At 44.7% G+C, this 63,521-nt stretch overlaps 1 protein-coding gene across 1 annotated transcript; it reads left to right on the forward strand.

Moving 5' to 3' along the window:
• The first annotated feature begins 1,546 nt into the window (after positions 1-1,546).
• LOC121281551 (octopamine receptor-like) lies at positions 1,547-6,324 on the forward strand. Its single transcript, XM_041194510.1, has 3 exons — positions 1,547-1,708; positions 3,447-3,623; positions 5,070-6,324. Exons 1-3 carry the CDS (start codon positions 1,593-1,595, stop codon positions 5,725-5,727), a joined length of 951 nt encoding a protein of 316 aa, XP_041050444.1. The 5' UTR covers positions 1,547-1,592; the 3' UTR covers positions 5,728-6,324.
• The last annotated feature ends 57,197 nt before the right edge of the window (positions 6,325-63,521 follow it).

Below are 63,521 nucleotides of genomic sequence, written 5' to 3' on the forward strand. Positions count from 1 at the left end.
CGAAATGGGCTAAAAGGTGGAGATAAAACAATAGATCAAAATAAATTTAAATAAATTCTCTGTGCCCAGCTGTTACATTGACAGATCTGGTTTGACTGCCTTATGCCAGGTCAATGCTCCCTCTCCTTGGCCAAAACTATTTATTACTCCAAGATCAACATGAAGAACAGAAACAACTCCATGCTCTTCGCCATAATGTGTCAGCCTTGGGTCAGCGATACATTTTCAACTCTCAACAAGAAAGCCGAGAAACTGAAGCAAGTAATTCAGGCTGGCTTTCCAGTGCAGTACTGAGGAGACAGGGAGCTGTTGGGGATAGACATGGAAGATCCCATGGGGCCATATTTCAAAGAAGAGCAAGGGAGTTCTTCTTCTTCTAATACTTATCCCTCATGCTCCATCACTAAAACAGATGATTTGGTTGTCTATGTCTTTGCTGTTTGTGGGACCTTGTTGACTGCAAAATAGTGGCTATGTTTCATGACTGCATAATTGGCTGTAAAACATTTCAGGGCTTCCTGAGGCCAGGAAAGGTGCTATATAAAGGCAATTATTTTCTTTTGTAAACTTTGAAATGACTCTAAAGCATCCAAACCGTAGTAATGTAGATGCTGTATTGTTTCATGTGTGGGTTCATGATCTGAACAGTATAAGATTCCAAGCTTATTCAGAACTAATACACCAACATAATATCATATATAGTTGCTACTTCAGTGAGCACAGTTTCCCCAAAGGTTGTGTCTGTTGAAAGGACGTCACTGATCAGCTGTGTTCCTTTTTACTGTGAATCACAATTCAGATCAGTTTAGAATGCAGCCCTGCTTTCTGTACATTGTCAATACGTGAAAATTCAAGCTCTTAAAGTGGATTTTATTGCAGCAATGACGTCCTAAACTCTTGATTGGTGGGGAATGCTTTTCAAGTGTGAGTGGAGATGACTGCCTGTTGTCTGATCAACTCTGATTGGTGAGGACTGCAGCTCCCTTGCAGTACTCTGCTCTATAAATGCTCCTCCGCTTTAATGTACAATTTTCTCAGTAGACCCCAGGTTTATATGGCACTATGTTTTTAAATTGAACTGCATCCTCACACTCTCAGAAATCAGCCAGTTAAGTGGAGTTTGCACTCTTGACTATCTTTATACATAACTTTAGCAGCATAGATAATCCACCTTATGTGTTATTTGAACAATACGTCAGGGTAAGTAAAACGTTACTTTGATTTATCTTTTATTGAAATCATCAATAATATTAGTAATAATGTATTAGGAATCTGCAAGTAATATTGTGTTAGTAAGAGTAATAGCATTCACTTATAATCACAGTGAACTATCATATTGTCCTTTTAGTTTCTGCTGCTCTTTGTATTTTATATCAGAATGAATTTTCTGTTAAAGCATTTCTTTTCCCCAATTTTTTTGTAGAAAATGAATCATGGGTTCTCTTTGGAGTGTGAGCAATCCTTCCAACCACAGCCTGTTTGCTTTGGCTTCTCTCGGAGTTGGGAATGCCTCTCACATCCAGATCTCCCACCAAGAGGTGCTGGTTGGGACCATACTGACCACGGTGGACCTGGTGACACTGCTGGGGAACATGGTGGTGTTTATTTGCCCTGCTTTGGAGAAGAAATTGAGAACATTGACCTACATGTTCATTCTATCCCTAGCGACAGCAGATCTATTGGTAGCGTGTCTGGTCATGCCCTTTAGGTAAGTACTAGTTGAGATGATGGCATAGCAGTAATGTCACTGGGCTAGTAATCTACAGCCTAGACTAATGCTGTGGGGATATGGGTTCAAATCCCACCATGTCAGCTGGTGGCACTTGAATTCAATTAATAAATCAGGAATTAAAAGCTAGTCTTAGTAATGGAGACCATGAAATTATCATTGATTGTTCTTGAAAAAAAAACAAACATCTGGTAAGAGGAGGATCCATAGTTGTGGACAGAAATGTGGTTGACTCTTAAATGGCTACACAAGCCCGTTAGCTCAAGAACAATTTGGGATGGGCAACTAATGCTAGCCTTCCAGTGAAAGAATACATTTTAAAAAGCTGTGAAGTGTCAATGTTAATATCAACAGTGATTCCTTTGAAACAAGCACATGTTTTCATAGATTCATACAACATAGAAGTGGCCATTCAGCCCATCATTTCCATGCCAACCCTTTGAAAGATGGATCCACTTAGTCCCACTTCCTCACTCTCTCCCATAGCTCTGCAACAATTTTTTCTCTTTTCAAGAATATATCCAATTCTCTTTTGAAAGTCATTATTGAAGCTGTTTCCACCACCCTTTCAGGCAATGCATTCCAACATTACAAATCAGTAATGCATTCTCTCAATGCATTCAAAAAAATGATCTTCATCTTTGTCTTAACTGTAGGTGGCATGATTAAGAAGTTTGTTGATGATATAAAATTTGGGCATGTTCTTGACAGTGAGGAAGGAAGCTGGAGATTGCAGAAAGACATCAATGGATGGACCAGGTGGGCAGGAAGGTGGCAAAAGGAATTCAATCCAGGCAAATGTGAGATAATGCATTTGGGGAGGACAAATGAGACAAGAGAATATACAATAAATTGTTGGATACTAAGAAATGTAAAGGAGCAGAGGGGCTTTGGTGTGCATATCCACAGATTTCTGAAGGTAGCAGGACAGGTAGGTCAGCTGGTTAAGAAGGTACATGTACACCTCCCTTCAATTGCCAAGACATAGAATATAAGTGCAGGGAGATTATGCTAGAACAGTATAAAACACCAGTTAGGCCACAGCTAGAGTATTGCCTACAGTGTCAGTTGCTGCATTACAGGAAGGACATGATTACACTAGAGGGTACAGATGAAATTTACGAGGGTGTTGCCAGGGATGGAGAATTTTAGCTTTGAGGAAAGATTGGAATAGTTGGGTTTTCTTTGGAAGGGAGGAGGCTGCGAGGAAATTGTGAAGTGCAGAAAATGATGAGGGGCCTGGGTGGAGTGGATAGGAAGGACCTATTCCCTTTAGTAGAGAGGTCAATAATTAGACAGTACAGATCTAATGTAATTGGTAGAAGGATTAAAGGGGAGTTGAGGAGCAATTGTTTCACCCAAAGGGTGTTGGGGGTTTGCAATACAAGGCCAAAATGTAAAAACTCTCACTGCCTTTAAAATATACTTGGATATGCACTTGAAGTGCTATAACCTAGAGGGCTACAGACCAAGAGCTGGATTAGGCTGGGTAACTCTTTTAAAGCCAGCACAGATAGGATGGGCTGAAAGGCCTCCTTCTGTGCTGTAAATTTATATGATTCTATGATTTAATAAGGTAGGTGTAGAGAAGGTTTGTTCCTATCTCTCCTCTGATTCTCCTGCAAACCTGTGTCCAGCTGCTAGCCTTATTACTGACTGTCAAAACTCTTCATCACTTTGAAGACCCCAGGTTAAAGGTATCTGTTTCTTTGCTCAGCATAATCTATGAAGTGACTGGAATCTGGATCTTTGGCCGTTTGTTCTGCAAGGTGTGGATCTCATTTGATGTGATGTTTTGCACAGCCTCCATCGTGACGCTCTGTTTCATCAGCTTGGACCGTTACTGTTCTGTGGCTACTCCTTATCGCTACCCCAAACGTATGTCCCGCAGCAGGTAAGGGTCACCAGGCCTCATTATTTAGGGGGCATTCATTCACAAAATCCTCTTCTACTGAGTAAAACAGGACTGGGAATCAAACACCACCTCATTCAATGAGAAAGTAATTTTCAGATTGCTCTATTAGAATAAGGACTTGTATTCATTTGGATCTTTATCACTGTTGGAACACCTCAAAACACTTCACAAAATGATTTACATATTTTTAAGAATCAATTCTGAGCAAACGTGGTCTGCACATTGGCAGTGACTTTTTATTTTTGACACAGGACAATTGTGGCTCTGTTGTTAGCACTGTCACGTCAGATTCAGATAATTGCAGGTTCAAGTCTCACTCCAGGAGCCTGAGCACATAATGCAGACTGTGAAGTGCTGAGGGAGTGCTATACTATTGAAAGCACCATTTTTTAGATTATCTTGTCATGATCACGCCGCTGTTTGTGGCACTAAGAATATGTCAGCTTAGATTATGAACAGCACCAATTGACCAGAGTGAGACTGGAACCCATGACCTTATGACCGCAATGTGAGCATGTTAATAACTGAACTGATATAACTAATCGGCACCAATGTTGTAGTTTTGTATGCATACTTAGGCAGGCAGTGTGAGACCACCCCTAGAAACTGGTGCCTCCCAGATTGAGCAAAGGTTTTTTGAAACACCTGATTATTAATGCTGAACCAACTCTCTGTGCTAATAAGACTGGGGGTTGGATTTTACCAACCCTTTGGAGACAGTGTGGGAAATGGGAGGCCTGGTAAATTAGCGGTGGAAGGTGTTGGGAGGGGAGTCCAATGTCTTTCTTCTGCCACAATGTATTACCAGCAACAGGGCCCTCAGAGGCATGGCTGACAACTGCCAATTAAGTGCAAAATTAAGAGGTACTTCCCACTCCCTGCAGCATTTTACATGTGTTAGTGAGAGGCTGCCAAAGCATTGTGAGACTGCCAGATAAACTTTGGCGGTCTCCTAGTGGGTTCCTGGTGTAGGGTGTGGCCAGTCCATAGCACCAATAGGATCCCCCCTGCATCAATGATTAACCTCGCTGCTACCGCACCGCCGATGGAAGGTACCCGCCACCCCAGGCTCGGCGTTCAAAACAACTTCCTTTGTCTTTGAGGGTGCCTCAGCATGGAGGGGTCCTCTCCTTCATCCTCCAGCCTCAGCAGTGGCAAGCTGTAATGATGCTGCTGCTGAGCCTCAGCGCCATCTGCCCTCTGATTGGGCCGACAGCTCAGAGAGGCGGGTTGCCATCCTCAACTGGATTCCAATCCCAGCAGTGACCTCTTAACTTGGCATTGCAGAAAAATCCTACCCAGGGACCTGCCAACCATCAGGGTCGAGCTCTGCTTTTATTTCCAGTGGCAGAACAACTTTGTGGAAAAATTCAGCCCCTGACGCCTGATTCCTATGCGATTTTAATTTTCCCTCCATTCCCACAGGTGCATTGCCATTACCATCGCCATCTGGGTCTACTCTTCCCTGATTTCATTCCTCCCTGTGATGCAGGGTTGGAACGAAATCCCGGGCGTGGACTTTGACAGCAACATGAAGTGCGTGTTCGTCACCAACAGGATCTTCGCGATTGTGGCCTCTGCACTGGCCTTCTACATCCCTTTCCTGATCATGTGCACCATGTACTTCTTCATATACCGAGCCTCCCGCCTGAAGGCAGTACGAGTTACGTCGCAAACCCTCGACCTCCACTATCATCCCGACAGCAGGCGGCAAGATAACCTACAGCTGGAGCACAAGGCCACCAGGACCATGAGTATCATCATATCGGTCTTTGTGCTGTGCTGGCTCCCCTACTTTGCCTTCAACATCTGCATCGCTGTCGGTGGCTCACAGCTTAACAGTGCCACCATTAACTCTGTATTTAAAGTCATCACCTGGTTCGGATATTGCAATTCCACCATCAACCCCCTGCTCTATGCCTTCCTCAACCGGGATTTTCAACGAGCCTTGAAGAAAATGTTGGTCTGCCGGCGCTGGAGGGTACGGGTCGACATCGGAGATGATATGGTTTCCATAGTGACCTTCACCAAAACTGTTCAGGGTGCAGAATGCAGTGTAAAAAGCATGGATAGTTGCCAATAACAACATGGAGCAGAAAACACAGTCCCTTTCACCTGCCTTAGGACTTCTCAAAGCATGCAGCTACTAAAGTACTTTTGAAGTGTAATCATTGTAATTTAGGAAACATAGCAGCCATTTGCATATAGCATGTTCCCACAAACTGCACTGTGGTAAAAGCTAGGTTGTCTGTTTTAGTAATGTTGGTTGAGGGATGAATACCACCTGGGATCCTGGAGAGAATTCCAACGCCCTTGTTCAACATAGTGCTGTGGGATCTTTTGTTACCGCAAGAGGGGACAAATGGGGCCTCGGTTTAATGCCTCATCTTAAAGACAGCACTTCCAACAGTGCAGAACTCCTTCAGACTGAGACTTCAGATCATGTGCTCAAGCCTCTGGCTTAACTTCTTGAAGTGGGACTATGAGCCCTTGACTAACTGACTGGGAAACATGAGTGCCACCATTGAACCGTCGACACTGACAATATATAATGGATTTGGGCTGTACTCATAAATGTACTTTGTTCTTCAAAGATTTCTTGCATCAAATGTTGGCTGTAAAGTGATCCTTAAAGCTAAACATAACACCAAGGCCCCGGTAAAGAAGCTGTCTCACACACTTTTCCTGATGTTTCACTTGCTAAGTTCATTGCTCTGGTGTGGAACAGGGCCATTCACAGACAAAGCCCCAGGCCGTAACACTGGTGTGTGCTGAATTAGCTGATCTCAGCCAAGTTCAAGATAAGCAGTATGGATCCCACCACATACGCTGTCCATGCTCAGCAGCTGCCGATACTGGGCGCATCACCTAAACAATTTATCATCGCCATGCACATTAATTGCACAGATTAAACATACTGAACACACAGCTGTTTCATGCAGGTCAGCTGAAGTTGCCCACATATGACTCCAGCTTCATTATTCATGGAATCGCCTTCAATTAAGTAACGGCATGATCGCAGCCGTCAAGCAACATGGTGAGAACTGGCAGGAAGCTTCTCACAATGTAAATACAAATGCACACAGCACAAACAGCTGATTGAGGCTGCCCCAAATCTCCACTTTCTGATAGGCCCCTGTAATTGTTAACCACGTGGCCAGCCAATGGAGGTTTCAGGCGGTTTCACTCAGCTGGTTACGCTGTTCATAACAGTCAGAGGATGGAGACTTTGGGAAACTTCAATCAGTTGGCGTACTGGCCACTGCCTATTGAAGACTAATTTCATGAACACTAATACACCCGCTATATGCTGCGGGACTATGATACAACAGGCCTTATACTAAAAACTAACCATGGTAGTCTGGGTATCTGAATTCCATTTTTAAAATATCTGGGAAATAAACAGCTGATATCAGGAAAAGTGACCATGAAGCTATTGGGTTGTCATAAAGACCCGACTGGTTAACACATGTCCTTTCATAAAGAAACCTACTGTCCCTATCCGATTTAGCATACATGTGACTCCAATTCCACTCTAATGTGGGAGACTGCTTTCTGAACTGACCAGCATGTGATTTAATTATATTGGGTGCCTAGAGACATGAACTAAATGCCAGCTTTGCCAGCATCCGAAGAATTGATTGTTTCAAATGTGTTGTTTTATAAAAATAGAAACACACATTGCTTATTTCACACTATTAAAAACTGCTAATGAACTAGTATAACTTGATACGCTTTTTAACTAACATGGTAAAAATGTGTTAACGAACAATGGATAATTTATGACAAAAATACATTTTCACTTTTATGATCCAGTTACCCAGTATTCAATTTCTTCTCTGATAGGCCACCTCCAGAATGTTCCCAGCATCACCGTAGCACCAGTATTTTGTAATGTTGTAAATTATTCATTGTCAAATATGTCAGTTAAAAAAGGATCTAAAGTTATATTAATTATTCAGCAGCTTTTAACAGTTTGAAGTAAACAGCAAGTGTTTCTAGTTATACAAACTAACACATTTTAAACAATTAATTCTTGGGATGTGGGCATCAATGGCACAGTTGGCATTTACTTCCTATCTTTGATTGCCCAGTAGCAGTTTGACACAGCCAAATGGCATATTGGGCCAGTTCAGAAAGCAATTATCTACGCTGGAGTATGACTGCAGTTACAGGTAGGCTTGATCAGATAAGGATAGTAGGTTTCTTTCCCTAAAGGACATTAGCAATCCAGTGTGTTTTGTACAGCAGGCCTATAGTGTCAGCCATGGCTCAGTAGATAGTACACTTGACCCTAAATCTCCAGGTTCAGTCCCACACCAAACCTTGGGCCTAAAAATCAAGACTGACTTTCCAGAGGTGTGCTGAGGGAGGACTGCACCGTCGGTAGGTGCCATCTTTCAGATGAGATATTAAACCAAGGCCCCATCTAGTTGCTGAGGTGGATATAAAAGATCCTGTGTCCTGGACAATGTTTATCCCTCAAACATTATCACAAAAACAGATTATCTGGTCATTCACATATTGCTGGCTATGGGAATTTGCTGTGTGCATATAAGCTGTTGCGTTTCCTACATAATAACAGTAAAATAAGAATACCTCATTGCCTGTAAAATGCTTTGGGAATTCTGGTGGTTGTGAAAAGTGCTATCTAAATGCAAGTCTTTCTTTAATTTTCAACTGTTTTTTTTTTCCCTTCTTGGAGGCTATCATTGTGCAGGGCAAATCCCTCTGCGGCCAGAGCTGTGGCCAGATAGGCAGTGGTGGGGAGTGTGGGTGGGGGTGGTGGTGGGGGGAACTCAGAATCTTCCTGGCAGACTGGTTGCCCTCTCTGCGCCCCAAGGCAGCAGCCCTGCTGCCAACACCGCAGGGAGCCCACCAATCAGACTCTAATCCATTGCGTTAATTTTAATTAGCTTCATTGGTTTCCTGCCATCTCTAGCAAAATGGCTTAGGCTGGGGAGGATGGATAGGGTCATGATGCTGGTAAACAAATGGCTTTGCAGGGCGAGTAGGGTGCTGCAGGGGGAGTGGGGTGATGCTGTAAATCCCATATGCCAGCTGATGGCATGGAATTACACACCAGCAACCCCCCCCCCCTCGAACCCCACCTCCATCTCAGATCAAAAATCCTCCCCAGCTTTTTTATTTCCAAAGTGGTTTTAAAAGCTGAATATGAAGTCTTAAATTGCCATGGTAGGATATGAGTTCTGGTTCTCTGGATTACGAGTCCAGCAACATAACTACGCCCAAGAGAGTAGGGAAATATAAGCACTCTATTGAAAGGATCACATTTGACAAGTTAGTGTTCTTTTCACAGCAACTTACTGGGTTTAGCAAGCAATAGGTTACCACGGTGATTAAATCATTCTTGATTTTGCTGATTCAAGATTGCATTTAGTTGGCCCTATGAATCTTTATTATTTCAGATCTTAGCAAAACTGAGATTACGCAAACATTACACCCTTGCTCAAAATAATGTTGTAAGGATAAAAGCCCAGCAATTACAGACCAGTCAGTTTAACTTCAGCGATGGACAGGATTCTAGAAACAATTATTTGGGATAGAATTAATCGTCACATGGAAAAATACAGGTTGATAAGGAAGAGTCAGCATGGATTTTTAAAGGAGAAGTCATGTTTAATTAGCTTGCTGGAGTTTATTGAAGAGGTAACTGAAAATGTTGATGAGGGTAATGCTGCTGATATGGTGTATATGGACTTTCAAAAGGCATTTGATCAGTGCCACACAACTAACTCGTGAGAAAAGTTATTGCTCGTGGAATAAAGGGGACAGTAGCAACGTGGATACAAAATTGGCTGAAAATTAGGAAGCAGAGAGTAATGGTCAATGGATATTTTTCAGGCTGGAGGAAGGTTTGTAATGGAGTTCCCTAGGGGTCGGTATTGGGACCCTTGCTTTTCCTGATATATATTAATGATCTAGATCTTGGTGTGCAGGGGGCAATTTCAAACTTTGCGGATGATATGAAGCTTGGGAGCATTGTGACCCGCGAGGAGGATGGTGTGGAAATTCAAGAGGACAAAGACAAGTTGGTGCATTGGGCAGATAGGTGGCAGATGAAGTCCAATGCAGAGAAATGTGAGGTGATACATTTTGGTAGGGGGAACATAGACAGACCATATAAAATAAGGGGTGAAATTTTGAATGGGGTGCAGGAGCAGAAAGACTTGAGTGTATATGTGCATAGACCATTGAGGGTGGCAGGACAGGTGGAGAGAGCCGTTAACAAAGCATATAGCATCCGGGTTTTTTTTAATAGGGACATAGACTACAAGAGCAGGGAGGTTATGCTCAATTTATATGAGACCCTCGTTAGACCTCTGCTGGAATATTGTGTACGGTTCTGGTACCATATTATAGAAAGGATGTGAACACATTGGAGAGGGTGCAGAAGAGGTTTACAAGAATGGTTCTAGGGATGAGAAACTTCAGCTATGAGGATAGATTGGAGAAATGGAGACTGTTCTCCTTGGAGAGAAGAAGACTGAGAGGAGATTTTATAGAGATGTTCAAAATCATGAGGGAGCTAGATGGTGTAGATATGGAGAAGCTGTTCCCACCCGTAAAAAGATCAAGAACGAGAGGGCACAGATTTGAAGTGATTTGCATAAGAAGCATGTGTGATGTTAGAAAAAGCTTTTTCACACAAAGAATGGTTCGAGTCTGGAATGCACTGCCTGAAAGTGTAGTGGAGGCAGGTTCAATTGAGGCATTCAAGAGGACATTAGATGATTATTTGAATAGAAAGAATGTGCAAGGGTACAGGGAAAAAGCAGGGCAGTGGCACTAGGGCATAATGTTCATTTGAAGAGCCGGTGCAGATATGATGGGCCGATGGCCTCCCTCTGTGCCGTTAAGATTCTGTGATTCTGTGAGATAAAAGAGTTCCTCCGATAGCTCAGCTAGTGAGATGCCTGAGCCATGGGAACTCAAACAGTGCCAGTCCTGTGCCTGTGCTGTGCTTCCTGGTTCTAGCTGGGTGTAACAGATTTGCCTCATTGTCACTGGATGGGGGAGAGGAGGCAGATAAGAAATAGACTGGCTGTTCCCATTCTTATCCAGCGAGCCCCTTTTCAAAATTGTTGAGACGTGAAATTTGGATGAGAACAGGAACTGGCTGTGTTGTGATTGAATATCATTATTATCACCCAGAATCTCACAGGAAGAACGAATGCTCAGAGGGCAATTGATGCTAGCACATCGGAACATATTGTCATCATTAATTGGAGAGGCAGAATAGAGACTGCAAGGACTAAAGACTGAAGCAAAAAGTGCATTGTAAAGCTTGAGGGGGTGGGTGGTGGGATGTGAGGGTTTGTTTGGATTAGGCTATATCAAGAACTAAGTTGAGGTAATTGTAACTACGAGAAATAGGATAAAATGGGCCTCATTGATTTCATTATACATCTTATCCAATTTTCAATGCCATGGACTTGAGTGGAAATGAAAATGGTGCGAGGTGTACAGTGGCCAAGTAACATAATATGACCCAAATCAGATGATTCCCCAAAGCCAAAATCATTACCAAGTCCAAATTCTTTCACCTTGAGGGGATAGCTGGAACTCCTTTAAGAACTCCACAAGCATTGGTGAGTGCTGACATCATGCTCATTTATTAACGCAAGTAATTCCTGATATCGATCTGCCAGGTGCCTTTGCACATGCACCCTCAACTCACACTCTGTCCGCTGATGCAAGTAGTTTCTTCCACCACAAATATTGTTGGTGTGCAGCCATTGCCAGTGCCAACACAGTGCGTGCCTGCACATTTGATGTCATCACACACCGTGTCAATCACTCTATCTCCGCCTCTTACTGCCTGCAGCTCTGGGGGCCGTACTGTCTGCCACTGCCCCGCTCCCTCCATTATATCTTGTGCATGCCCTCCCCAACTCCTCACCATCCTCAGTTGAGCCCTCACCACCCCTTCCCAGGGCCCTCACTAGCCCTTTCTGAGCTCTCGCTGCCCCTCCCTGGACCCCTCATCTCTGCTCCCCAAGCCTTCAGTGCCCCTCCCCCAAGCCCTCACCACCCCTCCCTCAGGCCCTCTCACTGCCCCTACCCCAGCCATCACCAGTCCTTCCCTAGACTCCTCTCCGCACTCCCACAGAGCCCTCACCGTCTCTCCCCCAAGCTCCCATCGCTCTTTCCCCTAGCCCTCTCCCTCCCCAGAGCCTTAGCTGCCTCTCTCCAGACCATTTCCTCCCCTCTCCTGAGCCTTCACCATCTCTCTCCAGAGCCTTCGAGATCCGTCACCTGAGCCTTTGCTGCCCCTCTGGGACACCTACATTTTCAAAGGCTTTTTTTTTGCAGCAGCAATCAGGCCTCAGAGGGCTGTCCATAAGGCCGCACCCATCAAGAAAAAATAATGTGAGGATTTAAAAGGGCTTTTCAGCTGTCGGAAATCAGTCTGAGCTCCATAGCAGCTATTGCTTCATCAGACCTTGCAACCCCAAAATCTTGTCATGCGACCCTTCTGGGGGTGTCGCAATCCACGGTTTAGGAAGCCGTACCTTCAGGATACAGCAGCCCCAATGGCAGCTCATTAGCTGCCTGACAGAAATAAAGTCATAAAGTCTATTTGGGGCTCAGAATCTGCCCAGGCAGGATTGCTCTTGACTTCAGAGCCAGTGGACATGGCCACCACTCTCCTGTAAAATCCCAACCTTGATGTCAGCTGTCGCTCAGTCGGTATCTTCTCTAAATCAGAAGGTTATGGGGTTCAAGTCCAACTCCAGGGCCGTGAATAGATAATCCAGGCTAAGATTTTGGTGCAGAACTAAGGGAGTGCTACACAGTCAGAGCGACAACATTTGCATGGGATGTTAAACTGAGGCTCGACCTGCCTTCTCAGGATGCAAAAGATGCCATGGCATGTGAAGTAGAGCAAAAGGTTCTTCCCAACGCGCTGACCACTGTTTATCCCTCAGTCAACATCACTAAAACAGATTATGTGATCATGGTCTCACTGATCTTGGTGGGAGCTTGTTGTGCACCAATTTGCTACCATATTTGCTACATTCAGCAGTGACTATACTTCAAAAGTACTTAATTGGCTGCAAAGCACTTTGGAATATCCTAAGGTTACCAAGTGCACTATGTAAATGCAAGATCTTCATTTGTTTGCCATCTTGGGATCGGGAAGGGTCCAACTGCATAATCACGGTGACCTGGGGAGCAGAGTTCCATACACATGAGACAAACAAAGGAATATTGTAACCCAACTGCACGCCGGAATAGCAGTACGGGGACCTGATCTGTCCTATTCTGAACGGGACTTTTAGTTTTACCCCAGTTCAACCTGTTAGACTAGGTGCACGGTTATTATTGAATGTTTATGCTCATGGACAGGTAAATATTACTGTAAGGGATGCCTTGAAAGGACAGCTACTTGAGTATGTTGCCCATTTTGGGTATGATTTACCCCCGTTGCCCAAATATTTTATAGTACTGTTACAGAGGATTAACACTTTCAACAAACACTTTTATACCCTTCAGTAACAGAAGAGGGAAATGAAGATAGAAATACCAGACATGATGGTGATGATTGCCACTGGTGGGACCTTAGTCTTAGCCTCACAATACACCCTTGGGTATGAATTATATCTCATGTACTGGTTGTTGTACAATCAATTATTGTTGTATAATCTATATTGTTGACACAAATGTAGGAGAGAAGAACAGTGGGCGAAAATATTACTGATGGGACGGAATGAGGTGAATGATTTTGATTCGCAAGCGTGTTTGTGTTCGTAGGTGAAATAATACACTGAAGAATGGATGCTGTAAGGCATTTTGACGTTTTGTCTAGTTCTGTGATGCTGTGAGGCCTCCCTTTGTTTCTTTTTAATATGTATTATCTTAATACCTGTCTGAAAATTTAACCAGTTGTGAGGTGGACTAACATCCTGAGTTCAGAACCAGGTGGCAGGAACATGGAGTGTGGAGGACATTGGATGAAGGGAGAAGATTTCTTCCTGAAGGCATCAACTCTGAGGCTTATATGGAACTTTAAAAAAAAAAAGACTGGACAAGAATACACAGACAGACATATCAGGACATGCTACTGCGGCGTTGGCTCACCACCAGACACTGATTACTGAAATTAACCTAGACAATGGTCTCGTGGGTTAGTGTGCATGGCTTTCTTCCTGCCTTACTAAGATATGTAAATCATATCAATTGCTGGCAAGTACCTGGAGACACTTCCTGCTGAGAGCAGGAAATGATCACGTGCATCTTTGCATGGTCAGGGTGGGATTGATAATCCAATCAGGTGACATGAGTTCAGACATTACTTTATATGGCGAGAGACCAGAGTCAGAAAGGGGTATAAAACCACAGCTTCCAAGGACATTGCTGATTTGTCACAGAAAGTTGTGTGGAGGAATTTGTTCAAGGTACCAGCTACCAGTGAAGGAGCTCCTGCATGTGGGTCTTACTAAGCAACTGGTGTTGTAAGTATATATTATTGCTTCATGGGTTAATAAAAGCTTTACACATAAAGTGGGAATTGTATCCATAAAAACAAAAAAACTGCGGATGCTGGAAATCCAAAACAAAAACAGAATTACCTGGAAAAACTCAGCAGGTCTGGCAGCATCGACGGAGAAGAAAAGAGTTGACGTTTCAAGTCCTCATGACCCTTCGACAGAACTGAGTGAATCCAAGAAAGGGGTGAAATATAAGCTGGTTTAAGGTGTGTGTGTGGGGGGGCGGGGGGGGGGGGGGTGGTTGGTGGTGGTGGGGGGCGGTGGTTTGGGTGGGGGGAGAGAAGTGGAGGTGGTTGGTGTGGTTGTAGGGACAAACAAGCAGTGATAGAAGCAGATCATCAAAAGATGTCACAGACAACAGAACAAAAGAGCACATAGGTGTTAAAGTTGGTGATATTATCTAAACGAATGTGCTAATTAAGAATGGATGGTAGTGCACTCAAGGTATAGCTCTAGTGGGGGTGGGGGGGAGCATAAAAAATTTATAAATATTTAAAAATAATGGAAATAGGTGGGAAAAGAAAAATCTATATAATTTATTGGAAAAAAACAAAAGGAAGGGGGAAGAAACAGAAAGGGGGTGGGGATGGAGGAGGGGGCTCAAGCCCTAAAGTTGTTGAATTCAATATTCAGTCCAGAAGGCTGTAAAGTGCCTAGTCAGAAGATGAGGTGTTGTTCCTCCAGTTTGCGTTGGGCTTCACTGGAACAATGCAGCAAGCCAAGGACAGACATGTGGGCAAGAGAGCAGGGTGGAGTGTTAAAATGGCAAGCGACAGGGAGGTTTGGGTAATTCTTGCGGACAGACTGCAGGTGTTCTGCAAAGCGGTCGCCCAGTTTATGTTTGGTCTCTCCAATGTAGAGGAGACCACATTGGGAGCAACGAATGCAGTAGACTAAGTTGGGGGAAATGCAAGTGAAACGCTGCTTCACTTGAAAGGAGTGTTTGGGCCCTTGGACGGTGAGGAGAGAGGAAGTGAAGGGGCAGGTGTTACATCTTTTGCGTGGGCATGGGGTGGTGCCATAGGAGGGGGTTGAGGAGTAGGGGGTGATGGAGGAGTGGACCAGGGTGTCCTGGAGGGAATGACCCCTACGGAATGCTGATGGGTGGGTGAAGGGAAGATGTGTTTGGTGGTGGCATCATGCTGGAGTTGGCGGAAATGGCGGAGGATGATCCTTTGAATGCAGAGGCTGGTGGGGTGATAAGTGAGGACAAGGGGGACCCTATCATGTTTCTGGGAGGGAGGAGAAGGCGTGAGGGTGGATGTGCGGGAGATGGGCCGGACACAGTGGAGGTCCCTGTCAACGACCGTGGGTGGAAAACCTCGGTTAAGGAAGAAGGAGGACATGTCAGAGGGACTGTTTTTGAAGGTAGCATCATCGGAACAGATGCGACGGAGGCGAAGGAACTGAGAGAATGGGATGGAGTCCTTACAGGAAGCGGGGTGTGAGGAGCTGTAGTCAAGGTAGCTGTGGGAGTCGGTAGGTTTGTAATGGATATTGGTGGACAGTCTATCACCAGAGATTGAGACAACGAGGTCAAGGAAGGGAAGGGAAGTGTCAGAAATGGATCACGTGAAAATGATGGAGGGGTGGAGATTGGAAGCAAAATTAATAAATTTTTCCAAGTCCCAACGAGAGCATGAAGCAGCACCGAAGTAATCATCGATGTACCGGAGAAAGAGTTGAGGAAGGGGGCCAGAGTAGGACTGGAACAAGGAATGTTCCACATACCCCATAAAGAGACAGGCATAGCTGGGGCCCATGCGGGTACCCATAGCCACACCTTTTATTTGGAGGAAGTGAGAGGAGTTGAAGGAAAAATTTTTCAGTGTGAGAACAAGTTCAGCCAGACGGAGGAGAGTAGTGGTGGATGGGGATTGTTCGGGCCTCTGTTCGAGGAAGAAGCTAAGGGCCCTCAGACCATCCTGGTGGGGGATGGAGGTGTAGAGGGATTGGACGTCCATGGTGAAGAGGAAGCGGTTGGGGCCAGGGAACTGGAAATTGTTGATGTGACGTAAGATGTCAGAGGAATCACGGATGTAGGTGGGAAGGGACTGGACAAGGGGAGAGAGAAGGGAGTCAAGATAACGAGTAATGAGTTCTGTGGGGCAGGAGCAAGCTGACACGATCGGTCTACCGGGACAGTTCTGTTTGTGGATTTTGGGTAAGAGGTAGAAGCGGGCCGTCCGAGGTTGGGTGACTATCAGGTTGGAAGCTGTGGGAGGAAGATCTCCAGAGGAGATGAGGTCAGTGACAGTCCTGGAAACAATGGCTTGATGTTCAGTGGTGGGGTCATGGTCCAGGGAGAGGTAGGAGGAAGTGTCTGCGAGTTGACGCTCAACCTCCGTGAGGTAGAGGTCAGTGCGCCAGACAACAACAGCACCACACTTATCAGCGGGTTTGATGACAATGTCAGGGTTGGACCTGAGAGAATGGATTGCAGTAAGTTCAGAGAGAGAGAGATTAGAATGGGTGAGAGGAGCAGAGAAATTGAGACGACTAATGTCGCGCTGACAGTTCTCAATGAAAAGATCAAGAGAAGGTAAGAATCCAGAGGGAGGGGTCCAGGTGGAGGGTGGGTGAATACTGGAGGTGGGTGAAAGGATCCGTTGAACGGGGAGAGGATTCCTGCCCAAAGAAGTGAGCCCGGAGACGAAGACGGCGGAAGAAGAGTTCAGCATCATGCCGAGCCCGAAATTCATTGAGGTGAGGGCGTAAGGGTATGAAACTAAGTCCTTTGCTGAGCACTGAATGTTCAGCATCGGAGAGGGGAAGATCAGGGGGTATAGTGAATACACGGCTGGGGCTGGGATTGGAAGATGGGGTGGGAACGGAGGGACAGGCAGGGCTGGAGGGTCCTAGATGGGTGTTGGTGTCGATGAGTTGTTGGAGCTTGCGTTCCTTAGCACTTGAGAGAAAGAGAAAAAGTTTCTTGTTGAGGTGTCAGATGAGACGAAGAATAAAATGAAACTGGGGGCACGCACAGCTTTGAAAAAGGGTATGGCGGTGCTGCTGGAGGGAGAGGTCGAGTGTGTTCATATGGCGTCGCATGGCAGTGAGTGTGGATTTCAGAATGTGATGGGAACAGCAGTCCGAGAAATGTTTTATGTCCCGGAGATACCTGTAATCCTGGGTGGGTTCGAAACATGAGGGGTGGAATTTCAGTTGAAATCCACATGGGGTAAGTCGGAGACGGAGACAGTCACCGAGAAAGGAGATATGGCTGTGAAAGCGGGTTTTAGTAAACACCTTGTCAAACAAGGAAAGCAATGAAGGTGAGCAAGGCAAAAGAGAGATACGGAAATCTTGTCGCAGAGACGAACAGAACTTCTTCAAGGAGTTAGGCATTTCTTGAAGAGCAGTGGCAGTCAATTAAACACAGAGATAAAAACAAAAAAAACTGCGGATGCTGGAAATCCAAAACAAAAACAGAATTACCTGGAAAAACTCAGCAGGTCTGGCAGCATCGACGGAGAAGAAAAGAGTTGACGTTTCGAGTCCTCATGACCCTTCGACAGAACTGAGTGAATCCAAGAAAGGGGTGAAATATAAGCTGGTTTAAGGTGTGTGTGTGGGGGGGCGGGGGTGGGGGGGGTGGGTGGTGGTTGGTGGTGGTGGGGGGCGGTGGTTTGGGTGGGGGGAGAGAAGTGGAGGTCGTTGGTGTGGTTGTAGGGACAAACAAGCAGTGATAGAAGCAGATCATCAAAAGATGTCACAGACAACAGAACAAAAGAGCACATAGGTGTTAAAGTTGGTGATATTATCTAAACGAATGTGCTAATTAAGAATGGATGGTAGTGCACTCAAGGTATAGCTCTAGTGGGGGTGGGGGGAGCATAAAAAATTTATAAATATTTAAAAATAATGGAAATAGGTGGGAAAAGAAAAATCTATATAATTTATTGGAAAAAAACAAAAGGAAGGGGGAAGAAACAGAAAGGGGGTGGGGATGGAGGAGGTGGCTCAAGACCTAAAGTTGTTGAATTCAATATTCAGTCCAGAAGGCTGTAAAGTGCCTAGTCAGAAGATGAGGTGTTGTTCCTCCAGTTTGCGTTGGGCTTCACTGGAACAATGCAGCAAGCCAAGGACAGACATGTGGGCAAGAGAGCAGGGTGGAGTGTTAAAATGGCAAGCGACAGGGAGGTTTGGGTAATTCTTGCGGACAGACTGCAGGTGTTCCGCAAAGCGGTCGCCCAGTTTATGTTTGGTCTCTCCAATGTAGAGGAGACCACATTGGGAGCAACGAATGCAGTAGACTAAGTTGGGGGAAATGCAAGTGAAACGCTGCTTCACTTGAAAGGAGTGTTTGGGCCCTTGGACGGTGAGGAGAGAGGAAGTGAAGGGGCAGGTGTTACATCTTTTGCGTGGGCATGGGGTGGTGCCATAGGAGGGGGTTGAGGAGTAGGGGGTGATGGAGGAGTGGACCAGGGTGTCCTGGAGGGAATGACCCCTACGGAATGCTGATGGGTGGGTGAAGGGAAGATGTGTTTGGTGGTGGCATCATGCTGGAGTTGGCGGAAATGGCGGAGGATGATCCTTTGAATGCAGAGGCTGGTGGGGTGATAAGTGAGGACAAGGGGGACCCTATCATGTTTCTGGGAGGGAGGAGAAGGCGTGAGGGTGGATGTGCGGGAGATGGGCCGGACACAGTTGAGGTCCCTGTCAACGACCGTGGGTGGAAAACCTCGGTTAAGGAAGAAGGAGGACATGTCAGAGGGACTGTTTTTGAAGGTAGCATCATCGGAACAGATGCGACGGAGGCGAAGGAACTGAGAGAATGGGATGGAGTCCTTACAGGAAGCGGGGTGTGAGGAGCTGTAGTCAAGGTAGCTGTGGGAGTCGGTAGGTTTGTAATGGATATTGGTGGACAGTCTATCACCAGAGATTGAGACAACGAGGTCAAGGAAGGGAAGGGAAGTGTCAGAAATGGATCACGTGAAAATGATGGAGGGGTGGAGATTGGAAGCAAAATTAATAAATTTTTCCAAGTCCCAACGAGAGCATGAAGCAGCACCGAAGTAATCATCGATGTACCGGAGAAAGAGTTGTGGAAGGGGGCCAGAGTAGGACTGGAACAAGGAATGTTCCACATACCCCATAAAGAGACAGGCATAGCTGGGGCCCATGCGGGTACCCATAGCCACACCTTTTATTTGGAGGAAGTGAGAGGAGTTGAAGGAAAAATTGTTCAGTGTGAGAACAAGTTCAGCCAGACGGAGGAGAGTAGTGGTGGATGGGGATTGTTCGGGCCTCTGTTCGAGGAAGAAGCTAAGGGCCCTCAGACCATCCTGGTGGGGGATGGAGGTGTAGAGGGATTGGACGTCCATGGTGAAGAGGAAGCGGTTGGGGCCAGGGAACTGGAAATTGTTGATGTGACGTAAGGTGTCAGAGGAATCACGGATGTAGGTGGGAAGGGACTGGACAAGGGGAGAGAGAAGGGAGTCAAGATAACGAGTAATGAGTTCTGTGGGGCAGGAGCAAGCTGACACGATCGGTCTACCGGGACAGTTCTGTTTGTGGATTTTGGGTAAGAGGTAGAAGCGGGCCGTCCGAGGTTGGGTGACTATCAGGTTGGAAGCTGTGGGAGGAAGATCTCCAGAGGAGATGAGGTCAGTGACAGTCCTGGAAACAATGGCTTGATGTTCAGTGGTGGGGTCATGGTCCAGGGAGAGGTAGGAGGAAGTGTCTGCGAGTTGACGCTCAACCTCCGTGAGGTAGAAGTCAGTGCGCCAGACAACAACAGCACCACACTTATCAGCGGGTTTGATGACAATGTCAGGGTTGGACCTGAGAGAATGGATTGCAGTAAGTTCAGAGAGAGAGAGATTAGAATGGGTGAGAGGAGCAGAGAAATTGAGACGACTAATGTCGCGCTGACAGTTCTCAATGAAAAGATCAAGAGAAGGTAAGAATCCAGAGGGAGGGGTCCAGGTGGAGGGAGAATACTGGAGGTGGGTGAAAGGATCCGTTGAACGGGGAGAGGATTCCTGCCCAAAGAAGTGAGCCCGGAGACGAAGACGGCGGAAGAAGAGTTCAGCATCATGCCGAGCCCGAAATTCATTGAGGTGAGGGCGTAAGGGTATGAAACTAAGTCCTTTGCTGAGCACTGAATGTTCAGCATCGGAGAGGGGAAGATCAGGGGGTATAGTGAATACACGGCTGGGGCTGGGATTGGAAGATGGGGTGGGGACGGAGGGACAGGCAGGGCTGGAGGGTCTTAGATGGGTGTTGGTGTTGAGTTGTTGGAGCTTGCGTTCCTTAGCACTTGAGAGAAAGAGAAAAAGTTTCTTGTTGAGGTGTCGGATGAGACGAAGAATAAAATGAAACTGGGGGCACGCGCAGCTTTGAAAAAGGGTATGGCGGTGCTGCTGGAGGGAGAGGTCGAGTGTGTTCATATGGCGTCGCATGGCAGTGAGTGTGGATTTCAGAATGTGATGGGAACAGCAGTCCGAGAAATGTTTTATGTCCCGGAGATACCTGTAATCCTGGGTGGGTTCGAAACATGAGGGGTGGAATTTCAGTTGAAATCCACATGGGGTAAGTCGGAGACGGAGACAGTCACCGAGAAAGGAGATATGGCTGTGAAAGCGGGTTTTAGTAAACACCTTGTCAGACAAGGAAAGCAATGAAGGTGAGCAAGGCAAAAGAGAGATACGGAAATCTTGTCGCAGAGACGAACAGAACTTCTTCAAGGAGTTAGGCATTTCTTGAAGAGCAGTGGCAGTCAATTAAACACAGAGATAAAAACAAAAAAAACTGCGGATGCTGGAAATCCAAAACAAAAACAGAATTACCTGGAAAAACTCGGCAGGTCTGGCAGCATCGGCGGAGAAGAAAAGAGTTGACGTTTCGAGTCCTCATGACCCTTCGACAGAACTGAGTGAATCCAAGAAAGGGGTGAAATATAAGCTGGTTTAAGGTGAGTGTGGGGGGGGGGGGGTGGGGGGGGGTGGTTGGGGTGGGGGGGGCGGGGTTTGGGTGGGGGGAGAGAAGTGGAGGGGGTTGGTGTGGTTGTAGGGATAAACAAGCAGTGATAGAAGCAGATCATCAAAAGATGTCACAGACAACAGAACAAAAGAACACATAGGTGTTAAAGTTGGTGATATTATCTAAACGAATGTGCTAATTAAGAATGGATGGTAGTGCACTCAAGGTATCACTCTAGTGGGGGTGGGGGGAGTATAAAAGATTTAAAAATAATGGAAATAGGTGGGAAAAAGCCCAACGCAAACTGGAGGAACAACACCTTATCTTCCGACTAGGCACTTTACAGCCTTCCAGACTGAATATTGAATTCAACAACTTTAGGTCTTGAGCTCCCTCCTCCATCCCCACCCCCTTTCTGTTTCTTCCCCCTTCCTTTTGTTTTTTCCAATAAATTATATAGATTTTTCTTTTCCCACATATTTCCATTATTTTTAAATATTTTTAAATCTTTTATGCTCCCCCACCCCCACTAGAGCTATACCTTGAGTGCCCTACCATCCATTCTTAATTAGCACATTCGTTTAGATAATATCACCAACTTTAACACCTCTGTGTTCTTTTGTTCTGTTGTCTGTGACATCTTTTGATGATCTGCTTCTATCACTGCTTGTTTGTCCCTACAACCATACCAACCACCTCCACTTCTCTCCCCCCACCCACACCACCACCCCCCACACACACCTTAAACCAGCTTATATTTCACCCCTTTCTTGGATTCACTCAGTTCCGTCGAAGGGTCATGAGGACTCGAAACGTCAACTCTTTTCTTCTCCGCCAATGCTGCCAGACCTGCTGAGTTTTTCCAGGTAATTCTGTTTTTGAATTTTATCCATAGTTTATTTCATGTCATTGATACCAAGTACGGGGTGAGGTCCTTAGAGCGGGTGAGACCCCCTGGTTAAGAGTCCTACACAGGCCCTGAGCCCTACTGAAATCCCAGTCTCGGTTGGTTATGAAGTGCGATATCAATTCAATGGGACCTGGAGCCAAAGACCAACCCATCCTTAACCCACCTTTGTTACCCAATTCTGGGGTAGAAAATAACCCGCCTATCACATCATCCTGAGTGAATTAAAAATTTCACCTTCAAAACCTTGGTTTTTCCTTTGAATTTAAGAAAACAAAAGCTATCTAAATTTTTTTTCTCTGAATCATTTTATGAAAAAGATTTCTTAGTGTGGTTCAAATTGGAGAGCATGTGAAAACTTAGAAGAAAGATAGCCAGGCCAGGGAACAGTACATTACCATTAATTTGGATTATTTTATCTTCACACACTTTCCTGATTACCACTCTGATAGGCCATGACAAGATCCTCTGTCTATGGCCTTGACCACCTTTATGTCAGTCAATTGAGTGGCTTGTGCGAAAAGGTGGGAGGGTTTTATAGACTGCCATAACTTATTTTTTTCCCACCCACACCAATTGGGCACAAGCATTCAAAGCCAGTGTTCCGGCCTTGTAGTGATTATCAGTGAAACCTTTCATATGGCTTTGTGGATAATGTGACTGTACTGACGAATCAGCTCTAAGTGCGGGTAATCTTAGAGGCAGAGCTCTCTAGTCTTGGTCTTAGTACAAACATATAGCTTCATCTGGAGCTCTGTAGATAAAGTTTACTGTTTCTGACAAGAAACATATCCAGTACACCAATTTATTACGGGTCTCTACTCACTGGGACTGTCTAGAGAGGGATTCAAATCTTGCATCCTCTGGCTCAAACTTGGGAATGATATAATTAAATCAGAGGCTTACTTCATTTACTGGGTCTTTTGCTATTTCATAAATGTTGTTTGCCAGTTTACGCCTAACCCATTGTCAATCAAGCACTTAGGAAATGTTGTTCTGTATAATGTGTATTATAATGATATAAAGACACCAATTACTCAAGGGATCAAGTAAACAAGTTGTGGGTTCAATTACTAATTCTAGGCACATATGAACAGATATACATGGGGCAGGATCTTCCCCCCTTTGGGGGGTTATGCAGGAGTAGGCGCAAGCAGGTGGGTTCCCGATCGATGTGCCGGTTGGGGGCACGCCGCCGTTTTATGTGGGCAGGTCAATTAAGGCCTGCCCAGCATGATGTCTGCCAGGAAGCGCTCTGTGCAGGCAGCAGGGGGGGGGAATTCCCTGAGCTGGGAGTGTGCTCCTTCGTGCATGCGTGCAAAAGAACGCACAGATCTCCCTGAGGCAAAGTGCTGCCTCAGGGAGATCAGCTCAGGTTTTAAACATTGAATAAAGATGAGAAAAAAAAAATTGACTTGTCCCCCCATGTGACAATGTCCATTACTTTTATTTAAAAATTTCTGGAACATTTATAAATCCCTCATTAAACCTCATCCCGCTCATGCCCTGCTGACCTAAAAATTTTCCCCATGAGTATAAAGCTTCAGCGCATCAGCAGCAGAGATGTGACTGTGAATGTCTGCTCAAAAGCAAAAGCGAAATTAAAACTGGATCACATGATATATTTCCTTCTAGTGATGCCATGATGCAATCCCTTAAAGGCATATTACATCAGGCTGGTGGTTACAGTAGCGGACTGGAAAAATTGAGGTTGTGAGTGCAACCTCTCTTGGGTGGCAAACTGTGAAATAGTTCTGATAATTTGTGGCTAACACAAGAAGATAATCAAATAATTTGCCATATTGTGATAAAAACCCAAATGGTTCATTCATATCCTTTATCCATCCCCCAGTTAGGTCGAACGTAACTCCAGTACTACTATATGCATTTGGCTCAGAGCAACAAGAGATGGACAATACATATTACACGGTGTTTCCTAAATTCTTTATTTAATCACTCCCCCAACATCAAAGAAGATCACAAGAGCATGTTGAAAAATCAGTAAGCGGAATTTTTTTTAGTCATTCACAGGATGTGGGCTTTGCTGGTTGGGTCAGCATTTATTGCCCATCCCTAGTTGCCCTTGAGAAGCAGGTGGTGAGCTACTTTCTTGAACCACTGCAGTCAATGCGGAGTAGGTACACCCACTGTGCTGTTAGGGAGTTCCAGGATTTTGACCCAACAACAGTGAAGTAATGGCAATATATTTCCAAGTCAGGATGGTGAGTGGCTTGGATAGGAGCTTGCAGGTGGTGGTGTTCCTAATCTTCTGCCCTTGTCCTCCTAGATGGTAGCTGCCATGGGTTTGGAAGGTGCTGTCTAAGGAGTCTTGGTGAGTTTCTGCAGTGCATCTTGTAGATGGTATAAGGAAATAAAGGGCTGTAATTTCCGACTAGTGTCGGAAAGTGTTGGCCCGCAGAAATGAGAAGAAATAAATGTACACTTACCTGGTCTTGAAAATTGTGTGGCCACTTCTGTTCGCTGGAGCTGCTTGGGGCTTGCATCGAAAGATTCCTCACAGGTCCCAGTGAAGTCTAGATCAAGCGGATTGAAGGAGGCCATGCCCCCTTTTTTACAGCACTAGCTGCCATAAAGCAGGTAAGTGTAAAGGGCCAGGGAAATTGACAGGCCAGGGAGAATCTAAGTGTCTAAGGTAACTGAATAGGATTTGGAAGTTGGGGGCGTCCAGAGGTTGGAGGGGGGTGGAATGGGGGGGGGGGTGGGAGTCCGGAGGTTGGGTGGGGGAACTGAGGTCGGGGGGAGGGGGTGCTGAGGTCAAGGGGGCTGAGGTTGGAGGGGTGCTGAGGTCAGGGGGACTGAGTTTCGGCAGGGTGGGGGGCCGAGGTGGGGTGTGGCTGGGTTTGGTGGTTGGTGGGGGGGTGCCTGGAGGGTGGGGCGGTGGGCGTGGGTGTCCAGGGGTTCGGGGGGTGGATCGGAGGTTGGGGGGGGGGGGGAATCAGAGGTCGGAGGGGTTGGGTCCAGAGTCGGTACAGGGTCAGGTCAGGTCGGGGGCAGGGGGGCCTGAGGTTGGGTCGGGTCAGTGGTCCGAGATCGGGTCGGGACGTGGTGGGGGATGGGTGGTGCGGTCCTGAGTCTGGTTGGTCAGGGGGTGGTCTCAGAGGTCAGGTGGGGGTCCAGAGGTCAGGGATGATGGTGTGGGCGTTTGGAGTTTGGGGGGTTACGAGGTCTGGGTAGGGGGTTCGAGGTTGGGTGGAGTCGGGTTCCAAGGTTGGTGGGGGGGGGGGCGGGGGGTGGGGTGTCTGAGGTTGGTGTGGTGGGAGGTGTGGTTGTTGGAGGTTAGGGAGGGGGAGATGGGGTGTGTCCCAAGTGGATGGAACCATTGAAGTTTGTGATTTAAATCACACTTTCGGTTGGTTCCCAGCGTAATGTAACAGTTACCTTCCTGAGGTTAAAGATCTCAGTTTCATCATGAAGACTGCCTATTTCTGTTGTATGCTGATTGTGACTGGCTTGCTGAGACACCAGCATGTCTGAACAATAATTGGTTTATTGGATAAACATAACTATATACAGGTCTTTACCACTAGGTGTTACTCAGTCTAAGCCAGAAGCATTTTCCCTTTTGGCTCTTGGTCATATGCCTCTTACATTATCATCTGGGTGGTGTTGTTTCCACAGTCCCTCACATTAATCCTTTCAACCTTGATCTCCCTAATACTACAATTTCTATCCCTGTAACAATCACACGACTTCACCCCTGCCTCAACCAATATACTGCTAAAACATTTATTCATGACTTTGTTACCTCTAGACTCGCCTATTTTCCAACGCAGTCCTGGCGAGTCTCCCATATTATGGCTTCCATAAACTGGAGGTCATCCAAGACTATGCTGCCTGAATTTCGACTCGCACTAAAGACCCATTCCCCTATCACCCCTGTGCTCGCTAACTTACATTGACTTCTGGTCAAGCAAATCTTGATTTTAAAATTCTCGTTCTTGTTTACAAGTCCCTCCATTGTGTCACCTCTCCCTATTTCTGTAACCTCCTCCAGCACTACAACCTTCTGGGTAGGAGTTTCCCGTCGTAGGGCGGTCATGGCCAGCGGGGACCTGGGAGCGGCCGGGAAACGGTCCGCCATCCACGATTGGCCCCCCCCCGATCTCGATTTCACACTGGCTGGCCAATTAATGGCCAGCCAGCATGAAACGGGCCCTGAGAACCTCAGCGCTGCCAGTGTGGGGGTGGGAGGACTGCGAGTGCAGAAGTCTATGCATGCGCTGGGGAGCGTGTACTGAAAGCTCCCTGAAGGTAGGGGGCTGCCTCAGGGAGCTGAAAGTTGTAGAAACTGAAATAAGCATTTTAAAAATGAGAGAAACATGTCCCCTCATATGATTCAGCCACATGAACAGGGACATATTAAAAACCATGTCTAAAAATTTTTACTTTTTTAAAAATTACTGTTGGAAACCTCATCCTACCCATGGATGAGGCTTCATAAAAAATCCAAAGGCCGCCTGGCCGATTCGCCTGCTCGCCAAACGTAAGATTGGATGGGCAACGAAAAATTGCATTTAATTAATTGATTAAGGGCCTTAATAGGCCTCTTAATTGTTGGCGGGTGCGCTGCCAATTCTTGCGCGTGCACGCTGACCGAAATATCGCACGAATGCACATTGGCATCAAGACGCTCGCCCAACATCATCGTGCAATTTTACTCCTGATCGGGTCAGGCGCACATGCACCTGCGGGAAGTAAAATCCTGCCTTCTGAGATATCTGCGACACCCACATCCCATGAACGAATAAAGAAAAACTGGTAACCATGCCTCCTGCTGCCTAGGCTCCAGTTTCTGGAATTCTATCCCATCAACTGTCTACCTCACTTTCCTCCTTTGAGACACTCCTTAAAACCCTCTATGACCAAATGGGCCGTACTCTCTGAGCTCCCCAGTGTTGGATTTGGGGGGTACCCCAAAGATGCACTGGGGAATCCCTTTGGGAGGTTCCCAGGTAAGGGTTTGCATGGCAATTGCCCAGAAGTACACACTTCTTCTGGACAATTGTGCTGAGCTGGGAACCATCTGTAAATGTGATTTAAATTGCCATCGGATGGTTCTGCCAGGGTTATACCAGTAGTTACTCAGGGAAAGTTAGAAGGATTAAAACCTCTTCTAACTTTTAGGTAACTAGTATAAAGACCCAGACCAATCCCCCACAGCCCCGACCCCTAGGGGACTCCCCCACACCTGAATAACCGCCCTCCCCCACGGTATTCCCCACCTGTCGATGCCCCATGGGAATCTCACCACCTGCATAGGACCCCTCACCTGACAACCACTCCCCCACCCCCCGCAAGCCTGACTCTGACCCCCCCAACCTGAACCCCCAAAATTCCAACCCCCCAGCACCCTAAATGTCCAATCCCCACCCCTGACCCCCCACCCCCAGATGTCTGAGACCCACTCTCCCTCATCCCCCTGAATGTCCGGCCCCCAACCCCTCCCGAATATCTGGCTCGTTGCACCCCCTCCTGATGTCCGACCTCCTCCCCCATCCCCACCCAACCACTGAACTCCTCCATGCTCCAAATCCTTTTCATTTTATTTATGTGCTTACCTTCTCCATGGCCTGTCAACTTCAATGGGACCTTTAAACTTACCTGCTTTAGGGGGTCGGACATTGGGAGGGTGCAGTGGGCCAGGTATTCAGGAGGGGTTGGGGGCCTGGACATTCAGGGAGGGTGGGGTCTTGGGGGGTGTCAGACATCTAGGGAGGGTGCGGCAGTCGGACATTTGGGGGGCAAGGGGGGTAGGAATTTCGGGAAGTGTGGTTTGAAAATGGGGGCGTGAAGGTTTGGCTCAGAGGTAAGAGTCGAGCTTGCGGGTGGGGGTTGTCCGGTGAGGACTCCTGTGCAGGTGGGGGTATTCCCATAGCTGTCGATGGGTGGGGAATACTTTGGCAGGGCGGGGCAGTGATGGGGAACTTGCAGGTGGTGGTGTTCCCATCTATCTGCTGCCTTTGCCTTTCTAGATGGTTGTGGTCCTGTGAAGCTTCTTGGGATACTTTATTATGTTAAAGGTGCTATATAAATATAAATGGTTGCTTCTCTGTAAACCCACTCAGGTCAAATAAAGTTTTATTTTTATCTGAGCTACTTGCATACTCCTACAACATAATCAAAACAAAGTGACCAGGAACTGAACCTAAACAAAAGCCAATGATGTAAAATTCTGAGCCACTGAGATTTCCATTAATTGATGAGCTTGGTGGGAGATGGGGGTCAGCCGCAATACAGCTAATGTGCTCTCAAAACTCGTTCTGTATATAATTCGCTCACTCACGCAATTTTCCAGAGCTGTTTCATCCAATTCAGGGTCACAGGGAGTCAGAGCCTCTCCCGACAGGCAATGGGCACACAGGGGGACAATTTAATATAGCCAGTCCACCTAACTAGCACATCTTTGGACAGTGAAGAGGAAACCAGAGCCTCTAATGGAAACCCACAGACACGGGGAGAATGTACAAACTCCTGTCTTTAATTCAAAGTGATGGAAATCATAAAAAACATTATGTAACATTCTCTGGAATAAATTAGACATTGTCATTTGGTTTAAGATCTCCTTGACGTTTACATGAACGCTAACCTGTGGCCATTAAGTTTAATTTTTGATGAATTCAGTAAGTGTAACTGGAAATATTTGAATCAAGGCTTAATGCACTTTAAGTGTTGTCCAATAACAAGTTTTCAATGGGGAAAGTTACAGCTTCAGTAAAACAGCAATACATTGGAATCTATGAAAATGTTAAACAGGCTGAGGACTCACTCTCACTGGTTTTATTAAGCAAAGTCCAGATCTACCAGATTGAAAGGCAACATGTTGTTCTTAATCTCAGAATAACTCCCCTGTATTGTATTCTACATTCCTATACCTCATTCTGAGGCATACCTGTGTCTGGGAAACCTGGAATTCATATTTTCCCATAGTAGCTACATTTCTTGCCATGTATTTGCCTTCCAGTTCAGTAAAATTACATGTATATGACCTGGTGCCATGTGCAAATAGCCCCACTTTAATTTACACCACCTCTGCTCCTTGTTTCTTTTCTTTATTCACAGATGTGGGTGTTGTTGGCAAGCTCAGCATTTGTTCATCCTTATTTGCCCTTGAGAAGGTGGAGGTGAGCCGTTTTCTTGAACTGCTGCAGTCCTTATAGTGTAGACCCACCCACGGTGTTAATGGGGGGAATTCTAGGGTTTTAACCCAGCGACATTAGAGGAACAGTGATTTATAACCAAGTCAGGCTTGTGGCTTGGATGTCTAATTGGCAGTGGTTGTGTTCCAATGCTCCTCTTGCCCTTGCCCTTCCAGGTGGTAGGGGTCGTGGGTTTGAGAGTGCTGTTAAAGAAGCCTTGGCAATCTACAATGGTGGATGGTACACAATACACTCATGCTGTGCCGCTGGTTGTGGGAGTGAATGTATAAGGCTGTGGATGGATTTGCTGTTATTAAATCTCCATAAGGATGCTGAGCTAGTGCCAGACCCAAAGACTCAGCAGATGCCACCAGAGAGAAGCAGATGTGCATTGGGCCCAGAGCAGAGAGTTGCTGGTCAGTTTAACTGCTGCTGTTTACACTCTTTTCTACTTGCTACCATTCAATGAAACTAAGCATTGGATCAGACACAACCACACCTCTCTGTTGTCCTTGTTGTTGACACTGTTTTTAATTCCACATCAAAAGTGGAGGAATAGAGTAATTTTAAGTTAAACTATTTCTTACTGTAATGGGGATAATGTGACTGTATAGGCCAATCAGCCCTAAGCATGGGGAATCTTAGGGGCGGAGCTTCTTAGCCTTGGTCTTGGAACAAGCACGTAGTCTCATCTGGAGTCTGTATATAAAGTTCACTGTTTCTTACAAGAAACTTGTCCTCCTCTCTTCAAGTTTATTACAATTGGCGACAAGGATAAATAGCACCGATGTAGCAGCTCACCTCGTGACTGAGTATTTTTTAAGGGAAGAAAAGAGGTGTACTCACCAGCAATGCCTCACTTTAGCAGATTGGCCTGTACGACTCACCCGACAAGGACTGGAGTCAATAACTTGAACGATTAGGTTTCTACTTTATATTTAATGAAATAACGGCGTTGGAGAAACAGAAGGCAATTCTCCTAAGTGTCTGTGGGAGCAAAATATATAACATAATCTGTAACTTGTCGACTCCGAATGTGCCAAATTCCAGATCTTTCACCAAGCTAGTCACCCTTGAAAAAGGAAATTTTCAGCCTAAATCCTCAGTGAACACGCAAAGATTCAAGGTTAACTCTTGAATAAGGGCACCTGGTGAGTTGATTGCAACATGCATCATGAAACTAAAACAGTTAATGGAGCGCTGTGACTGGTGATACTTTAAATGACGTTGCGAGATCGTTTAGCTTGCAGCATAAACAACCAAGACATTCGGTGCTGTTTGCTTGCAGAAGTTGAGATAGGCCTGAAGCTCACCATGGAGATAGCGCTGGCAATGGAGCATGCTGAGAGGGACTCGCAGGGTGTGCAGAGTGTACAACATGGCGCCGTTTCACAGCTAGGGTGGGAACTTACCGCCTGGCGTGGCGCGAAGATCAGGGAGGCTACAGTGAAGCGGAACACGGTCTCTACCGCTAGAAAAACAAAAAGAGATGCTGGAAGCATCACCAGTAACCCAGAAGTTAAAGCATTACTGTTGTGGGGGAAATCATGTACCTGAAAGCTGTAGATTTAAAGAGCAGAATGCCTCTCTTGCCACAAAAAGGAGCATGTTGTTAAACAGTGCTGGGCTAGATCAAGGCAGCCATTCAGACAGCAGGTCCAGTTAAATGAAGTTCACAATATTGATGAGCCAGACATTACAGAGGCTGACCTTTATTCCCCACACAATCTGAAGGCCAGGAAAACTGAACCAATCACTGTTACACTTCGAGTAAATGGAAAGCCTCTGCTCATGGAGGTGCACATAGAACTGTGCAATTGTAAGTTATTTTTCATGCCCTGTCCAACCTTACAGTTGGTGGATGGGTCAATCAGCATGGTGGACTTTGCATTTTTGATGAAGCCTCATCCAAGGGTGGGATGAAACCTCCTTTAGGATATAACATAAAAAGAAATATCTGGGGACAGCATTTTTATGAGGTATGCTTTCAGGTGCTTGATTGGGCTGTGTGGACATTTTTGGAGCATTTTTGTGATTTGTTTCATCATGTGGATGTCTGCAGCTCCCTGAGGCATCTGCCTGCCTTTGAGGAGCTCAGTGAAAGCGCTCACCAGGACCCGCAGTGGCGACAGCGCCCGCACTCTTCCCGCCCCCATCTCGGCAGAGCTGAACCTTTTTTCAGTGCGCGTTTCGCGCTAGCTTGCTATCAATTGGCCAGCCAGCGTGAAATCGCGGTTGGGACCGATCGGGGTCAGTGGCCCATTTGCCGACCACTCCTTGGCCCACCCATCGCGCATGCCTGATGAATGCAAAATTCAAGCCAGGAGCATGGACCGCAGTGGTGGGAGAATACACCTTGAAATACAAAAATACCTGGAAAAGCTCAGCAGGTCTGGGAGCATCTGCGGAGAGGAGCAGAGTTAACATTTTGAGTCTGAATGACCCTTCAACAGAACTAAGTAAAAATAGAAGAGAGGTGAAATATAAGCTGGTTTAAGGGGGTGGGGGGGGGTGGGGGTGGGACAGGTAGAGCTGGATAGAGGGCCAGCGATAGGTGGAGATAGCCAAAATATGTCACAGACAAAAGGACAAAGAGGTGTTGAAGGTGGTGATATTATCTAAGGAATGTGCTAATTAAGGGTAAAAAAGCAGGACAAGCAAGGTACAGATAGCTCAGTTGGGAGTAGGGTGGGGTGAAGGAATCAGAAAAGGCTAAAAGGTAGAGATAAAACAATTGATGGAAATATATTTAAAAATAATGGAAGTAGGTGGGAAAAGTAAAATCTATATAAATTATTGGAAAAAGGAAAAGGGGGGAACGGAAAGTATGTGGGGATGGAGGAGAGAGTTCATGATCTAAAATTGTTGAACTCAATATTCAGTCCAAAGGTTGTAAAGTGCCTGAAATCTTGAAATACCTCAGAGCAGGTATCCAGCCATTGAGTTTGGAGAAAACTGTTGCTCAGATAAAAACACATGGGGCAGCATCTTCGGCTCGGTGAACGGGGGCGGCGTAAAATGGCGCGGGGTGATATTGGGCGGGCGTCCCGATGTCACCGTGTGTCATTTAGATTTTCAGTTTGGCGTCGCGCAGCCAAGTTGGCTATGTACCCGCCGAACTGTCAGAGGCTTATTAAGGCCATCTGAAAAGCCACTTAAGCAATTATCTGAGCTTCCCGTCCAACCTTAAAGTTAGCGGGCAGGTGAAGAGCCCAGGCAGCCTTCACATTTTTCATGGAACCTCATCCATGGGTGGGGTGAAGTTTCGTGAATGATTTTAAATTTTCACAAAAAATTTTGAAAAGAATTAATGCACATGACAGTTTCACATGAGGGAACATGTCATAAAATTTTTTCACCACTTTATTAAACTGTTTAACCTTAAAACTTATCTTCCTGAGGCACCTCTGTGCCTCAGAGAGATTACTGCACTCTTTCATGTGCATGTGTGAAAGAGCACACTCCCAACTCAGGCAACCACCCCCTGACGCCCGCACAGGGAGTGCACAGCGCTTCTGGGCATGTATCACGCTGGGCAGGCCTTAATTGGCCCGCCCACATAAAATAGTGGTGCGGACCCAACTGGGAGCGCCGATCGGGTCTGCGACTGCCTGCGCCTGCTCTCACACCCCCCCCTTCCGACAGGCAGAAAATTCTGCCCATACAGGAGAAGCAATACAAGTGAAAGGCATCTTTGTATCTGCATCCTACAGACATCAAGCAGCCCAGCTGCCAATAGTTGTTGTAATAGGAGAAGGACCTAGCCTTCTGGGCCGTGATTGGTTGAACAAAATCAAACTAAACTGGTCAGAAATTTTTCAGGTCAGAACTGGAGGAATTCCAGAGTTGCTGAAAAAATATGACACAGTGTTCCAAGATGAGTTGGGGAAAATCAAAGGCCTACAAGCCAAAATATATGTGGACCCTGAAGCAATATATCGGTTTTTTAAGACAAGACCTGTGCCTTACACTGCATAAGAAAAGGTAGATGTGGAATTATGTCATTTGGAGAAATTAGGAACCATCCAGCCAGTCCAATTTTCAGAATGGGCAGCACCCATCGTCCCTGTGATAAAACCAGACCAAATCAGTCACATCTGCGGGGATTATAAATTAATGGTAAATAAGGCAGCAAAATTAGACAAATACCCAATCCCAAAGATTGAAGATCTGTATGCTAAACTCACAGGAGGAAGCCCCTACACTAAACTGGGCATGAGTCATGTGTATCAACAGCTCGAGCTGGACAACACATCAAGAAGTTATGTCACCAAAAATACGCAGAAGAATACACGCCTACCCCTCGGTGTGTCCTCTGCCTGTGAGATTTTCCCCAAGAACCATGGAAAGCTTACTACAAGTACTCCCCCGAGTTCTAGTGTACCTGGATGATGTCCTGATTACAGCATCCACAGAGGCAGAGCTTGTAGCAAACCTGGTAGAGGTTCTGAAGAGATTTTTAGAGGCTGGCATTCTGTTCAAAAAAGAAAAGTGCACCTTCCAAGCAAAGGAAGTTGCATATCTGGGTCATTGAGTGGATGCCCAAGGGTTGCTTCCATTAGAGGAGAAAGTCAGGGCAATCAAGGAACATCCTACCAACATCACAGAGCTCAAGAGGAGAATTTTCTCCTGGTCGGGTGGGCGGTTCGGGAGCGGGCGCGGGTGGGCACTTAGCTGATCGCCCCCTGTGATCAGCTGCACTCCGCCATTATGTGTGGGTGGGCCAATTAAGGAGTGCTCAGCACTACCTGTGTAGATGGGGGCAGGAGAAGGAATCGGGGCCTGCACTCTTTCACGCATGCACAGGCCCCGATTCCTTCTCCTCCCCCCACCTATACAGGTAGTGCTGAGTATGTGCGTGGAAGAGCACAGAAATCTCCCTGAAGCACAGAGCTGCCTCAGGGAGATTACTTTAGTTTTGAAAAGCTGAATAATTTTTTTTTTAAATTTCAAACATGTACCCTAATGTGACTGTATCACATGAGCTGGGTCATGTCAATAAATTTTAATAAAAATTTTTATTAAGCTTATAAACCTTTCATGAAACTTCATTCCGCCCATGGGCGAGGTTCCACGATAAATGCGAAGGCCACCTGGCCTTCCTTTGCCTGCCCGCCAACCTTAAGGGCTAGACAAGCACCTCAATTTGTTTAATAATGGCTTCAATGGGCCTTTGACAGTTTGGTGGGCATGCAGTCGACTCTGCAACGCACCCGCCGAACTGAGGATCGGAATGACGCATGGTGACATTGGGACACCCACCCTATGACACCACGTGTCGTTTTACGTGTCAATGAGTGGGGCCTGCCCCTGCACGCCAACCAGAATATTCAGGCCCAAATCTTTTTTGGGCATGGTAAACTATTACAGTCGATTTTTGCCTAATCTAACCACAGTTTTAGCCCCATTACTCTTATCATTAAAGGAAAACCACAGACGGCCCTGGAAGGCACAGCAAGAGGAAGCCTTCACAAGAATGAAGAAGCTTTTATGCTCATCATGTCTGCTAGTGCACTATGACCCATCTAAGGAATTGACACTCACTTGTGATGCATCTCCCTACAGCGTGGGAGCAGTATTGTCACACAAGTTGGACGGTGGATCTGAAAGACTGTTGGATATGTATCCAGGACCCTTTCTGCAGCCAAGAAAGGTTACTCACAAACTGAAAAAGAGGGCTTACCTATCTTATTTGGATTAAAAAGGTTCCATCAATATTTGCACAGTCAACACTTCACCATAGTGTCAGATCACAAGCCACTGTTAGGTTTGTTTAGTGAAGGTAAAGCAATCTCACCGACAGCCTCTTCTAGAATTAAAGATGGGCTTTCATTTTGTCGGCATATGAGTACACTTTTATGCACTGTCCGGGTGTGCATATAGCAAATGCAGACACCCTCAGTCAATCTCCCTTTGCCAAATAGTATTACACATATCCCAATACCTCAAGAGGTTGTATTTGCATTGAATTTCATTTATATAAATGGCATCGCTGACCATGTGGGGGGTAGGATTAGTAAGTTTGCGGTTGACACAAAGATTGGCCAGGTAGTTAACATAGAGGTTGAGTGTCTTGGGCTACAGGAAGATATAGACGGGATGGTCAAATGGGCAGACAGGTGGCAGATGGCATTTAACCCTGAAAAGTGTGAGGTGATACACTTTGGAAGGAGTAATTTGACAAGGAAGTATTCAATGAACAGCATAACACTAGGAAGTTCTGAGGAACAAAGGGACCTTGGCGTGTGTGTCCATAGATCTCTGAAGGCGGAGGGGCATGTTAGTGGGACGGTGAAAAAGGCATATGGGACACTTGCCTTTATCAATCGAGGCATAGATTACAAAAGTAGGGAGATCATGTTGGAGTTGTATAGAACATTGGTGTGGCTACAGCTGGAGTACCGTGTGCAGCTCTGGTTGCCACCTTATAGAAAGGATGTGATTGCACTGGAGGGGGTGCAGAGGAAATCCACCAGGATGTTGCCTGGGATGAAACATTTAAGTTATGAAGAGAGGTTGAACAGACTTGAGTTGTTTTCATTGGAGCAGAGAAGACTGAGGGGGCGAACTGATCAAGGTGTACAAGATTATGAGGGGCATGGACAGGGTGGATAGGAAGCAGCTGTTCCTCTTAGTTGAAAGATTAGTTTCGAGGGGACATATGTTCAAGGTGAGGGGCAGGAGGTTTAGGGGGGTTGTGAGGAAAAACTTTTTTACCCAGGGGATGGTGATGGTCTGGAATGCGCTGCCTGGGAGGGTGGTGGAGGCGGGTTGCCTCACATCCTTTAAAAAGCACCTAGATGAGCACTTGGCACATCATAACATTCAAGGCTATGGGCCGTGCTGGTAAATGGGGTTAGGTAGGTAGGTCAGGTGTTTCTCACGTGTCGGTGCAGACTCAATGGGCTGAAAGACCTCTCCTGCATTGTATGATTCTCTGATTCTGTGATTGTGTGATTCCTGGACTCCTCACTCGTGTGCACGAGACAGGTAAAGAATTGGACAAATCAGGATCGAATTTTAGGATCGTGAACAAGTATTACAAGTCCCTGAAGAATTAAAATCATTCTTTGTATGTAGATCTGAACTGAGTTTTCAAGATGGTATCTAATTATGGGGAGCAGGAATCATTATCCCTGGGCAGGGAAGAGAGCCATGAGTGGAAGAGCTTCATAGTGCTCATCCTGGCATTTGGAAAATGAAGATGCTCACATGAAGTTATATCTGGTGGCCAGGAATAGACAGTGGTGCAGAAAAAATGATGAAACACTGTCTCCAGTGTCAGCAACAGCAGATGTTTCCTGTTTCAGCTCCACTGCATCCGTGGGAGTGGCCTGGTCAACGCTGGATTAGACCAGATATAGACTATGTAGGTCCATTTTTAGGTATATGTTTCCTGTGATTATCGACACACATTCCAAATGGATAGATGTGTTCGAAGTGAGATCACCTACTTCATGTGCAACCATTGAAAAACTGCACCAGAGTTTCAGTGTTCGTGGTTTACCTGAAGTTATTGTGTCAGATAACGGTGCTGCTTTCACAAGCACTGAATTCCAAATTTGCGAATCTAAATGGGATTAAACATGTCAGAATGGCACTGTAGCATCCTTCCTCCAATGGATTAGCAGAGAGAGTGTACAAACCTTTAAACCAGCATGAAGAAACTAACAGGGGGAACATCAGAAACACGAATTTCAAGATTCCTGTTCAGCTATCGCACAACTCCTCATGTGACCATTGGTTTAACACCTTCAGAATTGTTAATGAAGTGCTGACTTCATACAAGATTGAATCTAGTATTCCCTAATTTAGAGGGGAAGGTGGAGAGAAACCAGGTAGCCAGAAAGTGAATCATGATGTTCATAGTAAAGGTGGAGAGTTTACTGTGGGAGAGAGAGTTTTTGTATGAAATTTTGCAACTGGGCTGACAATCATCTCTGAAACAGGACTTTTATCTTATCAGGTAGAAATGGAAAACAGGATTGTGAGGAAACACGTGGATCACCTCAGAAGTCGAGAAACCCTCCAACAACCAGTTAATCCACCTGAAATCAAAGTCGAAACTTTGACACCTGAGATGCTAAATCGCAAAAGAATAAACATACCTGATGTCTCTGTTGAAGTAAATAATTCTGAATTACCATTGCCTGAGGAGGTCCCTGATGTTGTAGTTCCTGGCCAAGTCGATCCAATGGAAGAACCTCCAGTTGTAGAGTTGAGTCGCTCTACCCGAACCTGAAAACCTCCACAAAGACTAAATTTATAATGGCATGAACTGTATATAATTGTGTATAATATGGGTTAAAATGTTTTTGTAAATAAGAGATTAAAACAAAATTAAAGGCGGGGGGGAATGTAGTAATTGTAAGTTAGACCATTTTTTGCTGTTGTGGGGATCACGTGACTGTATGGGCCAATCAGCCCTAAGCAGGGGCAATCTTAGGGGTGGAGCTTCTTAGCCTTGGTCTTGGAACAAGCGTGTAGCCTCACCTGGAGCCTGCAAATAAAGTTTATTGTTTCTTACAAGAAATCAATTCTGCACTCCAAGCTATTACAGTGCCTCTCACATTAAGTAACCTAAAAACCTCAACAAGACCTTCAAAGAACCAAGAGAAGTAAAATGGCGATGTCACAAGGTACATGAAGAATTTTTAAACTGTTCATTTGTGATGAAGTTAATATATGGAAAACGTAGGGCCAATTACAAAATATTACTAAACCAATAATCCCAAGAATGTGAGCTCAGTTCCTATTTTGACATGTTGAGAATTTGAATTCAGTTTAAAAAAATCTGGAAATTAAAAAGCTGGTACCAATAAAGGTCTACAATTAGGATATTGGATTGTCGTAAAAACCCAGCTGGCTCACTCATGTTCTTGAGGTGAAAGAAACCTGTCTCCCTTATCCAATCTGGCCAATATGTGATTTTGCTTTCATGCTGATGTGGTTGACTCTTTGGTAGGAATTGTCCCAGATTTGCACTAAGTGTGGTAGCAGGCCAGAAAAATAATGTTTCATCCACCGGCTGCAATGGAAGCTTTTCACACAGCGTCGTCCCAATCCCAACTCATTAATCATGCATTCTTGGGAAACACGCGTTTCGCTGGCGGAAGGCCTCTGATTCACCACCTCACTGCTTCCTCATGCTGTGCACCATATTTAAAGTGCAGCCACGCACACACACCTCAGTGCTTCCAGCCCAGGACTGCTGTACAGGAGACATGGCCCTGAAAGGTAAGAAGACTGCAGCCCCCCGATTCAGTGACACATCCCATTGGAGCCCATCCTAATGTCCTCTACCCCTGCTCTGGCTGCAGGAGGCCCATCAACGTCACCACTCTGGCTTGGGAGACGGTGGCAGGGGTGGTCAGTGCCAAAGTTGCACAGAAGATGTTGGCCATCCAGTGCAGAAAGAGGATGAATGATCTCATCCGTGCCGCCAGGGTATGGCCACCATCTCATCACTCTAAACTCACACACTCCAAGCCCTTCACACATTCACTGGCATCTCACTCACTGCCAGCTCAAGGGACATCACCACTCACTCTGTCACATACACACCGTCACATCTTCACCTGGCCTCATCTCCTCTGGAGACTGCCTCCTCAGCCCTCACCGTCTTGAGGCCACTTACACAGATCAACATGTATCCCTACACACGCCCTGGGATACTCCCCCAGTACAGCCCTGCCCTGCAGCCTCTTCCCTTACCTGAGGCCACTTCTACCCCTTCCCTAAGCAAGCTCTAGCCCAGCAGCCATTGAAAAGCCACCCCTGCCTTACGGCTGCTCTTGTAAGCAGTGACCTGAACATGAGCCCCACTAAAAGTGATGTGGTGCTGCCTGTGAAGCCTGGTGCTGATGACCACAAGTGCTGCCCGAAGCAAGGTAGGCAACAAACCTCGAAGTCCTGAGCGAAGTGCAGCTCGCCAGTTGCACATCGTTTATGTACAGTTGTGAAGCACGTCGAGCTGGGCTTTTAATGAGATGCAGATGTATTAAAATGAAGTTCCCAATGTGCGTCAGTGGGAAATGCGGCCTGCAATTGACGAGCGCAGTGGATGATTGCAAACTAGATTCACTACGTCGTGAAACCAATTTTTGGCCTTCTGACCATATTGTCCACTCACGCCCACCATGATGCCCGAAAGGGCACAGAAAATTCTGCCCTTCAATGCCCTTCCAAGTGGCTAACCAGGCAACTAGAGATCAGCCACAAAATCTGATATTGCCAATGATGTCCACGTCCTGAAAATGAATAATAGAAGGAAGTTTCCCTGATTGCACTGGGACACAGTTCCCTGATTTCCCACTCACTTAAATTACTGGTTACATTTTTAGCTCAGATCTTCTTGTGTTGCCATGACGCACTGATTGTAAAGGAACCTCATGGAAGGAATGTTACAATGAAAAATTGTGTTCAGTATTGATTAAATGTCAGGGGTAATGATAGGTAATGCGCATGTTTTGGATAAGCATAAAAAGATTTTACCTATTACACTGTAACCTCTCCAGTCCCGAATGCTTGGGGCCAAGACAGTCTGGATTTCAGAACTTCCTGGATTATTGAATGACGTTAGAATGCCTAACCACAAGTGTGTGAACTGGTTATAAATATGTACCTGGGACATAAAACAGTAACAAAACATTATAAAGAACTAATGATTTATTTTTAAAGCTTACGTTTTGCAGTACTTTTCTTAGATGCCACGGTTTTAAAAAAACAAACTATACCCTGGGTCTGCTCCAAAGCGCTGCTGGAATGGACTGAGGACAGAGAATGGTGGGGGACATGGTTACTGTAATGTGGGAAAACACAGAGTGAGGTCACAGTGTAACACAGGATCCAGAATTAGCAGTACCAATAGGCCCAGGCTGGGGTAAGTAGGGTAATGATTATTTACTAAATATTCAATATTTTAAAAAACTGAGAACAATTCCCTTTTCTAGAAAGATTGGCAATGTACTACCAAGCTTTGTTTTTTTAACTTTAATCTTACCTATTTAGACCACTTTTCTTGATCCTCCTGTCGTGGTCTCTTATGATTTGCTGCCATCATGTATTTTGAGGGTCTCGATGTAGACCTCAAGGAATCTGTCTCTGTGCTATCTATGCTGAGCAAGATATTGAGACTGACAATGGTTCTGGTTAAACACAATTACATGAAATTTATTACTAGCAACAACAATATACAGCTCTGCACAGGCCTTGATCTAGTCTGGGTCCTAACAGTTACATAGGCTGATTATTTCACTATATGCCTGACTCATAAGGTATATATAAAGTCTTACTGACACAGAATCACAGACAGTAGTGAACATCTTCAGTAGAGATCACAGGTATTAGTGAACATCTAACATGGAGGCTGTACATTTTATCCTCCAGCCTTGCACGCAATGATGTCATGCAGATGTCACAATACAGTTCTTAAAGGTACATATCATTTTCTGCATTGGCATGCATACAATATCACAGCACCTCCGTCATCCATCTTGTCTCTCTCCCTCCTGCAATCTTCCCAGTGAAACAGCCAAAGTTTGTTACTCTTCTCTTCAGCAGAAGCAGAAGTATCAGGATAACTATAAAGGACATCACATTGACAATTTTGCGATTTCTTGAAGCGCTGCAAGTGGCAAAACTGTGAGTTGTGTGGAGATGCTCAAAAAAATTCTGCATAACTGGTGTTTCTGGATTTTGGACTTCCAGACTGGAGAGGTTACGGTTTATACCAGAATTTAGCACAGATGAAATGTGTAACGAATAAACACTGAAGATTCAGGAAGCGCTCAGCAGATCAGGCACCATCTGTAGGGAGAGATACAGTTAATGATTCAGGTCAATGGCCCATCATCAGAATACGCTGTTAGAGGTGAACAGCTTTTAAGCAAATCCAGAGCCTGGAAAAGGGAATGAACAAAGGGAAGGTCTATGATAGGGTGGAAGTTAGGAGAGATCAAATGACTAAAAGGATTAGGGTGCAAGGCAAAAGGGGATGATAATGAGACATGTAATGACATTACAGGGGTGTCTATATTTCAAATGGTATTTAACTGGCTGTAGCACTTTAAGGTCAGTCTGCGGTTGTGAGAAGTGTTATACAGTTAATTTGGACTTTGTGTTGTAGATTTTAATCAGGGGGCAGTAGAGTGAGAAGTAGAGTGTGATTGTGAACCTACAGCTTTCACCTGCCTTACTATTTCCCCATCTCTGACCTTCACCATGGGACCTCCGAAGATTTACAGATGGAGCAGAGGAGATGAATCAGGTTTGAAAGACATTCCAGTATCTATTGTCATCTTTCCTAGTTTCTGTGAACTGCACAAGGAGGAGAATTACCTTGGTTAGCAAAAGGTATAGTAAAACCAGGGAATCATATTTACTGCTGGTGGGGGCAGAGAAATGGGCTTCACATCTTGTCCAACTAGCCATTTCATTGACTTCACAACTGACAGATTGTCTTGGGTTGCAGCAGTAAAATCATGACTTTGGAAAGATAATGGTGCTTTTTGTTTAAATTTGATGTAAAAACGAGAATCTTTGTAACCACATGGCGGTGGTACTTTGTTTAAGGCCACCCACAGTGTTTGGCTCGCATGCAAGTCTGCCCTGCTGTGGAATAAATAGACTAAAATCAATGACACAATGCTTTCATGTGTGAATTTGGTGACATTTACATCTTAAAATTCATTGTTAAGATGACAGCTACAGACAATTGTAGAGACTGTAAGTCCCAATTAAAATAGGAGCACATTTTTCCATCCCATTAGGTGCAGGAAAAGGATCCAAAGGTCATGTGCTGACTCCTTATAGAGTGGTTTCCATTAAGAGAAAGGATATATTAGCAATGCTGAGAGGAAAATAATACTAGTTATTTCTGCATTGATAATCTGGAATTAAAAAATGAAAAATCATGGTTCAACCATGTAAGGTAGGAGATAGGGACCAACCATCCTGTCACTACCAGGAACTTGACACTCATTTTAAGACCTACTGCCCTATCCTCTGGTCCAAGGAACAGCAAGTAAGCCATTCAGCGCAGTGGTGTTAAATCATGGCTGCTCTATTCTGCAACCCTGTTCACCTTCCTTAGGTCTGTGTTCCACAGGGGAGGGGAAAAGATTGGAAGAGGGGAATGCAGAATGCAGGACGGTCCAGGTATAAATCTAAAGAGAAAAGTCAATGGTAGAGCAGAGTAGTGATTTGGAGCAAGTCAAGCAGAATGTGTCAAGAGGAGAAAAATGGCATGAATGACTAAAGTAATCTTGGGGGAAAACAGTAAAAGTTAACATTAAAAGTATTATATCTGAATGCACTGACATGCCCACTACAGGCATGTCATATTATGAACTTTCAGTCAATGCTTTTAAAAATTGGACAAAACAAGCTGTTAAGATGGTTGCTGGAAATCATGTGACTTTTGGCATTTGGTCTACAAACTGTATCAAGTCTCCAGTGAGTACCTAATTAAATATAGATATAGGGGAGGTACATCACAGCTGTCTGGGGAATTATTTCACTGAATGCATTTGTAACAGTTTTCTATTCTATTTTAGTCATATTATTCTGTAATGAGATATGGTTAATTAGTAATTTCATAGTAAAGGATATTTTGGGGAGGAGTGATCATAATATTGAGGAATTGTATCTTGTAGAGTGAAGTAGTTAAGCATGAAATTAGAGTCTTAAATTTGAATAAAGCCAATTATGTAGGTATGAGGGCCAAGTTAGATTTGAAAATTACATTAGAATATATGACAGTAGATAAGCAATGGATAAGCATGGAAATAATAATTCTCAACAAATAGACATTAACTTTGAAGAATAACATCTCCATGGACAAAGTATTCAAAACATGGCTAATTAGAGATAGTATTAAGGATAGTATTAGATTAAAAGCAGGGGATTATTGCTCCTGCTATTGCTTGTGGCTGCTCCTGCTGTCATGGTATGCCACACTCATCTATCTTGTGCCATTCTCACAAAATTATAATTACAATGTCGCCAAATAAATTGGGGGAGTTTTAGATACTAGCAAAGGATGACTAGGACATTGAAAAAAAGGGAGAAAAATCAGAGTGAACCAGCAAGAGATATAAAAACAGATTGTAAGAACTCCCAAAAGAATGTAAAAGTGAAGAGATTCAGTAAGTAAATGTGGGAGCCTTAGTGGCACAGACAGGGAGTAAAGAAATGACAGAGAGGTTAAACAAATATTTTGGGCTGGGCTTTATGCTCCTCCACTGGCAGGTTTGAAGGTGGAAATGCTTGTAAAATGTAGCATGTGGCCTGCCTGCCGCCCACCCACTCAACCACAACCCGTCTAAAATGTTATTGTACCCATGAAGGGTTCTCAAGATTCCCACATTTTCCATATCATCAACAAGGATATAAGTTTTGGACTTTTAAACTGCTGAGTTAAGTGTAAAACCCTACAAACAGGAGGCTAGGCCCATGAAGGCCTGGAACTGGACATGCCCGGGCTTATTGAATGCAGTGTGGTTTTTTTTTTTGCCTGAAACCAGACAACGAAAGGAGACAGAATACGCATTCTCCCCTTTGAAACAATCAACCCAGAGAAAGACTTCATGTTACACAAAATTAAAGCCCATCAAAATCTTGCATAAATTATCGCTACTAACGACTAAGGCAGGAACTACAATCAATGAAATTGTGCGAATCCATCAATACTCCACACATACAATGGCTTTCAGTTCAAAACTAGTTACGGGAACAGGAAAACAACGATAAACATCATGCGAACCCATTAAAAACAACGAGACAACAATCACTGGGGGAAGCCCACCAAAATCAAACAAAGAACTAAGCTTGATTTGGATTCTGATAAGAAATTCGAAAGACAGTAGAACTGACCCAGTCAGTTACGAAGGAGAAAAAGAGAAACCAGCTAGCAGGAGGGTGGCCAGTTTTGAAAGCAAGTTTTTGGGTGGACATAGAAGTGAGCAGTTTTGAAAGTTAACACATGGTTGTGAACAGTTTAAGCAGGGAGCTGAGCTGAGTTTAAGCAAGAAGATCTGGAGGTTTGCAGGCCCGCAGGCAACATCACGGCGAGGGGCACAGGATGGCAGGCTCAACCGAAGACAACAAGGCCGCAACCGCAGCCCTCCACGAAGATCGACCACCCACAACCGTGTCCTCCACTCAACTGAAGAACCTTCGCAGATTCCGCAGACCATGTGGGGACAGCAGGCCCTAGAGGACACAAAGAGCGTACCCCAAAACTGCAACCGGCTTACCTGGCTGGACTTTGAACTGTCAAGGAACCCTCAGTTGGTGAGCATGATCCCTGATCTCTCCTAGTTCAATTTAGTTAGGTTTTGAGGGTGGGACAAGGGTAAGGGGATTAGTAGTGTGATTTCCCCTCATTATGCCGTGTGTTCCCCATTCTTAACTAAGCATACTTTGTAAGTCTGTACAATCTCAGCGTAATCCTAATGTTATAAATTCATTTGTGACTTCAATAAACTCAGTTTTTTTCTTGCACAAAAACCAGTTGTCTGCTGCACTTTGTCACAACCCCCAAATAAGTCCAAGGTCTAAGTGGTAGTGATTCGAACTAATCAGAAGTCAGAGGTGAAACTGACACACACCACCACCCCCTACACCCGTGACATGTGGTTCCCATGCCAAACAGAAGGCCTAGCAGCTTTAGCTATGCAGGCTGTTGTCGGGCAAGTTGGGCATCTTCTTTGGGGGTCCTGTGTGCCATTGGAGGCACCCCCCCCCCCCCCCCCCCCCCCCCCCCCCGCCAACCTAGGGCATTCTTTCCCCTTTGTATCCTCCTTGATGTCCAGCATCTATCCTCTTTTTCAGGAACTGTCTATACTCCCAGCTGTAGTCTCCATTTGGGACTACAGGGCTGCCGGTCATCTGATTTGAAGTCTCTCCTTGCAGCAATTAACGCTACTCTCAGCTTATGCCTCAACTATTTACAATCTAACGCAATGACTTGGTTGAGTGGATGGAGTTTAATGTAAGGTTATTGACGTCATAAAGCTAGGTAGGAAAGTAAGCTGTACAGAGGAAGCAAACAGGCTGAAAAGGGATAAAAATTTGGTGCATGAGCAAGAAGATTTAAATGAAATTACCCAATTTGGTAGGTAGAATGGAAAAGCCGAATATCTTTTACAAGGCAAGAGGCTAGTTGGTAAGTTGGTAATCAGAAGGATTTGGATGCTGTTGTACATTACTCACAGTAAGTTAACATACAAATATTGCAAACAATTAAATAAGCAAATGGTATGTTAGCCTTTATTGCAAGAGGATTGGAATATAAGAGTAAGGAGGTCTGCTTGCTATTTTTAGTGAAACTGTAAACCCATGAGATCTTTCCTGATGATGTGGTACTGATCCAGGCAATGCCAGCTTTCTGCCTCAGTAATCTATAATGAGGAAGGAATTCTGCATAGCCAGTGCTTCTAAGTAGTACATGGTGTCTCCAGCCATAAAGTGAGAAGATGTGGTCAGTGGGTAAGAACAGGTTATGGGTTCGGCTGTAATCTGCATCCTCCCCTCAAGGGCAAGCTGCCTTCCAGTAGTCAGCATGTAGGCTCACTGGGCCTTGGTGAAGACATCACCCTCCCTTCCACTAAGAACCAGACATAGGTGGAAGGGGCATTCAGAAAATGCCCTGACACATTTTGTGCCTGACCTCCCCTCACACATAACCAGTCCATTCACAGCCTAGATATACAGAGGCCAGAAAGAAAGTCCTTGATTGAGAAGGAGCTATGATAAGTAGAGGGTGAAAGGAATAATTATATACAAATAGATAAATAGGCAGATAGAGGAATTGAGAAAAAGAGGGAAAAATAGTTAGACATAAATGGAAAATAGCCAGATCATTAGACAAATGGATCACATTTATAGATATATAGAATGAGAGATACATTGTGTATAGACGTAGAAACACAGATTGCTATATATGAATAAATTAGACCCTGAACAAGAGAGTTAGTCAGTAATCCTGAGTCCTCAAATGTGTTTTTTGAAGATTATTCTTAATGCTGAGCTCAGTGATAAAGCTGTGAATTTGAAGTAATTTCTGACAGGGAGTTATTTACCGTCTTCTCATTAATGTTTCTAGGGGGATGATGTTGTTAGGGGGATGCATGCCAAGCAACGTGACCAAATACCCTGTTGCTGCCAGGGTAATGCTGACCGTAACAAGTGTTCCTCTTCAGCAGTAACCTCATAGTAATGGCATCTGACGCATGATAAGCTCATTCTCAAGACTTGTCAATATGACTACTTTACGGGTTAATGATTATTTATGCACACGTACAGGCATTAGCTTTTGGATTCATGGAAAGCTTTTCAGAACCTCTTGAACAAGTTAGACTGAAAGGAGAAATTCGCTATTAGTTACTAAACTCAAAGTAAAAGAAAAGACAAGAGACATTGCATTTGTAGTCTGCTGTGGAGAGCCCTGTCCCTGCCCTTCCATATGCATAGAATAGGCTATTGTCACATAACAAATGGACACATGGATGAAGTACCACAGGGCAACTGGTACCTAAGGGCCCATGTCCCAGCAAAGAGCTGGTATCTTTAGCACAGATGAAGAAAAAGTTATGGCTAGTTCTTTCTTCATAGTGCAAGATGTCCCAACACCAAACAAGCCCTAGTCAGAGTGGTGCTTTCGGAGCATTTTATTTCCAACCTTAGGCATAAGGACCACTTCTGACCTGTAGATTATGTGTTCTTTTGTTGTGCAGGTTTCATGGCACAGAGAGTGTGGCCAGACCTCTAGATGAATAACTTTTGGTGCTTCAACTTCTAATTAAGGAGCATTCATGGATAATATTTCTCATCTTGGACAAGTCTTCATTCCTGACAAGATCATGGAAAAATATCTCCCATTGAGAAGGAGGGATATAGCTTTGCTTCAGTGCAGTGGCAGGAAATTCGACTAGATTTCCTTCTCCTCACCCACTTTTACTTCCTCCTGTGTTGAAGGTGCTGACCTCTGCTGAAGTACAGTTTCTCAGATGCCAGATGCCCTCAAGGAGCTCATTCCATGGGCAGGTATTTACATATCAAGAGAGTTCCCACTCACCAGTGAAAAAAATCGACAGGCAACCCGCCTCCACTCTAGCAGGCATCCTCCCTGCCATTAACACTTGGAGGGTTGTTAAGTGGTTCAAGATAAGACTTCTTCCCCCATTTGGGGAGAAAGTCCCACCTCCGAGAGCTGTCGGCAGCTCTCTGGTCCCAGCAGCGCCACTAGGAGTGATGGCCACTGCTGGGACTGCACCCAGTCCCCAGTGGAGATTGTCACTGGAGCTGGATGGAGAGGTCACTTGGGTTTTTTGTTCAGCGGAGTCAAATTAATAGGCCCTGGCAAGAGGGGCAAGGGAGGGTTGAGGTTCTTGGTGTACAGGGCAGAGGGCACAGGGAAGGTCTCCCATGCACCCAGGAGGTTTGTGAAGGAGGTACGCCACATGGGAACTGGTGAGCTTCAAACTGGGCTTCCTCCTCCTCTTGCCATGTGAAAAATTGTGGTGGGGTGGGAAGAGGCCCCTAAGTCATCTTTAATTGGTCACTTGAGAGCCTCAATTGATGCAATAGCAAGTGGGCCATCCAACACCTCCCTACCCATGCATAAAATTGGGGGTGGGCCTGTCAACTTACTCCCAGTGAGTGAAAAATTCAGATGAATCGATTCAGATTCGGAATGATTCAGATTTATATTGATTTAGATTCAGATTCAGAATGATACAGGCCCAGATTTTCGCTACCGGGTCGGGTGCACTGAGATGGGAGATTTCCTGGCTCTGTGAACTCGACCTTTGAAAATGGCAGCCCACAGTTCCGATTTTCATTCCAGAGGCGCTTGCTGGGTTAGTCCCCCAGACGAATGCAGAGACTGCCAGGTGCACAGGCAGGCTGGGTGGAAGACCTGCCTCTGTGCTCCGGTGCTTAGTTGAATCTAATTTAAAAACAATTAAAACAAAAAACAGTCCTCCAGCTCTCACCCCTCAATCCCTGACACACTCCTCATGCCATATCCATGCCAACCTATGCCACGTCATGCCCCCACTCGCCCCCTATGGCCCCTCATACCCTCTATGCCAAACAATCCTCCTCTATGCACCCCTCATAGCCCTTCAAGCCAGTATGCCAACACATGCCCATCTACCCAACCCCGTGGCCCCTCATACTCCTAGGCAAAATCATGCCTCCCACTCATCCTCATAGCCCTTTATATCCCCATTCCAAATTAGTGGCAACTTATGCCAACCCATGCCCCCCTCCACCCACCACCTGTTGCCCTTACCCGCTCCATGCCAATCCATCTAGTATCCGCCCTGGGTAAACCTCCAGGCCCCAGCTGACATAAAATAAAATTATGTGTCTATTGATGATGCCATTATTTTAAATAAATAAACTCTTGTTGATCTTAAAAAAACATTCAATACATTGAAATTCCTTCAACTAGTCCCTTATGAAAATAAACATTTTTATTCTATAGCCACCTGGAGCTGTCAATTAAACTGTTCACTTAACAGGGACCCCACTGTTATAATGTTAGATTGTAAAATCAGATATTGCAGCATAAATCCTAAAATGATAACCCTCAGGCTTATGTCAACAGACAGAAAGAAATACCAAGCATTGACATATTTGACATCCACATTTTTTTTTTAATTTAAAGCCCATCAGAGTTAAACCCATTGACAGCTTTGACAGTTCCAATGAGTTTTGACAGTTTTTGACAGCTTTGAAAATTCCAATGCATTTATGGAATTTTTATGAAAAATCATGTTTACTTTTAACAACCCCAAACGGTACCTTACCTCTCCCAAAGGGTGCCTTACCCTTCTCAAAGGTGTCCCAGGAACCTATCCAAAGGGATACCTTACCTCTCTAAACCCATTGGCTATCCAACCAAATCCACCAAGTTTAGGCCAGTTCTTACCTGGTCTAATCTGTACACTTTGGGCAGAATTTTACGACAGTGGGATTTTACGTTCCTGCTGTCGTCAATGGGATTTATAACGCCCCGCTGCATTTTACTGCCCTATCCAGGCCGAAATGGGGCCATAACATTCTGCCCTTTGGATTTCACAAGCTTGGCCTTACCAAAATCCCATAACAATGGAGGCAGCTGATGGTTTAAATGCCCAGATTCCTCCATAAACTGTGCATACTTGAATCCTGCCCGACTCTAGCCCGCCTGGGCAAAAGTAGGAAATGCCCTGTTCAATTGTGGCCATTTCTGATATTTTTGACACAACAGAGAGCCCCTCCATTGTGGCGGAAATCTGGACCACAGATTCAGAATGAATCAGTTTCAGAATGATTCAGATTCAGATTCAGAATGATTCAGATTCAGATTCAGAATGATTCAGATTCAGATTCAGCTTCAGAATGATTCAGATTTAGTTTCAGATTCAGACCCAGTTTCAGATTCAGAACGATTCAGGGTTCTGTTTCAGATTGATGCCAGTTTGGATTAAGATTCAGAATGATTCAGATTCAAAGGCCTTACATCGAATGGCAGCAGTTTACTCCATCATAGAGGTAAGACTAATACCATTGGAGCATGTCTGACACCTTAAATAAGCTTGAGACATGTGAAGAATGGCAATGTGAATGAGATAGCAGAGGGTAAGCAGTGTCCATGGATCCATATCCCAGCAAAGAGTTATGCTGAATCCATGACAATTGATCCCTACTCTCTCTGAAACTGACATCCACACAAATACATCTTTGAGCAAGAGATTACTGGGTTATTAGCAGCACTCCTGGGTGATTTCCTTCCATTTAACCAACTGTGAGTCAATTCTCTTGAGAAAAATCTAACAGTCTCAGTCTTGACATCAACAACCTTCTAGCTGTCATCGTTCCAGGTTTTACACCCCTTGAATTGAAGAAGTGTTTTATGATTTCACTCCAAAAATGAATTTTAAGTATTTATGCCTTTGTTCAGAATTCCCTCAGCAGAGGAAAGAGGTTTGTTTTGTCTCTCTTTGTATCCTTGGCAAATAAAAACCTATCAATGTCAGTCATGAAAATATCAGAGAACATTGTGTTAATATTGACACCATAATAACTCTTTAGTTGCAATGGTTTCCTTTATGCTCCAGGGCCCTATCAAATTATGAACCCCCCCACCCCGCCCCGGTAAAGGTGACACGAGGATCATTTTCACTTGTAATATTAATTATTCCGTTCTTCCTGCAGTCTTGACTTTTGACTGGCTGAAGAACTACATCTCAAAACAGACTCTCAGTCCCTTGGCAGGGTAATGCTTGCATCCTGGGAATGAAGAAAGGAAAGAACGGGCTCACCACTTCTTCCTTGAATAGAGGCCCAACCAGCCCAATCCATCACCACCTTCCTCTGCCTGGCTGAATTTGTTCTCACACTGAATACCTTCTCCTTTATCTCCGCACTCTGATTCCAAAGAAAAGATGTTGCCACAGGAATCTGCATTGGTCCTAGCTATGCCTGCCTTTTTGTTGGATATGTCAAACATTCTTTGTTCCAGTAATAAAAGCAGAAAGTGCTGGGAAAGCTCAGTGGGTGCAGGAGCATCTATGGATAGAGAAACAGTGTGAATGTTGCAAGTCCAATATGAAGAGTCATAATGGACTTCAAAAATCAACTTTGTTTCTCTCCCCACAGATGCCACCAGACCCACTGAACTTTTCCAGCATTTTCTGTTTCTATCTCAGATTTCTAACACCTGCAGTACTTTGCTTTTATTTATTCCTTGCCCCTGTCCTACTCGGGTCCCCTCCCTCATCTTGTTCCAATACATTGATCATTACTCTTGCCTTGAACTGGAAAATTTCATCAACTTTGCTTCTAATTTCCACCGTTCTCTCAGTTTCAGACTGAGCCATCTCTAACCCTTCCCTTCCTTAGCTTCTCTATCCCCATTTCTCTGACTATACTATCAGCCAATGTTCACTATGAGCCCATTGACTCCCAAAACTAAAACAAAAACAGAAAATGCTGGAAAAATTCAGCAGGTCTAACAGCATCTTTGGAGAGAAAACAGAGTTAATGTTTCGCGTCTCTATGACTCTCCTTCAGAGCTCCCAAATCTACCTTGACTACACTTCCTCACATTCTGCACCCAGGAAGGATTCCATTCCATTCTCCCAGTTTCTCCATCACTGATGTACTTATTCTGACAGTACAGCACTCCACTCTAGCACTTCTGATATGTTTTCCTTTTTCCTCAACCAAAGATACCCCCCACTTTGGTTGACAGGGTCTTTGACCATGTCTGCCACATTTCCTTCACTTCTTTTCTCATTCCTTCCCCTCCCTCCCTCTCAGAATCCTTCCACCTCACCAGCCTCTGTATTCATTGGATCATTCTCCACCATTTCTGCCACTTCTAGCATCTCCCCCTCCCCTTGCCTTTCAACATTCCGAAGGGATTGTTCGCTCCACAGCACTCTCATCCTTAATCACCCCCCTCATTCCCACCTTTCCCATGGCAAACTTTCCATGCAAGCGCAGGAGATACAAGACTTACTACTTCTCACGTCACCATCTGAAATAAACTTTGTGTACTGGACAGGTTTCTTATTAGAAACAGTAAACTTTATTTACCAAGCTCCTGATGAAGCTACAGCTTGAACCAGGTCCATGACGAGAAAGCTCCGCCCCCTAAGATCACCCCATCTTAGGGCTGATTCGTGTATACCGTCACGTGATCCCCAAAACAGTATGAAAGGTTTTACTTGCAATCTCTGCATTCCTCCCCTTTTAATTTTGTGTTACATCCCTTATTTACAAGAATATCTTAATCTATAACATATACAAATATACACAGTTCATATGATTATAGATTAAGCCTCTGAGGTGGTTTTCTGATTCGGTGAGAGTGACATAGCTCTACGACTTAAGATTCTTACATTAGATCGACTTGATCAGGAACTGCAACATCAGGGACATCGTTAGGCAACAGCAGCTCAGAATTATTTACTTCAACAGAGACATCAGGTATGTCTATTTTATGTCAACCTGGCACCTCGGGGATCAAAGGTTCGACTTCATTTTCAGATGGAGTAACTGATTGTTGGAGTATCTCTCTACTTCTTACATGTTTTCGAACAATCTGGTTTTCCACTTCCACTTTGTATGACAAAGGTCCAGTTTCAGAGACAGTTATACTAGGAACCATTTGTGTCCACTTCCAAAATTTCACACGAAGACTGTCTCTCCCACAGTAAATTTTTGATCTTTACTGTGAATATCAAGATTCACTTTCTGACTACTCTGGTTCTTCTCTACCTTCCCCTCTAAGTTTGGAAACACCAGGCTCAAACTTGTATCAATGTGGCATCTCATTAGTAATTCAGACGGTGTTGAACCCATTATTGCATGAGGAGTTGTGTGATAGTTGAGAAGAAAAGGTGAAAGTTGAGTTTCTAAAGTACCTTTGGATAACTTTTTCATTCCTGATTTGAAAGTTTGCACTGCTCTTTCTGCCAACTCATTGGATGAGGTATGATATGGTGTTGTTTTAATATGTTTAATTACATTTAAACACATTAATATGTGAAATTCTGTACCAGTGAAGACAGTACCATTATCTGAAAAAATGACTTCTGGTAGGCCATTTATACTAAAACATTGGCACAGCTTTTCAATAGTTGCACACGATGTCAATGATCTAACTTCATGCACATCCATCCACTTAGAATGTGCATCAATGATCGCTAAAAACGTGGTACTTAAAAGTGGACCTACACAATCTGTATGTACTCTAACTCAGGGTCAACCAGGCCACTCCCATAGGCACAGTGGACCTGAAACGGGCAACTTCTGTTGTTGCTGACACTGGTGACAGTGTTTAACCATTTTTTCTATATCACTGTCCATAGCTGGCCATCAGACATAGCTTTGTGTAAGCATTTTTTAAATGCCTGGATGCGCACTGTGAAGCTCTGTCAAGAGTGGTTCTCTTCCTTGTGAAGAGACGACAACTCTTAATCCCCAGAATAAAATTCCATCCTGACAACTTAACTCTGTTTTACAGGCATAGAATGGTTTTCACTCCTCTCAGACTTGTGCATTCAACCATCCTTGCAATACCTGTTCTCAGACTCTTAATAAAATTGGACCCTGGTTTGTCCAATTCTTTATCTGCTTCACACAGACCGGCAAGGAGTCCAGGAAATTCAACACAAGTACAACTTTTAGAGGCGCTGGAGCATGTGTAATGCTCTCTGACAAAGGAAGACAACTGAGGGTGTCTACATTTGCTATATGCACATCCGGACGGTGCATAAAGGTGTAATCATATGCTGACAAAATCAAAACCCATCTTTGAATTCTAGCAGAGGCTATCGGTAGACTTGTTTTATCTTCACTGAATAAACCCATCAGTGGCTTGTGACCTGACACTGTGGTGAAATGTCGACTATGCAAACATTGATGGAATTTCTTTACTCCAAATATTGCATATACACTTTTCTTTTCAAATTGTGAATAACCCCTCTTGACTGCAGAGAGGGTTCTGGAGACAGAGCCGATTGGCCATTTGGAGCCATCTTCCATCCTGTGTGATAACACAACTCCCACACTGTAAGGAGATGCACCATAGGTTAATATTAATTCTATTGATGGGTCATAATATATTAACAGACATGATGAGTATAAAAGCTTCTTGACTTTTATGAAGGTTTCTTGTTGCGCCTTCCATGACCATCTGTGGTTCTGCTTCAGTAATAAATGTAAAGGAGCCAACACTATTGGCAAATTTGACAAGAAGCGACCATAATAATTTATCATGCCCAAAAAAACCTTGAGTTCAGTGACACTGGTAGGAGCCTCTTTGATTGCCCTGACGTTCTCCTCTACTGGATGCAACTCTTGGGCATCCACTCAGTGACCCAAATAAGTAACCTCAGTCGCATGGAAAGTATACTTCTCTTTTCTCAATTGTACACCAGCCTCCAAAAATCTCCTTAAAACCTCTTCTAGGTTGGCCAAATGTTCAGCTTCCGTTGACCCTGTGATCAGGACATCATCCAGGTAACACTGTAACTTGGGGAAGTCCTTGTAGTAAGCTTTCCATGGTTCTTTGGAAAATCGCACAGGCAGAGAACACACCAAAAGGTAGGCATGTATATTGGTACAGGCCCTTGTGCATACTGATGGTTATATACCCTCCAGACATGTTGTCCAGCTCTAGCTGTTGGTATGCAAGGCTCATGTGCGATTTAGTGTAGGATTTTCCTCCAGATAGCTTAGCGTACAGATCTTCAATCCTCGGGATAGGATATTTATCTAGTTTAGCAGACTTGTTCAGTTAATTGATAATATATAGTTTGATTTGGTTTCATTACAGGAACTATGGGTGCTGCCCATTCTGAAAACTGGACTGGCTGGATGATGCCTAGCTTCTCTAAGCAGCACAATTCTACATCCACCTTCTCCTTTAGGGCGTAACGTCCAGGTCTGGCCTTAAAGTACCAGAGTGTTGCCTCCGAATCTATGTATGTTTTTGCTTGTAAGCCTTTTATCTTTCCCAATTCATCTCGGAATACCCTGTCATACTTTTCTAACAACTCAGGAATTCCTACTGCTCTGACTTGAAAAATTTCTGACCTTCGTCGGTTACAACAATCCCTGGCATCTGGGCTGTCTGTTGCCTGTAGGATACAGGTACAGAGGCAGCGCCCTTTACCTGTTTTGCCTCTCCAGTATACGTCTTCAGCTGAGCCATGGTTTGCTCCAAACTCAGTGGCTCAGTGTTCTCCCATCACTGTGGTCGATGCTCCTGTGTCATAGAAACATATAGAAACATAGAAAATAGGAGCAGGAGTAGGTCATTCAGCTCTTTGAGCCTGCTCCGCCATTCATCATGGTCATGGCTGATCATCCAACTCAATTGCCTGCTCCCGCTTTCTTCCCATACCCTTTGATCCCTTTTGCCCCAAGAACTATATCTAACTCCTTCTTGAAAATATACAATGTTTTGGCCTCAACTACTTTCTGTGGTAGCGAATTCCACAGGCTCACCAGTCTCTGGGTGAAGAAATTTCTCCTCATCTCAGTCCTAAATGGTCTTCTCCATATCCTCAGGCTGTGACCACTGGTTTTGAACTCCCCCACCATTAGGAACATCTTTCCTGCATCTACCCTGTCTAATCCTGTTAGAATTTTATAGGTTTCCTCCTATATAGATCCCCCCTCATTCTTCTGAACTCCAGCGAATATAATTGTAACCGACTCAACCTCTCCTCATATGTCAGTCCCGCCATCCCAGGAATCAGTCTGGTAAACCTTTGCTGCACTCCCTCTATAGCAAGAACATCCTTCCTCAGATAAGGAGACCAAAACTGTACACAATATTCCAGATGTGGTCTCACCAAGGCCCTGTATAATTGCAGCAAGGCATCCCTGCTCCTGTACTTGAATCCTCTCGTTATGAAGGCCAACAAACCATTTGCCTTCTTTACCGCCTGCTGCACGTGTACGCTTACCTTCAGCGACTGGTGTACGGGACACCCAGGTCTCATTGTACATCCGCCTTTCTCAATTTATTTCCTTTTTTTTTAGCAGATTATTATCTGAATAGCTATAATGGCTATAATTATTTGAATGGCTCCATGACTAGAGGCTTCCCATTTACTTGAAGGGTGACAGTGATTGGTTCAGTTTTTACTACTTTGACATTGTATAGGGAATAGATTTCAGCATCAGCAGCTTCTGGTTCAGTTATATTATGCACTTCAGTCATCTAGGCCTGCTGTCTGATTGGCTACCTTGATTTTGCCCTGCATTGCTTTATTACATGCCCATTTTTCTGACAGTAGTGGCATTCTTCCTCTTTAAAATCTGCAGGTTTCTGGTACATGGTTACCCCCACATCAGTAAATGGTAAACTTTAATTACAGAGCTCCTGATGAAGCTACATGCTTGAACCAGGTTCGCGACCAGAAAGCTCTGCCCCTAAGATTACCCGTACTTAGGGCTGTTTCTTCTGTACAGTCACATGATCACCAAAACAGTATGAAAGGTTTTACTTACAATCACTACATCATCCAAGGCCCCAAACACCCCTCCAGGTGAAATAATGATTTACCTGTACTTCTTTCAATTCAGAATACTGTATTCGCTGCTCACAATGTGGTCTCCTCTAAACTGGGGAGACCAAATGCAGATTGGTTGATCACCTTGCAGAACACCTCCATTCAGTCTACACACTTGCTCTCACACTGAAATATCTGTCCTCAGCCTCCTACAGTGCTACAGTGAAGCTTGACATAATCTGAACAAATACCACCTCATCTTTCAACTAGCCACATTACAGTGTTCTGGATTCAACATTGAGTTCAGCAATTTCAGATCGTAATCGTCCCCCATCTTTCCTTTTTTTTTGGAGGTTTTGGTTTTATTATCATTTTTCTCTCGATTTTGCTTTTAGGAAGCAGCTGTTCATCATCCTGCCATTCACACCTCCTCGAGGCACATCTTTTGTTTCTTTACTTGTCACATCACCACTCCTTTTGGCCTTGCACTGCCAACGTTTTTGTCATTTAACCTCTCCTGTCTTCCACTCTATCACAGACCTTCCCTTTTATTCTTTTTCCCACCCTCCACGCCTTTCACTCGCTTAAAACCTATCACATCTCTAACTTTTCCTAGTTCAGATGAATGGACATTGACTTGAAACATTAACACTGTTTCTCTCTCTACAGATGCTGCCTGGCCTGCTGAATATTTCAGACATTCTCTATTTCTATTATAAAAGGCAGAATTAGTCAGAAATTGGTGACCTCCTTTGGAGCTCGAAAATGCTGGAAACACTCAGCAGATCGGTCAGCGTCAAGTTTGAATTTTTCCCCAAGAGCTTCAGGAACCCAATGTCAGGAACATTCCTGGGTCCCAAATCTGTTTGATGCCATTACATTGTGTCAGCAATGAGCGGGTCATCTCCGTGATTGCTGCCCAATTAGGGATGATGGGCTTATTCAGGAGGCGGGGTCTAGAAGTGGTGGGCAGCATTTAAAGTATGTCTGCCAACCATCAATGTGGCTGCAGACAAACTGAATCATTACAGAGTGTGCGTGAATCAGGCATGAAAGGGCAGTTCCATCATTTAGCGACACATTCCTAGGGGTTCTGATGAGAACCCAGAGAAACATGTCATTTCAAGAGGGCGGCATGAGGAGACCTACCAGCCAAACTAAGCGGGCTTGTCTGGAGGTCGCTCGAGAGATCAGCAGCTGCAGTGTGTTGGGCGGGATTTGGGTCCAGTGCAGGAAGCTCCTAAACTGCCTCCTGAGACCTGAGAAGGTGAGTAAGATGCAATGCCCAGCAGTCAGACACCCCGTATCGCTGCATCCCTGTATGCCAGCTTTTGTTGCTGGAGCCACTACTCCAGCCCACCTCTGCATAGGTGACCCTATATCCAGAGACAGCCTCAGCTGCCAAATTTCCTTGTACCTTACCACTTACCCGGAATGAGTCCTACTCCAAGACTTATCCTTTCATTCAGAATGAACAAACCTCGAGCTCTGCTTCCACTGTGGCAAGTCAGTGGCCATGCATGAGCTCCTTTTTGCTGATTGCCCCTTTTACACAAAGGATTGAACCTCAGTTGCTTTAGTCAATAACCTCCCACTACTTGAGTGAGCAGTTAACAGAGCATTGGGACCTTGCAACACTGACAAAATTGCCCCTATGTGTCAAACGATATCTCAATTGTCTTATTTGTCCTAATTGTCCAACATCCTTGTGGGGAGGTTTGCTAGTGCTGTTGGGGAGGTTGTAAACTAACTTGGCAGGGGGATCAGATCCTGAGAGGAGGTTCAGCAGGGGGAAATGCACAGGCAAAATTAGAAGAGAGAGCAAGCGAGTCTGGAAGGTATGGAAATTATATGCCAGATAAGACACAAAGGAGTTTGGCAAGGTTGGATGGTATTTATTTTAATGCAAGGAGCCTGATGAATAAGGCAGATGAGCTAAGGGCACAAATTAACACATGGAAGTATGATATCTCTGCTGTCACAGAGACATGGTTGAGAGAGGGGCAGGATTGGCAGCTCAATATTCCAGGATATAGGGTCTTCAGGCAAGACAGGGAAGGAGGTAAAAGAGGAGGGGGTATCACAATATTGATCTAGGAATAAATTACAGCAGTAAGGAGGGATGACATCTTAGAAGGCTCCTCAAATGAAGCCATATGGGTAGAACTTAAAAACAAAAAAGGAGCAATCACATTGCTGGGAGTGTACTATAGGCTCCTGAACTGTCAGAGAGAAATAGAAGAGCAGATATGCAGGCAAATTCAGATAAGTGTAAAAAGTGTAAAAATAATAGGGTAGTAATAGTGGGGGATTTCAACTTCCCCAACATTAACTGGGTTAGTCATAATGTGATAGGTTTAGAGGGAGCAGAATTCTTAAAATGCATCCAGGAGAGCTTTTTAAGTCAATTATTCAAGAAGGGAGAATATCCTATAAGAGAGGGGGGCGGTCTTGGACTTAATTTTAGGGAATGAAGCTGGGCAAGTTGTAGAGGTATCAGTGGGGGAACATTTTGCAGATAGTGATCATCACTCCATTAGATTCAAGGTAGTTATGGAAAAGGACGATGATGGGCCAGGAATCAGAGTTCTAAATTGGGGGAAGGCCGATTTTAATAAGATCAGATATGATTTGGCCAGAGTGGACTGGGCGCAGCTACTTAGAGGTAAATCTGTGACAGAGCAGTGGGACTCGTTCAAGAAGGAAATACGGAGAGTACAGGGGCAACATATTCCAGTAAAGACAAAGGGTGGGACCAACAAATCCAGGGAACCCTGGGTGTCGAGAGATATACAGGATTGGATGAAGAGAAAAAGGGAGGCTTCTGGCAGATGCCAAGGGCTCAAAACAACAGAAGTCCTCGATGAGTATAGAATGTGTAGGGTGGAACTTAAAAAGTAAATTAGGAGAGCAAAAAGGGACATGAAAATCATTGGCAAGTAAAATAAAGGAAAATCCATAGTTTTTCTTTTACAAGTACATTAAGAGTAAGAGGATAACTAGGGAAAGAGTAGGGCCCATTAAGGATCATGGTGGTAATTTGTGTTTAGAGTTGGAAAACATAGGTAGGGTTCTAATTGAATACTTTGTGTCAGTGTTCACAAGTGAGAGGGACGATGTGGGTATTGAAATCAGGTAGAAGGATTGTAAGGTAATTAAAGAAATTAGCATAGAAAGGGAGGAGGTTCTAAGTGGTCTGGCAGGCTTAAAAGTAGATAAATCTCCAGGCCCAGATGAAATGTATCCCAGGCTGTTGAGTGAGGCTAGGGAAGAGATAGCAGAGGCTATAATTTTCAATACCTCTCTGGCCGCAGAGGGTGATGGTCGAGGGGTGTTTTTATGACTGGATGCCTGCGTCCAGTGGATCAGTGTTGGGTCCCTTGCTGTTTGTGGTATATATAAATGATTTAGACTTGAATGTTGGAGGGTTGATCAGTAAGTTCGTAGATGACATAAAAAATGGTGGGTTGGTAAATAGTGAGGAGGATAGCCTTAGATTAAAGGAGGATATAGACGGACTGGTCAGATGGGCTAATCAGTGGCAAATGGAATTTAATCCAGATAAGTGTGAGGTGATGCACTTGGGCAGGACAATCAAGGCATGGGAATACATGATGAATAGTAGGACCCTGGGAAGTACCGAGGATCAGCAGGACTTTGGTGTGCATGTCTATCGGTCCCTTAAGGTAGCGGGACAGGTAGATAAGGTTGTTAAGAAGGCATATGGGATACTTGCCTTTATTAGCCAAGGCATAGAATATAAGAACAGGGAGGTTATGCTGGAACTGTATAAAACACTGGTTAGGCCACAGCTAGAGTATTGCGTGCAGTTCTGGAATCCGCATTATAGGAAGGATGTAATTGCACTGGAGAGAGTGCAGAGGAGATTTATCAGGATGTTGTCTAGGCTGGAGAGTTTTAATTATGAGGAAAGATTGGATAGACTGGAGTTATCTTCCCTGGAGCAGAGGAGATTGAGGGGGGACATGAAATAAAATTATGAGGGACATAGATAGGGTAGACAGGAAGGAACTTTTCCCCTTGGTGGAGGAATTAATAACTGGGGGCATAGATTTAAGGCAAGGGGCAGGATGTTTAGAGGGGATGTGAGGAAGAATTTTTTTCACCCAGAGGATGGTGGAAATCTGGAGCTCACTGTCTGAAAGGGTAGTAGGCAGAAACCCTCATAACATTTAAGAAGCATTTGGATGTGCACTTGCGATGCCATGGCATACAAGGCTATGGGCCTAGTGCTGGAAAATGGGATTAGAATAGTTAGGTACTTGTTTGACCAGCGCAGACTCGATGGGCCAAAGGGCCTTTTTCTGCGCTGTAGATTTCAATGACTCTATGTCAGTTCTCTAACATAGGGTACATATCCTAGAGAAACCACTCCTGGCAAAATCATGTAGAGGCGTCAACACATCACGCAACTGGCAGCATTCCGTTACGTGAAATTGCCGGCATGCAAATATTAGCCAGGATACCAAGCTCTTGTTCAAAATATTGTCCTGGAATTTATTGGAGGGCAGACGGAGCCTCAGATTAATGTCTCAACTTAAAGTCGCACCTCTGGCATTGCTGTACTCCCTCAGTACTGCACAGGACCGCGGCTTAGATTATGGGCTCAAGTGTTTGCGTAGGCGGAATAGCAAAAAGAAAATCAGTGCATACTGAAATGGCTATTCAAGCTGTCCGAAGTCTTCAAGCTCAGAAGGTCCTTGGTCCTGGCTGTCTCTGTGCTCGTGACTCTGAGACACACTCACTCTGACCACCTTGCCAGTGTGAATGCTGCAACCCTGCTGAACCCCCTTATCAAATATACAAATCAGGTCTCAGCAGGCAAGGCCAGAATCGCAAGGGAGTTCACACCAGATTGAGTCTATGGCGGAAAGTCTGATGTGAACAATGCCTCTATCAAAACGGGTAATAGCCCAGAATTACGGCAAAGACTGCAAGGGAAACTCGAGCACTTTAACATAAGCAAACTGGCTGCCCTTAGGCTCTTGCAAAAGCACTGTCTGCAGTCCCCATACTGACATGTATCAGCTCATTCCTTCAATGGGACATGAGGTTTAATCCTTAAGGTGCCATAATGATAAGCAGAATCGAATGACATTCCAGACAGATAAAGCTTTATCTTTGTCTATTAAACACTAAAATGGCCTTTTCTGGATGAAATGCATGACAGGAAGAAAGCAGTAGAAGGTTGGTTTTCTTAGGATATAGGGATTTTGAAATGCAAAGGATCAAGATTCATCTCGTTCACCTTCTCCCGATTTGGTAATGACACATGATACAATAATGATGATATTGACTAATCAGAACAATCAATTTCTATCAATTAGTCTACAACACATCCAGACATGAGGTGATGAAAAACCCAGTGGTGGAGAGCTTTGGGAACGATGTGGGGAGAAATTCAGTCATGTATCACCAATTCAGCAGCACTAGGCAGTCTTATATCAACTGTCTGGGGCATACAGCCCCACAGTCTCACCTGCCCACTCCCACAGTTTTCTTTAACAACATCAGAACACATTTCACCCACAAATATCCAAAGTCCCTGTCCGTCCCACTTACCACACATCATATCACAAATTACACATATCCTGTAGCCCCCAAAATCTTATTTATTGAAATAGATCTATCCAATTTGCATTCGAATGAATTAATAGTAACCTCATTCACCATCTTCCCAGACAGCCTGTCTCTTGGCTCACCATTTCTTTTCTGAAATATTGTTTCAATCAATTGCTTTCGAATTTTACTCACTTCACGCGCAGGGACCCCTGGCTCTACTGTTCTGGAAAAGGAGGAGCAACTGGATAATGATGTTCCCATTTTTTGGAAAAGGCTGGGGACACAAATTTTGGCGCAGGATCTTCCGCCGAACCCACTTCTCCCCAGCTTCCAGGGCCTGCTCTCTGGCCTGGCCTGTTCACCTACCCTCCATCAGCTCCTTCCCTCCTCACCCCCTGCAGCCACATGGCAATGCCCCTACCAGCTGCCGATCGGCTCAAAGGCACAGCTTGCCAGTTTTGTGCAGATTACGTCCGAGGACTAGACACAATTGCACAGCCCATTTGGCGCCCTAAACCTGTGCAACTCAACGTTCTCTTCTCCCCCATATCCCTTTGGTAAAAATGGGGACACCTGGAATGGAAAGATGGGAAGAGCGAGCACCGGCACAGCCAGGATGGGCCAAATGGCCTCCTTCCTGTGCTGTAATATCCGTCATTCCAGGCGACTCGGCTATTAAGAAATCCATGCGGTGGGAATATAGGTTTGGGAGGTGGTAGTCACCAGGGAGAATTAAGTAATGATGATTGTGGGAGGTGGGGGCAGTAACCCTTACTCTTAGAATGTGGGGCCGTGAGGATCACTCCTATTCCTGCCAGCCCGATATTCAGTTAATTATGAATGATTTAAACAGAGTGGCAGTGGTGGCAGAATAGCAGCAGCTACTACCAGTAAAAGAGAGGGGATAAAAATTCAAGAAGTGATATTAAAGTCAGCAGCAAATGAAGAGCAACAAAGCTGATGAATCAGAGCTATGTGATTAATGTATCATTTATCTTAAACATTAGAAGCACAATAACCTTTAAGCAAGCAAATAGACTGAAAAAGCTAAATACGTAAAGAGATCTGTGGGATAAAAAAACAAAATGGAGGAAACCAACTGCAAACGGATCCAATTTAAAATAAAATAAGTAACTCCTGTGAGTCTGTTCCTTGCTATGGATCTGTGGTAAAGTGGAGCGCTATGTACCTTTAAGAGAATGTAGTTTGTTGACCACATGACTGTATCGACCAATCGCTATACAGCACAGGCTACTTTGTTAACTGTAAGTCTAGAGCTGGAGGTGATTGAAGGAGCATACGTGGTGTTAATGCTCTGTTCTTAGTTCCAATAAACTACCTGTGTTTCTTCAGTTAATTGGACTCTCTGCCTGTATTGTTTCAAACACTAACTAATGTCTTAATATCAAGGGTACAGCTAGTTTCATCAAAGTGAACCTGATAACCAAAAACATAAAAGGATTAATGCTCCCAATTCTGCCATTTTATTTAAATGCAGCGCACGTTCCTGTACAGCCAGTTTAATTCACCTTTGAAATTGTTCCCTTTGAATTAGCAAAGGATATAAAAAGAAATGGGTACATATTCTACAGATACTAAAGAATAAAAGAAAAATCAGGACAGGGATGTGACCACAAAAGGGTGCATGTGATAAATTCACTGATAATGATTGAAAATGGCAGAAATGTTAAATAATTATTTATTTTTTATTCATTCTTGGGATGTCAGCATTGCTGGCAAGGCCAGCATTTATTGCT

Source organism: Carcharodon carcharias, chromosome 8 (assembly GCF_017639515.1).
Source record: "Carcharodon carcharias isolate sCarCar2 chromosome 8, sCarCar2.pri, whole genome shotgun sequence".
Classification (NCBI taxonomy): Eukaryota; Metazoa; Chordata; class Chondrichthyes; order Lamniformes; family Lamnidae; genus Carcharodon; species Carcharodon carcharias.

Excerpts from the sequence above, each read along its gene's own strand:
- LOC121281551 (XM_041194510.1), top strand. The coding sequence starts at position 1,593 with ATGGTGGTGTTTATTTGCCCTGCTTTGGAGAAGAAATTGAGAACATTG. Across the intron at positions 1,709-3,446 it reads TGTCTGGTCATGCCCTTTAG|CATAATCTATGAAGTGACTG; the intron begins GTAAGTACTAGT and ends TTCTTTGCTCAG. Across the intron at positions 3,624-5,069 it reads AAACGTATGTCCCGCAGCAG|GTGCATTGCCATTACCATCG; the intron begins GTAAGGGTCACC and ends CCATTCCCACAG.